This window comes from Hevea brasiliensis, chromosome 11, assembly GCF_030052815.1.
Source record: "Hevea brasiliensis isolate MT/VB/25A 57/8 chromosome 11, ASM3005281v1, whole genome shotgun sequence".
In the NCBI taxonomy this organism is placed as follows: domain Eukaryota; kingdom Viridiplantae; phylum Streptophyta; class Magnoliopsida; order Malpighiales; family Euphorbiaceae; genus Hevea; species Hevea brasiliensis.
Window position 1 is genome coordinate 25602018 of NC_079503.1, and position 72089 is coordinate 25674106.

Sequence of the window (72089 nt, forward strand, 5' to 3'; positions counted from 1 at the left end):
CATGCCAATTGTGAGTCAAAACAATTCCAAACATTTTATTCAAATGATCCGTAAGAATCCAATAAATTTCCAAAGTTATAATTTCATTCACAAATTGGCAACACAATTCGTAATTCACTTCAATTTCCACAAAAACCATTTACAGTGCTTTTCAATCAATAAGTATCCATCAATATCATTCAAACAATTTTTTCACAGTTTCAAACCATTCACAATGTTTTTCAATCAATAAGTGTCCATCAAACACATTTCCACAATTTAAAACAATAATATACAAATAGTCAATATTTATTTCAATTGAAAATAATTCAAAAGAAACAGTTGTTGTGCACAAACCTCGTATATTTGTCTCTGGTCTGATTCAGTATTTCTTTCCCTTTTTTTGAGTCATTTTTAAATGAGAAACACAATTCGAAGTGTTTCAGTACCAAATTAAATTGTCTCTATCGATGGTGTTTGGTAAATAATGCACTGAACTCAATTATTCACTTAATCACCTAATATACCGACCCTCGTTGCGTTTTAGGTAAATTAGGTTTTAGTGTCGTTAATATGTCACATTCGATAGGGTTTTAGGTTTGGTACGTTTTGCCAAACTCGTTTCCTTGTTTAGTGCATTTTAATGCAACTTGCTGGATTCCGGGATACTGGTTTGACCTAGCCGGACGGCCTAGTTCCCTCGGTTTTCGGGCTTCGGTCAAAACTAAAAACTTGTAGACCTATGTCTTATTGCACTCGGGGCAAAATTTTAGGTCAATCCGAGTTAAGTAGACCAAGTTATGGTCATTACACTATTGCTGGTCAAATGGTATCAATTTAGGTCAATTTTTGGTCAATTTGGTCAACTCTGGTTCGGCCAGTTTTTGGACCCGAACTTGTGCAAGCTTTTTGACTTGCTTATGGTCATTTCTGGGCTTTGGTGTCTTCATAAGACTTGTAGGTATGGGTCTTAACTATTCATGGTTAAAATTTCAGGTCAATTGGACCTGTTTTGAGTGAGTTGTGTCCTAAACACTCACTGCTGCCCAAATGGTCAGTTTTTAGGTCTCAAGTGCACCTAATCCGAATTGGTCATTTTTCACATCACCTTGCAAGCAGAATTTTGGTATGTTCTCTCAATGAAAGTTGGCACATTTTGTGCCTAGTTTCACCTCCAATTGGTCTCATACCAATTGAGGTTACACATTTAAAGTTATAGGTCTATTTGCACACTGTCCTCTATGTGTCTTTCAAACCCCAATTCAAACACACATTTAACTTGCTCTACTTAAATCCCCATACCCAATTCTGATGTTATACCATTCCATATTCATTTATCACTTCTTACTATGGTCAATTTGGACAGAATACAAACATTCTCAATACATCAATTACAACCCTAAACCACCAAGTCCAAATTTAGCAATATATGTACATAAATACACCTAATCATTACATATAATCTCCACTACTAATTTACATATACATTCATCAATTCTTCTATGTCAACATTCTGCCAACACTTCCATCAATACATACAATTATTCAAGGGTTCCCAAGCTGCCGAAAATTGTTCTTCAACATCAAAGTGCCCTACAATTTACCAATTCCCATCCAAGTGCATAAATCACCATATATATGTGAAATAATCCTCTAGGATATTAAATCACCATGATCAACATTATTTCTCATCAATTATATGCATAAATATCTCATCAAAAACATGACTCCATGGCTGTCCAAAATGAAAACAACAATAACTCTTCAAACTCAAAATTTTCCTTCACAAAACCAACACCCATAACATGCACACAAAACTTAACAAAGCTATCTTCAAAATTATGAACTTACCTTATGCTTGGAGCTTGTTAAACCTTGCTTAAACTTCTCAAATTTAGTATCAAACTCTTCCTTGTGATGAGTAGACAAAGTTTCATGAAGGAACCTAAGAGATTAGAGTTGAAAATGGAGAGTTAAGAGAGCTTGCATGAAAAATGGCCATGGTGTTTCCTCTCACCTTCATTCACGGCAATGTTGAGATAACTTTGAGGAAGATGAAGTTCAGCTGATTTAGTGGAGTTACAGCTGCCCTATTATATGTTTATTTTATGCATTAGTGGTCCACTCACAATTTTAATCATATTTTAAGCTAAACTTTCATTTAATCCCACATTAAACCCTTGATTTTAGCTATTTACTTTAGGTACCACCAAATTAATTTTTCATTTTATTTTCTAAGTGTAATATTATTTATTTTTAATGGACATTTAGGTCAAAAGACACTTCGGGATGTCAAATGACCATAATGCCCCTGTTCGATACGTTCGATTTTTCGGTATTACCGGGTTTTATCTGTTTTTCGATTTCTCACTTTTCTTTGTACTAATTATTTAATTTTTCTTTGATCTTTCTAATGATATTTATTCTTCAACAAGGGTCTATTTAAGTCCTAAAAATATTTTCCAGGGTTCCTCAAGTCGAGCGATCAACGGTCCACGCCGTGACTTCCCAGTGCGGTCACCCATCGTTAGGTTTCCCGGCTCGTTTAACTTGATCACATTTCTTTGCTATCATTTTTCCTTTGTTTTTCTTGTACTTTCTTTTCTTGTATTTCATTATTTATGTCTCCTCATTCATATTGAAGTGTAGTTCTAGGCTTCCTAGCCGTCCGGACAGCACTGGTCACCGGAGCAGTAGAACGCACTACCGAACTTAGGGGTGTTACATGATCGATGTTGATCTAGACAATTAAGAGGATTAGAATCATGTTTAAGACACCTAAAAAAGCCCTGAATAGAAATAAATAGTAAGCACCAGATAGTGAATTATAAATAAGAAAAAAAAACATAAAAAGTTAACTGAGCCGGGGGTCATGGCGATGGATGACCTTACCGGGAAGTGACTGCAAGATCAATTGTAATCCTAATTTTGAATGAAAAATTGTGACACCAGTCCTAATGACTATTGCAAACCTAATGGAAAAGAGAAAATCACAGAAAAGGGTTGATAAGTAGGTCAAATAATTAAGTCAGGATTTCAGAAGAAATACCGAATTATATGCAAATCGAATCAAACTGGCGAGGACCAAATTGGTCAATTCACCCCTAGAGGTAACCCATGACCAAACTGTCCAATAAAATTGGAGAAATGAAAATTTTGAAATAAGGAATTAAATTAAAGAACCATGGAAAAACAAATGGAAAAGAGAAAGAAAAAGAAATTGAATTATTACCTCATCCTTGGTGACATCATACATGATGTCAAAAATACAATTAAATTAATTTAATTTTGACTAAGTCAAAATGCAAGTTAAATACATAAAATTAAAAGAAAAAAAAATGTCATCTTCCTTCCCTCATTTGCCGTCCCCACTCCCTTTCCTCCCTCTCTCTCTAAAACCTCCATTAAAACTCCATTTTTAGCTTGAGTGAACCCTAAATTTCCCACAAATTCCCCACTTAATTGTGATTAAACTTGCTATTTCAACTTGAAAAAAAGCTTGATCAAGAAAAAAAAGGAGAAAAGAGAAGGATTTAAGCAATTGCATCCAAAGTAAAGGTTAGTATTATAACTCTTCAATTTTTCTTTAAATTTAGGTTTATGTAGTTGAAATAAACTTAGAATTGATGAAAGAAATGAAATTAATCATACCCTTCCACCCTTGTGTGAAATTCGGCCAACCTATAGGGATTAGGGTTTGAGTGGAATTGATGCAATTGAAGGATTAATTGAGTTGAATTAAGTGTGTAGATGTTGAATATGCACTTTAAATTCACTAATGGAATGAAATACAAAAATTAGGGTTCTTGAGCTTTAGAAATGAGGAGAAAAATTGGAGGAAATAGTCAATTGATACAATTGACCTTAATTGAGGTTAGAAATGGTCAATTAGGACCAATTGAGATGCATTGGAGTGTTTGGAATTGCAATGCAATTCGGATTGGAGAAGGGTCACTTTTGGGCAGTATGACTTAGGTCCCTTTCAGGGACCAAAACTATAATTCTGCCACCCCAATTGGTATAAGGCTAATTGGATATGAAAGTAGACACATAATGACACAAGTTTCTGAAGGAACGGAAGCGTGAAAAACACAAGTTTATACCATTGAATTCAAAATTTTTCACCTAGGGTCACATGCATCATGCAAGATTTATTTTTTATCTATTTGATTTCAATGATAAACAACATATTAAAACTCTTTTAATATGTTTTTGGATTTGTATTTGCCATTTAAGATTTTAAAATTAATCAGATTAATTTTAGAACCCTAGATTAAATCAAGAACGATTACACTAACTCTTGATGCACTGCAGTGTGTCTGCGCCTTTGAGATTCGTCTTCAGGACACCAGATGTTGTCCCTCTAGCTTGTCCACACCAAGAACACCTATGGCAGCCCTTGAAGAGTTTCTAAAGCTTTTTCTATTAATTAGAAAATCAAGTTCTGCCTTTTAAGAGATTAAAGATGTAAACAGGACACTAGAAACAATTTCTAGTGTTCTTAATTCAAGAGATTGATGGCTAATCTCTTTGAATTGATGAGAGATGAAGAAGAATAGAGGGAGGGCTGCAAAAATGGCATGACAAAGGAGTGTGGCTGCTGGTTGTATTTTATTTTCTCATAACAACACTTAAATAGCTAGGTTAACACATTAAACCCTTGCCACATGTCACCCATTGATTAGCTCTAGGTTTAAGTGACCCAATCACATTGTGCCAAGTGTCAAACCTATATTTAATCTTGATTTTAATCATCTTACATGATTAAAAAACATTTGGCAAGCTTATGTGTTATGCCATGTGTCACCATCTCATGGTGCCACGTGTCACACTGCAAAATGACCAAAATGCCCCTGTGTCTTAATTTTGAGTTCTTAACCCAAAATAATTATTTTCTTCTTCTAATTAATTTATATCAAATATAAATTAATTAATTAATCTCTATTAATTAATTTCTCATTAATTAAATTCATATTTAAACACTTTAAATATAAATTTAACTTATATTATACATCCAATAATCTAGATTTGGTTTCAAGTCATGCTAGGGACTTTGCAATCTAATTGCAAACTAAACCTATTTAATTAATCAATTTAAACTCTTTAATTAATTAATTAAATCATATTTAATTAGATAATAACTTGTGTATGTGTGTGACTTACTAGGCTCATCACTAATTGGCAATGAGACATGATATCAACTCTTAATATCATCAGAACTCTTTCTTACCATAAAGATTTCTCTAAATCATTTTATGAATCTCATAGACCATGGTTAACACCTAGCATAGCATGCCATAGCCACCCAATTAGTAATAAGGTTTACCTTAAATGAACCTATAATCATATGTTACCATGCACTAGAATCTCTCTCTTACAAAATCCCAACTCAAGCTGGAGTCATGGTTTATGTCAAACTTCATTTGCTATGAATATTATGTTCTCTTTTAATTCCAGTTCTTGATTAAAAAGATTTTCTCATCAGAAACTCTTTTCTGAATAAATCTATCTGTCCTGGCCAGGAACTTGAAACATCAAGAACAATTAAATGAACATAGGATTTTATCTCTATTTACTTAGAGGAACAGATTCCATCTTGATCAACACCTACCTCCATATATAACTAGTAGGAGCCAACACATGCCCATATACCCATACACAGTACAAGTATGAAAGCAGTATCAAACTCAAACTACCTATATACAAGATAACTGTGCTATCTCAGGTCTAAAGATTATATGCACTGATATGATTTATGACAAAACATTGACAAGAATAAACTCCATGTGCTTGTCATAAGTGTCACTGGTTCGGCCTACTTATCATTTATAAGTGCCTATCATGTTTGTTATATGACATGAGACTCACCATTCCATCTTATTTATATCTCATATAAATAACTTGGGAACAAACATGAATACAATCTTTCTGGATAAGTCATGTCCTTATTATGAAGTATCCTCGATTGTGAACCTATTTATGATACTTCGTGCTAGAAATATTGTCACTCATATTCTTAACAACTTAAGAATAATATTTCTAACAAAATATCAATGGACCTTTTCTATTACACATAAATATATTATGTAAATGGAAAAGTGGAAATGCCTTTTATTAATAAAAAGATGTACAAGATACATACTAAATGATATGCTCTAGGGCATACTACTAACAATCTCCCACTAGCACTAGAGCCATTCATTACAATATCTTAGACCTATCTTCTCAAGATGTCGGTCTAACTGAGTCTGTGACATAGGCTTAGTGAATGGATCAGCTGGATTTTCAGCTGATGCTATTTTCTGCATGACTACATCGCATCGCCCAACTATTTCTCTGATAATGTGGTAGCGCCTTTCTATGTGTTTGGCTTTCTGGTGAGACCTTGGTTCCTTAGCCTGTATGACTGCTCCATTATTGTCACGCAGTAGTGGAACGCTGACTCAATGGAAGGAACTCTGTAAGTTCTCATCACGAACTTCTTTATCCAAACGACTTCCTTTGCGATCTCGATGCGAGAATATACTCGGCTCGTAGTGGAATCTGCAATGCGTGCTCTGTTGGAACTCTTCCAACCGATCGCACCTCCATTACAAATGAACACATATCCAGAGGTAGACTTTCTATCATCGATATCTGATTGGAAATCAGAATCAGTATAACCATCCAATTACAAGTCTCCACCTCCATAAATCAAGAATAAATCCTTAGTTCTTCTCAAGTACTTAAGGATATTCTTGTGACTATCCAGTGTTCCAAACCTGGATTGGATTGATACCTGCTAGTCAAACTAACAGCATATGCGATATCCGGCCTAGTACACAACATTGCATACATTAAACTTCCAATAGCCGAAGCATATGGAATCCTGGACATCTTATCTCTTTCTTCGGGTGTCTTTGGAGACATCTCTTTAGAAAGATGGATACCATGTCTCACTGGTAACAATCCTCTCTTGGAATCAAGCATGTTAAACCTCTTTAACACCTTTTCCAAGTATAGACTTTGGGATAAACCAATTATTCTTTTCGCTCCATCTCTATAGATGCGAATCCCAAGAATATAGGTTGCCTCCCCTAAGTCTTTCATGGAGAATGTATTTGACAACCATACCTTTATAGTCGTCAACATACCTGTGTCATTACCCATCAACAGTAAGTCATCCACATATAAGACAAGGAAAGTGATAGCACTATCACTAACCTTCTTATATACACATGGCTCATCCTCATTTTTGATAAAACCAAAGGATTTAATGGCTTCATCAAAACGAATGTTCCAACTCCTCGAAGCTTGTTTCAACCCATAAATGGATCGCTTTAGCTTGCATACCTTGGAACCATCTTGGGATTCAAATCCCTTAGGTTGTTCCATGAAAATGTTTTCTTCAATGTATCCATTGAGAAAAGCTGTTTTGACATCCATCTGCCAAATCTCATAATCATAGTACGCAGCTATTGCTAATAAAATCCTAATTGATTTAAGCATGGCAACAGGCGAGAAAGTCTCCTCATAGTCGATTCCTTGCCTTTGGCGAAACCCTTTCGCTACTAGCCTTGCCTTATAGGTCTCTACCTTTCCATCAGAACCAATTTTCTTCTTGAAAACCCATTTGTTCCCTATAGGTATAATACCTTCAGGTGGGTCAACAAGATCCCAAACTTGATTCTTATACATGGAATCAATCTCGGATTTCATAGCATCAATCCATTTTGAAGAGTCTATATCTGATATAGCTTCTTCATAGGTAGGTGGATCATCTCCATGATCTACTTCTTCATTAGTAGACAACTCTTGTTCTTCTTCATGAAGAAAACTATATCTCACTGGTGGGTGAGATACCCTGGTTGTTCTACGAGGAACAGCTGTAGATGTTTCATCAACGGGTATTGGTTGACTAGATGGATCTATATCATCTGATCTGTTGGTTGGTCAGAATTCTCCAATTCTAACTCTATTTGCCTTCCTTTGCCTCCTTCTTGAACAAACTGTTGTTCAAGAAATGTGGCATCTCTACTTATCATAACCTTTTGTGAAGTAGGTAAATAAAAATAATATCCAAAACTATCTTTTGGATATCAAACAAATCGACCTTTTTCTGATCTGGTCTCCAATTTTTCAGTGTTCAGCTTTTTGATATAAGCTGGACAACCACAAATCTTAACATGCTTAAGACTTGGTTTTCTTCCATGCCATATCTCATAAGGTGTGGAAGAAACTGATTTTGATGGAATCCTATTCAGAATATACAAAGCTGATTCTAATGCAAATCCCCAAAAGGAGATTGGCATATCAGTATAGCTCATCATACTACGTACCATATCCAATAGGGTACGATTTCTCCTTTCAGATACACCATTCAGCTGTGGCGTTCCTGGAGGAGTCAGCTGAGAAACAATGCCATGCTCTCTCAAGTATTCATCAAATTCAGTACTCAAATATTCACCTCCACAATCTGATCGAAGAGCTTTAATATTCTTTCCTGTTTGATTTTCTACTTCAGATTTAAATTCTTTGAACTTTTCAAAAGATTCATGTTTGTATTTCATCAAATACAAATACCCAAACCTTGATTTATCATCAGTAAAGGTAATAAAATAATGAAACCTCTAGCCATTTCTTTAAATGGACCACATACATCACTATATCTTAGCTCCAAAATATTTTTCACTCTTAGCCTCGTCCAACAAAGGGTGATCTAGTCATTTTGCCCAAGGCAAGATTCACAAGTTGGAGTAGGCTCAGAGCCCAATGAGGATAGAATCCCCATTTTCTCCAGTTTTGCAATCCTATCTTCTGCAACATGACATAACCTTAAGTGCCAAATATATTTTGAACTTGAGTTGGTTTTCACCATGGCATTGCATTCTTTTAGATCACTTGCATTCAATTTGTGTTTGTCATTATTATCCAAATAATAAAGACCATCATTCATATAACCCGAACCAATATATTTATTTCCAAAATAAATATTGCAAACATCATCAGTGAACTGAAATTCATAGCCATTTCTAGTCAAACTAGATATAGAAATGATGTTCTTAAAAGCATCAGGTACATATAAAATATTATCCAAACACAAAACATGTCCAAACATGTAAAAGATTTAGATCCTATGGCTAAAGCTTCAGCTTGAGCCATTGCCAATCCAGGACTCTAACATCTTGAGAACGCAAGTCGCTACTATTTGCTAGTTCCGCATATCATTAGAAATGTGAGAAGCGGCACCATATCTAAAACCCAAGCTGTAGATGAACTATGAGTATCATCATAATCTAAATAACAAGATATGGACATACCTTCCGAAGGTGTATCCTTCTTGTCCTTCAGAGAAGCAAGATACTCTGGGCAGTTCCTTTTCCAGTGCCCATCCTTTTGGCAGTGGAAACACTTTCCTTTGCCACCATCAGCTTTAGTCTTCCTTTTCTGTTTAGCTATTTTCTTGGAAGGACCAGGAATCTGAGGTTTCTTTTTCTTATTGCCCTTCTTCTTGTTGGACTTTCCAGTAGAAGAAGATGCAACCAAAGCTACCTTTTTTCCTTTATTGCCTGGCATATTCTTTTGGGCAATAACCAGCATGTTGAGTAAACCAGCTAAGGTGCATTCCTATTTAGTCATATGGAAATTTGTCACAAAATTCCCAAAAGACTCAGGAAGGGACTGAAGGATCAAATCCGTCTGTAGTTGGAAATCCATGTTAAAGTCAAGATGTTCCAACTGCTCAATCATCCAAATCATCTTATGGACATGATCCCCAACATTCTGTCCCTCAGACATCCTCATACGGAATAGCTGTCTAGATATCTCATACCTAGCATTCCTGCTGTGCTCACCATACAACTCTTGTAGGTGAAGGAGGATCTCACTCGCACTCTGCATGTTCTCATGTTGATTCTGTTACTCGTTACTCATTGAAGCAAGCATGTAACACTTAGCTCTCATATCATGCTCCTTCCACTTGTCCAAAGTTTCATGTTCCTCTTGTGTGGCCTCTGGAGTTAAGGGACCAGGAACATTTGAATCTAGAACATATCCTATATGTTCAAGGTTCAGGACAAGTTTTAAATTTCTTAGCCAATCAGACAGATTAGGTCCTGTCAACCTATTGTGATCAAGTATGCTTGCAAGGATATTGGATGGTGGTGGTTGTTTTGTGCTCATTTTTATCAGAAAATTAACTGCAGAAAATAACCAGATTAATTAGTAAATGTATCATGTAATTAACCAAAATGATTATGGTCTTTTAATCAAATTGGTCCTCCCACTAACTTAGCGAATCCTACACTTCCAAAGTAGAAAATGTAAATCCTAGTTGGATGGATTTCTAGTGGGTGATTGAATTCTTATAATTCTATTGATCATCCTCAGGTACATCCATTATTGGAATTACAATAAACTATAAGTGAGCAACTCTTTGCCCATCACATCTTATGTGAGGTTCAATCCTTTACCTAGCCCCTAATGCTCAAAATCTCATGTACATCCATTATTGACTTATCTTGCATTAGTTAAGTTGATCCCATTGAGCCAGTAATTATGCAAATAATTTTAATGTACTCAGGTACATCCAATATTGGCCACTAAACCATTTACATATTTACAACATCTCATGCTTAACAATTATTCTTAAGAAAATCTCTTAAATAAATTGCATCTTATGCAACTATTTAAAATTTCTTAAAATAATTGCCCCAATGGAGGGCCTATGTTATAATTACTTTAATTATAGCATTTCCAACTTAATCATTTGTTTGGAAGATTTTATGGTCATTCTATTTACTATTAAGGTCTCACTTTGCATATTATCCATTTAGCATGCATATATCATATAATTGCATACATTCCCATCTCATGCATTCATGGATAAGCAGTAAATATGGTATGATCATGGACTTTCTAAGGGATTCAATTCTGAGCCACCAAGAATTGAATCAGGGCATTCCTAGGTGCATTTCATTCATTCATTTTATAAGAGTTACTGAAGGAGTACATAATCAACACTTGATCTTGAATTCCTCCCACTGGTCCCACCAATGCTCTTGACCTCCTTGAACTTCTTGCAATCCAATATTACATAGTAATCCTTGGCATACCAAGGCGAATTTACAAGAACTTAAATAAATGAAATTACAACCCAAAAATTATTACAAACTTAATAATACATGCCCAAAATAAATTAAAATAAATTAATTAATTTACAATCCCAAAGAAACATAAAAGAAATAAATCCAATCACATTGGTCTTTTATAGTCCATGATCATCCATCATGCATATCACTATTTAACAATTAAATAAAACATACATACTTAAATTAAATTGAATATCTCATATTCAACTTAAAAATTAAGATTTGAATATGATTCAAATAAATTTAAAAATTCAGATTTGAATCTCATTCAAACAAATTTAAAAATTCAGATTTGAATCACATTCAAACAACTTTAAAAATTCAGATTTGAATCACATTCAAACATTTTTTAAAAATCAGATTTGAATCACATTCAAACATTTTTTAAAAAATCAGATCTGAATTTTATTCAATCAATTTTAAAAAATCAGATTTAAATATGATTCAAACAACTTTAAAAATTCAGATTTGAATCACATTCAAACAACTTTTAAAATTCAGATTTGAATCACATTCAAACAATTTTTAAAATTCTGATTTGAATCATAATTTAATTGTGTGATAAAAACTACTAATTAAATACTTTAATTAGTCAAAGAATAGGCCTTAGATCATACAACAATTGCAGAATTAAAAGCCAAACCTTAAACCACCCATGGAAGCCAAACCATGCGCACCATTGATGGTGTTTTTTCAAGTATGCCGCCAACTTGCTTTGCAACCAGCAATGAACTTTTGATCTCATGATCAAACACACAATTAAATCACATAATCAACAATCTAAATGGCAAATATAGTGGCTCTGATACCAATTGAAGGAACGGAAGCGTGAAAAACACAAGTTTATACCATTGAATTCAAAATTTTTCACCTAGGGTCACATGCATCATGCAAGATTTATTTTTTATCTATTTGATTTCAATGATAAACAACATATTAAAACTCTTTTAATATGTTTTTGGATTTGTATTTGCCATTTAAGATTTTAAAATTAATCAAATTAATTTTAGAACCCTAGATTAAATCAAGAACAATTACACTAACCTCTTGATGCACTGCAGCGTGTCTGCGCCTTTGAGATTCGTCTTCAGGACACCAGATGTTGTCCCTCTAGCTTGTCCACACCAAGAACACCTATGGCAGCCCTTGAAGAGTTTCTAAAGCTTTTTCTATTAATTAGAAAATCAAGTTCTGCCTTTTAAGAGATTAAAGATGTAAACAGGACACTAGAAACAATTTCTAGTGTTCTTAATTCAAGAGATTGATGGCTAATCTCTTTGAATTGATGAGAGATGAAGAAGAATAGAGGGAGGGCTGCAAAAATGGCGTGACAAAGGAGTGTGGCTGCTGGTTGTATTTTATTTTCTCATAACAACACTTAAATAGCTAGGTTAACACATTAAACCCTTGCCACATGTCACCCTTTGATTAGCTCTAGGTTTAAGTGACCCAATCACATTGTGCCAAGTGTCAAACCTATATTTAATCTTGATTTTAATCATCTTACATGATTAAAAAACATTTGGCAAGCTTATGTGTTATGCCATGTGTCACCATCTCATGGTGCCACGTGTCACACTGCAGAATGACCAAAATGCCCCTGTGTCTTAATTTTGAGTTCTTAACCCAAAATAATTATTTTCTTCTTCTAATTAATTTATATCAAATATAAATTAATTAATTAATCTCTATTAATTAATTTCTCATTAATTAAATTCATATTTAAACACTTTAAATATAAATTTAACTTATATTATACATCCAATAATCTAGATTTGGTTTCAAGTCATGCTAGGGACTTTGCAATCTAATTGCAAACCAAACCTATTTAATTAATCAATTTAAACTCTTTAATTAATTAATTAAATCATATTTAATTGATGATAACTTGTGTATGTGTGTGACTTACTAGGCTCATCACTAATTGGCAATGAGACATGATATCAACTCTTAATATCATCAGAACTCTTTCTTACCATAAATGATTTCTCTAAATCATTTTATGAACCTCATAGACCATGGTTAACACCTAGCATAGCATGCCATAGCCACCCAATTAGTAATAAGGTTTACCTTAAATGAACCTATAATCATATGTTACCATGCACTAGAATCTCTCTCATAAAATCCCAACTCAAGTTTGAGTCATGGTTTATGTCAAACTCCATTTGCTATGAATATTATGTTCTCTTTTAATTCCAGTTCTTGATTAAAAGATTTTCTCATTAGAAACTCTTTTTCTGAATAAATCTATCTGTCCTGGCCAGGAACTTGAAACATCAAGAACAATTAAATGAACATAGGATTTTATCTCTATTTACTTAGAGGAACAGATTCCATCTTGATCAACACCTACCTCCATATATAACTAGTAGGAGCTAACACATGCCCATATACCCATACACAGTACAAGTATGAAAGCAGTATCAAACTCAAACTACCTATATACAAGATAATCATGCTATCTCGTGTCTAAAGATTATATGCACTGATATGATTTATAACAAAACATTGACAAGAATAAACTCCATGTGCTTGTCATAAGTGTCACTGGTTCGGCCTACTTATCATTTATAAGTGCCTATCATGTTTGTTATATGACATGAGACTCACCATTCCATCTTATTTATATCTCATATAAATAACTTGGGAACAAACATGAATACAATCTTTCTGGATAAGTCATGTCCTTATTATGAAGTATCCTCGATTGTGAACCTATTTATGATACTTCGTGCTAGAAATATTGTCACTCATATTCTTAAAAACTTAAGAATATGTAGGGGAGGGGGGCGTGAGGCGAAATATCATCCATTAGAATTATATAAAATGCACCAGGTAATGCCCAGGAAAGATGGTGGAGTCACAATGGTCTCACTTAAGTACCACCTCCTTAGACAGCATTTCCTAGACATGCACTTCATACAATCCTAATAGAATCAAACCACTGGTAAGTACCGTCTTCCCATAACACTACCACGGTACTAAGGATTTATGCCACGAAGGCATAGATAGACAGGAGTCGCCACCCGGGTAATAACCGGGACATATTCAGTGTTTCTTCCAAGGGTCATGGATGGCAACTTACTCCTTGCAGAGTTTCCACAACCGTCCTTACCATAGCCCAATGTCTAGGTTCGGGATAGTGGGTACGTAAGGGGAAGGTGTTAGGCACCCCTTACGCCTGGTCTAACCTCGTTAATTCGAATGCCAGTCCTCTACTAATGTTTCTAGAAGTCTTGTTTTTTATTCATTTATTAAACTTTATCCTAAAAAATGCAATTCTAATCCTACACACGCAAGTAATTCACAAAAAGGGTTGTTGTTTACACACAATTTTCATGCACAAATAATTCCTATCTATGGGGTTGCTAATTATTTAAATGATATTTACCAGATGACTAAAATTAATTTATTATTGGGAATTTAATTTACAAACAAATTCAATTTCAAATAACCCTATGTTTCTATTTAACCTAATTAATTAATTTTCACCAAGTTACCCTAAGGATAATTGAACTAAGTTAATTATGTACATGTGTAATTTATTCTAATATCACATACGTCCCAAACAATCACAACCTAATAAAGATTTCTAACATGCAAATTTATTTTACAATTACCAAGTATTAAATTAAATTTATTTTACATGCCAATATTAGTTTAATTTACAAATAAGATTAATTTTAATTTACAAAGTATTTATTTAAATTAATTACATGCAAAAGTCAGTTAAATTAAAAACAAAGTTAATTTTAATTTACCAAATGAAAGTTCTATTATTACTACAATTTCATGCCAATGGTTATTCGAGAAGTTTAGAGCTACTTACTTGTTGATAAATGCAGTTGCCATTGGGGCAAGCTACCCTTAAAAAAGGGTCTTCTCTTCTAGTATGGCAATGATATCCCTGGCTTACTCCCGTTTAGCTCCATATAAGCTCCACGCAAATGCCCTCTTTGGTACTTACCTTAGGGCTACTTACCAATTTTGTTTGTAATAAAAAATAAAGAAACTAAAGAAAATAAAAGAAATAAAGAGATGAAACTAAACATGTGCAGAGTTGTGTATCCCCTCAAATTAAACATGATTACATGATCCATATGAACATATAAAATAAATTGAAGACAAAGAGCATAGAATTAAAATATTGTGTGGCATAGATCTTGAAAAGAAAACAATAAAAAAACTGACCTTATAGAAATCTTGTATGCAAATCTTCTTGAAGAAAAGAAAAAAAAATAAGAAAGAACTCAAAGAGTCTTGAATATCTCTAAATTTCCTATAACTCTGAATTTTCTCTTCCTCTTTCCTCCCATCATCCTCTTCTTCTCTTCTCTAGTAGGGTATTTATAGGGTTTTGGGAGAGAGGTGTGATAGGGTTTGGAGTCTTAGGATGATAAAGTTTAGATGACTTGAACAACTACAATTACAGAATTCGAATAAGACTAGGATATGGGTGAGGTGTTTCAACCAATAGGAAGACAGAAAAAAATGGAAGGCACCAATAGGGAATGAGGAAGAGGTGTGGTAGGATTTGGAGTCTTAGGATGATAAAGTTTAGATGACTTAAACAACTACAATTGCAGAATTCGAATAAGACTGGGATATGGGTGAGGTGTTTCAACCAATAGGAAGACAGGAAAAAATGGAAGGCACCAATAGGGAATGAGGAAGAGGTGTGGTAGGATTTGGAGTCTTCTGGTGATAAAGTTTAGATGACTTAAATAACTGCGATTGCAGAATTCGAATAAGACTGGGATATGGGTGAGGTGTTTCAACCAATAGGAAGACAGGAAAAAATGGAAATAGGGAGTGAGGAAGAGAGTGGGGCCAAGGAGGAGAGAGATATTTTGTTATTTTAATTTTTAGAAAATAATTAAATGGGTCTCATTTAAAATTCCTAACTAGGCTTTCTTAGGCCCATGGAGCCTAATTAAACTTAATTAGATCCATTTAAAAAAAACTACCCATATTAAATTTAAACAAAATAAAATTTTATTTAAATTTAATTAAATTAATTTTCCCAAAACTTTATTATTATTTTTATTTTTTCAGGATCATGCCACGAAATTAATAATTCATCTCAATGCCTCCAATTACATTTTACAGTCATATAATTTTTCATCATCGGGTTTCCCACGGCCTCAATGCACAGACTCATCAAAAAATAAGGGTCTACAGAATAATATTTCTAACAAAATATCAATGGACCTTTTCTATTACACATAAATATATTATGTAAACGGAAAAGTGGAAATGCCTTTTATTAATAAAAATATGTACAAGATACATACTAAATGATATGCTCTAGGGCATACTACTAACAGTTTCATATAGAAACCATGCCCAAAAAATGACATTAAGATAGTGAACAATTAGGTCAAATCTGGGTAATGTGCACTGCCACTATATAGAAATGACCAATTGAACAGTATTTGTTCATTTGGCCATAACTTGGTGTAGGAAGGTCCAAATGACCTGAATTTTATACCGATGGAAAACTGAGACATAGCACTACAACTTTGATGGAGAACACAAACCCAAATTCTGACCATAACTCATCCAAAAAGTGAGCTGCAATCAGCACACCAAAACTGCCAGAACCAAGAAAGTGCCCAAAATTCTGGGTGTGAATTAATCCGGCCAGCCTTAGAAAAATGACCATATCTTGGGCTACAAAACACCAAATGGAGTGATTCAAAAAGGTAATTAAAGATAAGACAATAAGAAACAACTTTTATGAAGAACACTTAGCCAAATTCTCACAGTAACTAGACCAATAGAATAGTGCAAAATAGGGCACCAAAACTGGAAATTTGAATTTTCTCTTAGGAGACCTAGAAAATTTAAATGGCAACCAAGACCAACAAATTAGACACTCAAAATGTGGTATGTGGGTGTAATTGGAATTCACATACCTATTAAACATGAGAAAGTTAATATTTTGATTTAAATAATGCCATAAATAGTAACCCCGAAATGCAAATTTCAAAGAACGTTAATTTAAGCATATTAGGGCTAGAATTTAGTAGACACAAATTTATTTATTGAATTTATTATAAGTTATGATACTGAAACACTGCAAATTGTGTGTTTCAATTGAAAAGGCTACTGAGAAAGGAAAGGAAACATCGAGTCAAGGCCAAGAGACAACTCGTATGAGGTTTGTGCACAACATATGATCTCTTTTTAAATTTTCTTTTGCAAATTGTGTTGAATAAATTATGAAAAATTAAATTGTGACTTTATTTGTACTAAAAAATGTTATTGATAAGAAAAATGTGTTATTGACCCAAAATATTGAGAAAATAAATAATATGCTAATAGTTAGCATTTGAATGTTAAGAAAATTATTAAAATAGTTTGAACCCACAGTATCATGACCAAATGTCTGAATGCCTTGACTAGTGAGAGGAATTAGTTTTGTATTCCCTCTTTGGCTGAAGTGTTGAGGTGTGTGCCAGTAGAAGAAGAAATTTGAATGGGTACCCATAGATTTGAACTAGCTAGCCTTGGTATTCCTCATAAGCCTCTGGCTATTGAGATGAAAAATATATTGATGGCATGATAAGACTGTGTGTTTTTAATAAAAATTATTTTATGACTTTTGAATTGAAAAATTCTTTGACTAAAATTGCAAATTGTGTTTTGTATCTGTTAATTGATTTCAGTATTGTATTTAAAATAATTGTGATTTAATATATGCATAAATTAGTATTTTTTTTTATATTGTGCACCACTGAGTAATTATACTCAGCGATAGCTTTTCGTTGCTGTCGCAGGTAGAGAGATTAGTAAAGCAGACGAGTAAGCTGCTAAGGACCACAGTTCAACATTTTGGATTTTTTGTCGGGTATTGAATTATACCCTTTTGTACATATTTATTTTAATGTATATGGCTGTATGTATGTTTTGTAATTGATCTTGAGCAGTTGCACAATAAATTGTAATAGTATTATTTTTTTTGGATTTTATGTTGTAAATTAAACTTGTGGATGTAAAGTAAATCTTTTAAATGGAAATGTGATGAGTTGATTTAATTGTTTTGAAATATTGTGAATTGTGAAAATTTGAGTTGTGTTGATATATTGGAGGTTGGAGATTGTGATTGAAATACATTTTGGAAGTGCTTTTTACAGGTTAAAATTTTTCGTTTTTCTCAGTTACAGACGGCACTCTGTTGAAATTTCTACAAAATTTACGGAAAAATAAAAATGGTCAAAATTTTTACCTAACATTTAAACTCCAATTAAAAGTTTTAATACCTGTTAAAAATGCTCGCCATATTCAAAAAGAAGATAAAATTGTTTTAAATTCCTTGTAGTGTATTTAATGGGTTATCGGTAGGCGAAGTTCAGTAATTCATTAAGTATACTACGGAATCATGTTATGCCTTACAAAGGGGTGAGATGTGACACAGTGTAGCCGAGCAAAGACTGCCACACTCTATGCCGAAGTACCTTATCTTATCTTACTTTATTCCTTTAATAATTTTAATCTCGTGATATTTTAAAATTAATTATTTTCTAAGGAGAAACTGATGGAGTTTTCCCTATTTTATTACCGTTCGGCTTCACCATTCACCTGTTTAAAAATTTTTCAACAATATTTTTCAATAATAATCTCATCCATATTCATCATAACCATCTCATCATTTCAAATATCACTTATGTTATTTAATTCCATATTCATTTCCATACATATTTATTCATGCTCAATTCATATATAAAAATTCTCAAATTTCATTAATTTACATGATATACAAATTAATTACATAAATTCATAATTTACATTACAAGCTTCTGTGATCAATTACAACTTAACAATTTTTATTACAGACTTTATAATTAATTATAAAAACAAAAAATAGCGTAATATGGCTTGATGAACCCTACCAGGATGCACTACTGAGTGAGGTGACAAAATGTGACACTGCATATCCAATCTCCAAAATCCCAATCTAATGTCTATTAGGCCTTATCTTCAGTACCTACGTGATGAAAAAACCAATGCACTAAGCATTTCTGCTTAGTGGTGCAATAATACAATAAAAATATAATATACAAATGAAAATAATAATTTCATGGTTGTAATACTTATAAAGAAAATGCATATTTAATGAATTATGAATTAAATTAAGGCTAATTAAGATTTATGATATTAATTCTTTTCTAGTATCTATTTGGTCGAGCCTGTAATGATCTTGAACATCATTTTTCATTTTATTGATCTTTGGGAACATTTATTTTATTGGAATCTTTCTTATTCTTTATTTTGATATTCAATTTCCGTATTTGATTTCAACTTGCATTTAATCTCATTAATACTTTTCACTGCCCAAGTAACCTATAACAGATTGATTGGACTGGAGAAGCAGGTAACTAGTACTTGACACACTTGTGTCTCAGGCTGTCATACTGTGGGACACATAATGCCAACTAGGTATGCAATAGAATGGCTAAAAAGCCATAGTAGCAATCGACCACAAAACCATATACATCATGTAACAGAATGGCTAGAAGCCATAATAATAAAATGGCATGGAAGCCATAATAATAAAATGGCATGGAAGCCATGATAACATAAAGGCATAAAGCCATAAGCAGTACTGCAAATCAGAACCCTACTGACATGCTAATTTATCCAACCCATACACACATGTTTAGGCATACATGGGCAATTATTATTAATAAGTGTTCACAATTCTCATCATTACTCTATATGTACTATTCATTGTATTATCCATGCTCAAAACAATTTGCTTTCACTCATAATGGGAATCTAAGTTCCATTCACATGTCCATATAAATTATGTATTCACAAAATCATGTATGTGAAATATAGATCACAATTTAAGTCATTTGGTGAACATCTCAAAATTTCCAAAATTTTGCATTTGGGTTTTCCTCTTATATTGGACCAAGCTACAGTGACAGTTTGGTCATACATTCTCATGAAAATTATTCCTTTATATCTTAAATTTAATTTCCTTTTTGAATCATTCAATTTTAAGATTTGTAGCTCAAGTTATAGTCAATTTTCTAAGTACTGGTCCAATGGCTAATTCTATTTCTAGAACCTACCAAATTCTGAAACTCAAATTTGTCAAGCAATTTGATCAAGTTATAGCCATAATTTTGCATGGTGTTCTTCATGTGAGTTGTTCCCCTGTGTTTCATGGTTACATTGGTTCAAGAATTTCTAAATTTGATGCTGTATAGGACGAGTTATGGCAATTTAACCAACCTGGACTCATAAACTCTGTACATTCAAGATTTCAAGTTGAGGTCAGCTTTTGCATTTAATATTTAAGGATTTTACATCCAAAATTTGGGTAGGTTTCCTGAACAAAAGTTGTAGCCCTTAATTTTAGGTTTCTAGATCATCTTAATTCACTCCAATTGAAGTTTTCTAATGGAAGTTATGGTCTATTTACCATTCGAGTGTCAAATGGCACATGTGTCCAGATGCAGGAATTCCATATTGGGAATTTTTAATTTCTCCTAGCAATTTTCCTAAGTTGCATTGAGATTCAAGTTCTGGTCAAAACATCAAAGTTGTAGTTTTAGGTCTTATGAAGATTTTTGTTTTTGAATCACTGCATTTACAGTTTTGTAGACTGAATTGTGGCATTTTTGCCACAACTGATCGGGTACCTAAGTTTAGGATTTTTCAGGTTTAGGTTTTGACCAGACAGATTTGATAGACTAATTTTGCCTCGCAATTTGAATTAGTTAGGGCCAAAATTTGGTCTTCTGATTTGCATGAAAAATGTTCTATTATGTCTCAGGATTCTATGAGTTCAAGAATCAGGTCATTTGGATCATCCTAGAGTGAGTTATGCTTAAAACACTAAACACTGTTCATATGGTCATTCTGTCCAGGTCTAGAATGCCACATCCGGATTCAAGTAAATTTTAGGGTAAGCTATGGTCAGTTTTTGGGCAAGCTTTCTTCATGAAATTTCTAGCATTATACCTAAGGTTTAATCTCCAATTGGCTTCACACCAATTGGAGTTATATAACTCTACTTATAGCCATTCAAACCTACTGGACTCAAGAGTCCAGAATCTATCTCAACACACAACATCACACCCATTCAATAGTTTGGTCGTCTCATCAATTCATATCAACAATTGGCTGCCAAATTAACTTAATTTAGGCATAATTACATCAGTTAGAACACAATAATTAAATTTCCCAATTTTAGCAAACCGTAAATCAATTTTGTACAACTTCAAAATCCAAGGGATTTGATAGCACTAACCTTGTTCCTTAGCTTCCAACAACCTTTAATCACTCTTCAATTGACTCAAACTTCACTTCCCCTTGTTGAACCACTTCTTGGCAGAATTCTTGCTTGAGATTTTAGTGTGTTTTCTTCACTTCAAGGATGGATATGAAGGTTTCTCTAAGTTTCCAACAAAGTTAATGAAGGTAGGTAAATGTTTGGGAGCTTGGATGATGGTGTATCAATGGTGAAAGAAAGGAATTTTGAGAGAAAGTGGAGGGAGAGCATATGGATGGAAAACTAAGGAAGATGATGGCAGAAATTTTGATCAATTATTGATATATAATAATTTAATATTCAATGGCATATTTGTAAATACGTGAAAATGTCAATTTTGTAATTATTTTAAAGTTTAAATTCATTAGAATTTGACTTTTTAATGATTATATTTAATTTTCATAATTTCAATTAATTAAATTAATCTAGCTTCATTAAATTAATAACTCTTATTTTTTTATCAATATTGGGCCTTTAAATTTAATTGACCAAGTTTAACTTTTACCAGGTTTATGTCTGTCTTTTCTATAATGCCCGATAACTCATTATCTTCCTTTGCTTTGTGTTTATTTCTTTTCATTTTCTTGGCTTATTAATTCATGGAAACACCCTTAATTAAGTCTTCATTAAGGGTCTCATAGGGTTCTACTTGAATTTAGGGTAGTTCTGGATTCACTGTCATTTCCAGTGAAGTCACCCAATACCGAGACTTGTACTCATTTAACCCATTTGCACTCCATTCCTTTTACTTCTCTTTAATTTTACTTGATCTTTATTAATCTAATTTATGACTCCTCATTCTAGTTTAAGTGTGATTCCAGACATTCTGACTGTCCGATTCAACGTTAGTCACCAGAATAGTAGAATATACGGAACTTCCTAAAATGAGGATATCACAGTTACAATATATATATATATATATATATATATATATATATATATATATATATATATTAAAATTAAAATTTATAGGTTAAATACTTAAATCTTGACAACTCCCATAGAAATAAAGGGGAAAAAATCCAGAATATTATAGAAGAAGTGAAGAAGCAAAGGCTGACCTGAAATTGGAGTGTGTCAACAAATAAGACTGTTATAAGTGAGGTGACATGCTTGACTGCGATATTTATATAACCATGCCAATTTTGTCATAGCATTTGATATTTTATATAACCTCCTCCATGCAACTATACCCAATTATTATTATTATTACTATTATTATTATTTTCCTTTTCAAGGGAAGCCTAGAATATTTCATATATTCCAATGCTAAGCATACCTTTCAAAATGTACATAATTCAAACACTTGACAATTTAAGAATTTTAATCTAACACTACAAGAAATTTATTAAGAAAATAAATTAAAATGATATATTTAATTTATTATTTCCTTAATAATTAAAAAAATCATAATAATAAATATATTTTAATAATTAAAAAAATCATAATAATAAATATATTTTTTCATTTATAATATTATTTAAAAATTAATTTCTAGAAACTAAATAAATAACTATCGATATAAATAAATAAAAATAATACAAACTTTTTATTTATAAGCGGGGATTCTGCACTCTCCTCTATAAAAGGATTTGCAACCCTTATATCTTCTCCTTCAATAAAATTATGTTATCAAAATATTAAAGTATTAAATTTTTAATATTATAAATAATAAATAATTAAAGTAATAGCATAAAATTTAAATGTTAATATTATATTTAATTTAAAATATAAATTATTAGATTGTCAAATATTATCCAAATTATTTATAAACTTATAAATAATTATAAAATCAAACATTGATCCAAATTCAGTCGATAATAATAATAATAAAGCTATCAACAACAGTAGGTATGGGTAAAGGTCCATTGTTTATCTATTATTAGGCTCCTTCCTAGAACTTTCCAGCAAATGATGAAACACATTGGAAGGAAGAGGTAATGAGAGTAATATATACATATTATATTGAAAAGGGGATTTGTCATTTACAATGTGAGGGTGGTGGAGCGTCAATTTCTTGATGTACACTTGCAAATCGTAAATTGCTTTGTTAGGCGTTTGATAAAATGCGGAAATGGAGAGGTACTGCCAGGGAAGAGTTTAACCCCAGAGATGGGTTGGTTAGCTACAGCCTTTCTGTCAAATAGGATCAGTCACTCTTCTCAATTGTGGAAGCTCTTGTCTTCTGATGCCTAGTTGACTGTGTAATGCAATATAAGCAATTAAAAAAAAAAAATCTTGTGCATGTATATTAATTGATATATTTTTCAAGGTGATACATGCGCTTAGTAACAGTTAACTTCAATTTCTTTTAAAGAATGATGTAACATGTTGAACATTTGAAAAAGCCAAACTTATATGGGTGCTGGAGGTAGAGCCGAGTAAAATACGATTATAATAAATAAAAAAATTGATTAAAATCAAGTTAATCATTTTTTTAGTTTTTTATTTAATTGGTTCAATTCGGTTAATAATATCAAAACAATCAAATTAACCAAATTAACTGAAGTTTGATTTCAAAGATAGGTTTGGGTTTGCTCTCTGGATTTTTAGAGAGAGATTTTTCTCTCAAAGTTCTTTTTTAGGGAACAAAGACCTTTTTCTCTCTACTATTCAAAGCCGTCCCTTGCCCTCTAAGGTAGAGGAAGGTTTCTTCTCCTCCTCAAGGTATGGGTTTCCCTCCTCATCTTTGGGTGAGGCTGTGAATAGTGTATATGTTTGATTTTGAGTTTCAAGACAGATAAAATGGAGAGGATCCTTGAGTTTTCTTGCGATGAGGATCTGTCCATAGGAGGAATCATGTTTTCAACATTACTCTGCTCTTCTAAGTGACTGTTTGAGTTAAGGCTTGGTGAGAAAGTGATGGACACGTATGGGTCCACTAGATTGATATGCCTTTGGCTGACCCAAAGCTCTAAGAGACCGTGATGCCTTGGTCCTCTTCGTTTATCACTCTCCTTTTGGTCTTCTCTGTTGCTGTGATGGTTGAGATCTTGAGGTCTGAATGGTTGGATTGGCTTCTGTTGGTGTAAAGATTTTGACTGTTTAGTTGGATTTTGATCTTCTAGTCTTCTTAGCCTTCCCTTTTTGGTTGTCTCTGCAGGTCCAATAAAGGATGAATGGCGATGGCTCATATGCATGCTGCTCTCATTGTGGAATTCTACTAGGGTTTTGGTCATATAGAGATGTATTTTTTTCCCCCTTAAGGTTGGGGCTTATATTGTTTGGTTTGTGTTGTGTTGACTTGAGATGGCTATTTGGACCTCTTGATTGTTTCTTGTTTTGGAGACAAGGCCTATTATATGCACTCCTTTGACATTCAAGGCTTTTAATCAATTAGCATTAAAAAAAAAATGAAATTTGGTTTTTCTTTTAAGTCATTGTCATTTTATTCATCTCTTAAAGGACAAATTTTTAGCTGCCCTCAGCCCTTCTCTTTCCTGCTTCAGTCTCATTATGTGTCGCCCTCTTTGCCTCACCTTGTTTTTGCCCTCACCTCATCTTGCCTTTGCCCTTAAGTGTTGCCTCACCTCCTTTTAGCTCTCGTTGTCTTTCCCTTTCAATTTCTCACTCTCTGTTCATTATGCTTCCTATACCCATGGTTCCTTAGTTCCTCTTTTTGACTCTTTACTTTGTTTGCGATATCCCTAGTTTCTAGCAATTTCCCTCTAACCTATCTTTCTCACCCACACTATCAGGTTTCTTTTGCATAGACACTGAGCACTATTGTAACTAGTACTGCAATAGTAGCAGTATTTGCAAGCCTCAAAGTTTTTACGTAAAATTTCCTCATTTTAATGGATAGCTCAAATTTCCTCAAACATCTCTCAACTCATTTTTGGTTCCATGTATTGGTGTCTGACTCCAATGGGTGCTAGGTTTACTCTAATAGTGATAGATTGGTGTTGGGTTAGGTTTTGATTTAGCTCCTCCTTATAATTTCTTAGTTTTGATTATTATTTTTTGTATTTTTTAATTATTGTTCATGGAATAATTTCATTTGATTTCCTGAAAATCTAAGACCAAGATGCTAATTTGTTCTTAATTTTGTTGTGGGATTAATTGAAATATTGAGTTTAGATGATTGAACGGAACTAGGAATGTAATTTATTTGGTCTTGGTTGGGATTGGTTAGCCACTGGGTATTGGGTAAGGGAGTAGGGAAAAAGACAGTGTTTGAATGAAAAGACAATGCTTAGCATTTTGTATAAAATAAAAAATTAAAAAAAAAACTGAATGGAATCAAATTGTTTTAATCCTATTTGATTTAGTTTCTTTATTCTTTTGATTCAGTTTGGTTCGATTTATATTTTATATTACTTTGGTACTTTAATTTTTAAGATTTGATTAAAATTGAATCAACCAATTGTATATCTATAATTAGAGGCAATTAACTGTGATTCAACAAATAGAATTTAGCTAGCCAATCGCGGTAGTTTGATTCATCTTTTGCTACTTTTAAAATTATAGAGGATAAAAAGGTCTTGAATTCAATCCTTTTATTTATTTATTTTGAGATTTATCATTTTTATATAGTGAGAGTCATATTTCTCAATAACTTATAAATTATTACTCAATTCATTATTTAATTTAATAAAAAAAATAAAATTAATCAATGAGACTTATTCTATTGGTAAAACTAACTTACGTCGAGGACTTAGAAATCAAGACTCCACCCATATTGGGTCGGTTATATTTACATATTATTTGATTCTTATTTCATTTTGCAAATATAGTTTTGTCTGTAGTAATTCTATTGATAATGATAATTATGATGTATTTTTTATTTTTTATAAAAAAAATAAATATAATTAATTTAAATGAAATTTATTATTATTATTATTATTATTATTATTATTAAAATACAAACTTTCAAACAATTACCCTCTTTTATATAAAATATGAACGGTGAGCTTTTTTTTTCAAATGTGGATGGATATAATGAATACTCTTTCAATTTGGTCATAATTGTAATTTAATTTAAGTCCTTAATTTTGAAACTGTTAATCAATTCATTTTTTTAATCCAAAATTATTGTTAATCAAATAAGAAAGTATAGTCAAACTCTAAAGTAAAATTTAAAGATGAGCTCATTATTTAACGATTTCAAAATTAATAAATTAAATTATTTTGAATTAAAAATAAGAGAGTTAGTCTATACTTATCACCCATTAATCTTAAAGGACATTTTACAAATTATCAAATTTTAATTTAGGATTTATTATTTTTACCAACGATAATTTTAAAAAATTTAAATGAAATAATTATTTAATTAATGAAATTAAAATTACAGAATTAAATTAAACTATAATTATGAACAAATTTTAAGATTATATGTATGTTTAGTCTAATTTAGTCTATTAGTTAAAAACATATTAATTATTTGACAGGGTCTATTTTGAATCTCACTCTTTCTATCTCTTATTTAAAAAAATAAAAAAATAAAAAAAAATAAAATAAAAAAAAAACTCCTACAATAATTAAGACCCTTTATTAGACGGACCCATATCTTTAGGCCCATATAATAGCCATTTTAGAGTTAACACCACTTTTTAAAACGATGCTAGAGAATTAAGCACAAAAGCTAATTTTGTAACAATTTTAAGCACAAATCCATCCAACGGGAGGCCTCTTTTTATTGATTCTCTTATAGGATAATTATGGTAAACTTTATCAGTATTTTCAAAAAAATTATTAAATTTTAATTTATTTTATAAAATTCATTAAATTTTAATTTAATTTTATAAAATTATTGTAACAAAAAATTAAAAATTTTTAAGTTAACCTATTGACATGTCAATTATTTTATAAATAAAATTAACTAACTAATGATTATTGGTGAAAAAAAATGGAGAAAGGAGAGAAATTTGATGGTGAAGAGGTAATTTGATGTATTTTATGTATTTTATTTTTTTAAAAAAAAATTATAAAATAAAATAATTTTATTTGTAAATTAATAGTTGACAGACAAAAAGTTTACTTGAAAATTTTTAATTTTCGATTACAATGATTTTTATAAAAATTAAATTAAAATTCAATAGATTTTATGAAAAAAATTTAAATTTAATAACTTTTATAAAAATACTAATAAAAATGAGTAACTGCGTGTAATATTTACTCTTATCTAGCATGCTGTAGGTATATAATAAGTGTTCTTTATTAAGAAATTGAATAATGAGGAGTCCCCATATATAAATATATAGTTAAAACTTAAAAGAAATTATTACTCTATACAGTGAAACAAAGAAAAATAATTAAAATTTATATAAATAAAAAAAATTACAGATGTATAAAAATAAAACTTAGAATAAATCACTAATTATCTAGTAGAGATAATAAAAAAAATTTGAATGTAGAAAAATTTACAAAAACACAAACTCTATATATTGTCAACTACTAAGCAATTAAGTGAGTAATGAGAAATAATTAAATAAAAGTTAATTTATAAAAGCACAAATTTTTACGTAGAATTTTTTAAAAATAAATGGAGGAGTTGTCTCTGTAATCAGTGTGGGCTCTTAGACATTTCAAAATAACTAGTTTTTGATGATATAAACGTGCGTTCAACATGCATTTTTATTATTTTTAATTAAAATTTTTAAAATCATATTTTTATTTCAAAATAATTTTTTATTTTAAATATTTTGTTTTTCATATGCAACACAAGTAATTTTATATAATTTATAACTAAATATACGACTATTAGGGGTGGCAATTTTGGACACAATCCATGAACACGACATGAATACGACACGAAAATATAGGGTTTAGGTTATGCTTATTCGTGTTCGTGTCGAATTCGTGTCAACCCATTTATGACACGGTTATAATCGTGTTGTGTCACGGGTTAACCCGCTAACCCGACTTAACACGTTTATGACACGATTTAATATTCGTGTCAAGTGTTGACCGGTGACTCACTAATCTATTTGACCCACTATGACCCATGAACCCACTTATGTAGCGCATTAAATGGGTTAAGTCATGTCAAACTGTGTTAAACAGGTTATTTCATGTTAAATAGGTCGTGTTGTGTTGAATACACCTAATACAATTTAATATTATGTGTCGTGTCGTGCAACCCGTATAATAGAAGTGTCGTGTTCGTGTTTAAATTTTTTATACGATTTGTTAATTGTATCGTGTTCGTATTAACCTTAATCGTATTCGTGTCGCGTGTTGACACGACACGAACACGACCCATCAACCTGAATTGCCACCCCTAACAAATATAAATATCATATTAATACTTTTGAAAAAATTCAATTAGTAAAAAATTAAAAACTTTAATCATTATAAAAAACATAATTTTTAACTATTGCAATTCTTCAAATATATACGCAAAAAATAGGGAGGAGAATGGCTTCTGGTCTTGGGTTTGTCCCACATTGGTGAGATTGCTTTGCGTTTGTGTGTATAAGTTTTGCAAGGGCATCGTTCAGTCAACAATTGCGTGAATTAATGTGCTTGTACAGTAAGTCTTATACTATATGTATATTCAAAAGAAAAAATTGATCTGTGTTTGTGTGGTATAATAGGCTCTCATACTCATTATATGAGCTCTCATACTCATTATATGAGGTTTCTGATCTTGGACCTGTTCCACATCAATAACATTGTTTTGGGCATGCATGTATGTATAAGCTTTGTAAGGGCACCGTTGAATACTATAAACACTTAATTGAGAATGCCATAATCACTTTCTTGAAAATCTTATGAATATTTTCTTGCTACATGTGAAATTATTAATTTTAAATTTATTTCAATTTGTATATGTGAATGACTTATAAGAGTACAAAATTACAATCATTAAAAAATTACTAACATTGATGTTTAAAATATAATTATCTAAAAAATATAAATACTTTAGTAATTGATATATTTCATTTTTAACATTAAAAAAATAATAAATAAATAAATATATATTATCGAAATATAATTTTCTTTTTTAAGTAAAATATTTAATTTTTCTTTTAAAATATAATATATTTTTATATTTTTCATGTATATTATACGTATTAAAAAATTAAAAAATAAAGAAAAAAATTGTTCAATCCTGATAAATTTATATTCATAGTCACTCGATCAAGTTTTAGAGTTAAAGTATATTAGCCTTTTAACACTTAAAATTTTAATTTAATAGTAATTTTTAATGTCGTGAGATGTAAATTTTAAAATTCAGTTGCAGCAAAAGAAGATTAAATCCCAAGCTTGCAACTCATGAATAAGGATAGTTTGTTGTCTTGTTTGAAAAATAGTGTATATGCACGTAATCATTTGAAATTTATTTTTTATATTTTTTTTATGAAATAATGAGTACTACTTTTTTATGCCCAGAAAGTATTTGATGATTTTCTTTCTTGGTAATTTGAATGAGATGAAGTTTCAGAAGGAGCCGAGGCCCAATGAGCTCAATTGAAACAAAAAAATTAAGAAAAGGATTATGGCTTTTGAAGGAACAAAATATAAAAGTAATCTTATGGTAACCGAAGCACATCATAGTGCAAAAATCAACCAATGATTGATGTGGAAAATTTCATACAGGCATTGGTCATAGAAATTGGAAAACAGCCTGACCAATATCAAGCGAGTCATCCTAAAATTAGACAAGAAAATCATCTTCTTCAACTTTTGTTCTTGTCTTGGCTTGAACATTTAGGCAGGATATTCAAGTGTTGTATGCTTGTGTGCACAGTAGCAAGAAACGAAGTACATGATACCAGCAATAATAAAAAAAAGTGAGAACGAGTCATGCATTTTGGGGTTTATTAAAACTGAGTGCCGAAAAAAGATCCAACTAGTTTGGGATTAAGCCTAAGCTGTTGTTGTTGATGTTGATGTTGAGTCATGCGCTCTGGGCTTCCAAGAAGGCATTGAAGTCCTCCCTTGCCTTGCGCAGGCGAGGCGTAATGCAAGCAGCCGGCGAGGCAGGGTAAGATGTGGGAGATGAAAACCGAACATGGCGTGGAGATTCATGGGACTTTCTGTTTGTTGCTTTTGTTGAACTGTTCTTGAGAACCCCTTTATGATCCTTGTCAAAGACAAATGCAGCAGCAACTGGAGAAGTTGCATCATTCACACTAGTTCGGATCAGCTCCAGTGGTAAATCAAAGTAACGATTCATGGAGTCTCCATCTTCATGGTCATTTATGATAGCTGATGAAGCCCATGAACCACATTCAAATTTTTCCAGAGAAACTGTCCTGGATATTATGTTTCCGACCTCTGCTCCCACTTGTTCTTTCTTTGATCTCACTGGTTTTCCCTTGCCAAAGCCTGGAAGGTACATGCAAAGGGCACCACATTTAAATCCATCATCATTAGGATCCACTTTCTTACCATCCTTGTGATCATCTTTGTTGGCCTCAGGTTCGGAGAAGTTTGCCTGATGCCTGGTTTCATATTTTTCGACATTCGATTTGCTGAACCAAAGATCAAGTTCATCAGCTGGTCCAGAAATTCTTCCTTCTGCACAAGACTTGCTTCTCCTCAAATTAACTTCCTGCTGAGAGAGATGAGGGTATGCTGCAGAATGTTGATAGGCCAGACGGTCAATTTGACGAGGTGATGCTTGGCTTTCATTCTTCCATTTCTTCTTCAACAAAGCGAAGCTGAATCGAGGAGACGAGCAGGCCGAGTTGGGAAGACTGCAACTTATAAGTGGTGGTTTCAAGAGTGGTAGAGGCGGTGGTCCATCTGGAGGAGTGACAATAGGCGACAATATTAAATTGAAACTAGCCTCTCTCCTTGATGATTCTCTCAAAGATATGGGATCCACCGAAATCTGCTTCTCCTTCTGCGGATTCTCCTTTTTGGCTGGCAGCTCAGATTCTTCAATCGACATGAGTTTGATCTCATGGAAGTGTTCAGCAGTAGAAAAGATGTGTAGCTCATCACAAATTTCAACCGTTCCCTGGGTGGTGCCTGCAGTTGGAAGCACAATATGTGAAGCTGGGAGAACCATGGTGTTTGAGGGCAGATATTCCGAGGCTGAATCCAGGGATTGAGCTACTTATTATAGGAAGCATGACAAAGAACGTGGGCAGCATGTACTAAGAGCATCAGTAGTGATTTGCATGTTTGCTACTTCCACAAATAAAATAACAAGGTGTATTATATATGCTATATAGACAATCACAAGGCGTTTACAGCATATCAGAGTATCATTTGTGTATAAGAGTTGTTTATTGAGAAAACTTATTTAATTATGATCTATCATGAATTTAACATTCAAATATATGGATGTTACTTATCAAATATATGAATTTTATTATATATATATTAGGTCTTAAATTTATAATAAATTAAATTTAATTAAAAATTTTCCATTAATTTTTATATTTTATTTAAATGAAAATTAAATTTTAAATAATAATGATGATTTGATGATATTTAATTAATTAAAAATTTTTTATCCAGACTCAATTTACCAGTGTCTATATTCTTTCAATTGTGACTCGAAATAAGTGCCATTGCAAGCACACTGGGAAAATGGTGCTGTGATTGATGTGCTTCCATTAAGACAAAAATCTACATGCGAAAACACGAGAAAATTTAAACTGATAAACAATGTTAACGCGTCTCATATATGCAAAATAAAATTACTACAGAAAGGCAAATGATAATACTCAAAAAGAAGAAACAAGTAAAAGGGAATTATAGAAACTCTGTAAAAACTTAATGGTATAATAATAATAATTTTTTTATTTTTTTGAGTTTTTGCAATTATGTTTTTTTTTTTTTTAATAATTTTGTTTCAAATTCAAAGATTAATCGTAAATTTGCCGTCAACATTGATGTTGGGAGTGTCTACGTAGCAACTAATTAGGAGAAAAACACAACCTTTTAAATTGTGAAACTCACATTTATGTGGCCATAATTTTCGAGAAATAATTTTTTAATTACAAATTCGTTGGTTTCTTAATTAAAAATTAGTATTTTCATCCTGGTCAATTGCCACGCAAAATAATTCAAACTTTTTTCATAGAAAAAAATAATCCAAACTTCAAATTTGATCATTGGACACATTTATAAATAACCTTTGAAATTGTAATATTTCCAAAATTAAAAGAATGAGGAATGATTCCAAAACTAGAAAATTTATCAACCAATCAACTTTATTGGAGAATTTCCAAGATTATGAGGTCTCGAGTATAAATACAAATCAAATTTGATAGGAAAAAAAAAAAGCTGCTTTTTGTTTTGCATATATATTTTTAATCATCAGGCCTTCCATAAAAATGTAATACATTATGCTCATGCATAATTTAGCTCAGCATACAAGGGGATGGGGTAAGAAACGCTTTGCAGCAGGGAAAGACATTCATGAGCACAACAAATTATCTAAATGGGCCTACTATATTTTTTTTAATTATTTTACTTAATCAAAATAATATTCACATTAAACTCAACTCAACTCAACCTTTATCAATTTGGAGTCGGCTATATGAATTCGCTTTCTTCACTCTAAACAATTTTGGGTTAAATCAAAATAATGTTCACATTGTTTGGAAGTAAATAATAGTATAATTAAAATGGTACAACAGAATTTTCTACTGAAGAGAATTATAAAATAAGATTAATATTACTGAAATACCAATGATAACTGGGAAAGCGGTGATCAAGTACAGTGCTCCATAACCCTGCAAGAGAATTAGGTTCTTTGGTTACAACCTCAAAACATTATCTAATGCAAAGAATAAGTGCACTTATAAATTGGCATCATTTTATGCTACCCTTACAAAAATGTAACCTCAAATTCCATCATGTGCAACTGAATTAGGAAAACGAGGGGGTGGCTCAGGTGCAATGGTAAAGTTACTCCATTTGTGACTCGGAAATCACGGGTTTGAGCCATAGAAACAACCTCTCAGCAAAGCAAGAGTAAGGTTACGTTCATGAACCCTCCCATGAATCCGTAAGTGTGGATTTTTCGTGCACTAGGTCACCCTTTTACTGAATTAGGAAAACCCATAAACACTAATGTGAAATCAATACATTCCGAGCAGTGAAATTCAACTGTGTGCCAGGCAGCATTATTCATCACAGAAATGGTTTGTAAATTAATTTTAAAGCTAGTTCCAACTGTCGAGCAGCAAAATATCCACATAAGTTTAGATCAAGGGTCAATTGATGAAAGACTCATACTAAATTAATCAGAGAGGAGAACAAACCACAGCTGGAGGAACGTCTGTATCATCGCTGTTTTCAACATCTTCAATATCAGCGGCTGAATCCCAATCAATTTTAAGTCTCTTTGCAGCCTCTTTAGGATCTACACCAGTGTCAGTGGCATTTGCATATAGGGATTTGTTTGGCGTTTGCTTTGGTGCTTCAACCTACTCAGTAACAGATCATGTATATGTAAGAATATTTTCGTGATAGGAGGCACATAACAGGAATAGGAATCCCTGTCAAAACCATGATGAGAAGTACATGTATGACCCAAAAAACAGAATTTGATTAGATATTTAAAAATAAAAGGAAATGAGATGAACAGTTCATTTGTTAGAGGTTTTGCCCTATATTTTTAAGTTATCCGCATGACCAGACCTCATTGAAAAATCCATTCATACTGATTTTGCGAAGTTATTAGACTTGGTCATCAAGCATATGAAGCTTATGCTATGTTTCGATACCAAAATTTGATTTAAGGGATTTATATTTATTTTAGTATAAATTGTTGGTAAGCTGTGGATTTCAAATAACATCATTTTACTTATTAAGAACTCTTTTAAAGTGGATTTCTAATAACACCATTTTTTTAAAAGCATTCAAATCTACACTCAAATAAGATGATCGCTATATTTACGAGCCTAATATAAAATCATAACTTTAATCGATTAAAGAAAATTTCTAATTTTATTAAATTTAAATCTCACATTTTACTCTTTTTTTTTTTAATCCAAACACAAGATCATAGAATTCGAGGCACACATACTTTGGAACTTCCACATGACCAGGAGTTGAAAATTGAAAATTTCCATCAAAAGAGGTAATCTCTCCATTAGTTTCTTTATATTACTAACCTCAACAAGAACAAGAACCATTCCTCCAAATTAGTTGTTAAGAATTTGTTGAACATTTAGTCATATTTCTCTTTGATGTCTAAAACCTCTGGTTTCTAAAGATCATTGATAAGCATTGAGAACTCTGCACTACCATAATTACCCCAGCCACTACAACTTTTGAAAAAGTGCATGAAATTGCTTTCACAATGTCTAGCCATTCAAGTGCTGTCAGAATTAAGACAGTTCACTTTTTGTTCCACACTGAACTATATTTTCAACACAACGGTGATCTTGATAACCTGTGTTGCAGGCGTAATGTATTCAATGAAGTGTGTGCATTACAGGTTGGTGCTGACCGTTTATAGAAAACATCAACTTCGATGGATGAATTCTTCACTTTGTATTGGAGTAGCTAGAACACAAAGCGGCTTGCAAGACCTTTGGAAGCCTTACAAGGGTCTTTGCCAACCTTAGGAGAAGCCGATGAATGCTACATAACCGTAGGAAGCTCTGCAAGTGTCTTCACTAACCTTAGAGTAGGCTAGGAATGCTTGCAACACCTTAAGAAGCATGGCAAGGATCTTCACCAATGAGGATGATAAATCTAGTAAAACCTTTGGAAGCTTGACAAGGTTTACCATTGACCTTTGTAAGCCAAAGCATCTTACAACACATTAGGAAGCAATGTAAGGTCTTTACTAACCTTTAGAAGTTAGGAATGGGTTTATCTATAGGACCAAAATAAAAAGGAAAAACATAAAAGACCGAGGAGTCTTGTGCTGTTTGTCCGGAATGATTTTATTAAAATACATGCAAGCCCTTTTATAGGCTTCAACTTTACAAACATAGTGTATATGAGTTCAATACAAAGTCTATATCACAATAACAGATAGTATTGATCGATGCAATAATTATCTTATTCTATTATTGAGAATCAAGGGCCCAAGAGTATGGATCAATAAATAGGCAAGCCTCCATGCTAAACTAGAGTTGAAACTAGTCTCCCCATAATTAAAATGGCCTAAACCATTTTGGTTTGGTTTTGCCCCATTATAAACCCTTCTTTTTCTCCTTTCTCTGCCAATGTGGGACTTTATCCCTTAAGCCATTTCCAACACTCCCACTTAAGTGCAACTAAGTTTAACTCTGGCTTCATAGGCCCAGTTGTCATTTGATATTACATGAGGTGTCCTATCTAGCTTGGGTCTAGTTTTCTTAGCTCTGCCCTTAGGGTCTAACTCCCCTTTAACTAGCCCAGTGAGTCCATCCAAGTCGAAGTTATTTTTGGCTCATTGGACCTTACTTCTCTAATACCATGTTGAGAATCATAAGCCCAAGAGTGTGAATCAACAAACAAGCAAGCCTCCATGCTGAACTAGGCTTGAAACTGGGCTCCCATCACTAGGCCATTTTTGTTTGGTTTTGCCCCATTAGAAACCCTCTTTTTCTTCTTTCTTTACCGATGTGGCACGTTGTCTCTTAAGCCATTTTCAACACTTGTCTACGTACGAGGTAGAATACAAGTATGAATGGGAAGGTGTTCAATTCATGTTCAACTCTATCCTATTTTATCTATGATAGGTTCTCATCTTCGACTTCGAATTTATATGGTCACACTTTGTGAAGAAGGGAGCTTACAATCCTTCGAAGAGTCCTAGTACTTGGCGACTCCTAACCTTTGGCCAATTGTGTCATCGTGAATCACCTTATAACTATTAGCTTAGATAAACTTCCATTCCATTAACGACTTAGTTGTTTATGCTCAATGAAGTAATTGTCTTTTAGTGGAACTCTTAGAACTTTAGGGTTCTTTTGTGATGCAAGTAATGTAGTGTGGACAGAGAATCCTATTTAGGAATTTTAATTATTATAGATTTAGGAAATTTAAAGAGATTTAATTTTTTAGGAATTATATTAATATTTTATTTAGGAAGATTAATTAGTTTAGTATTCCTAATTAGAATTGAATTATGGTTTGTATTTCTAAATTGATTAGGGTTGTAAGCTATATAAATAGAGCTAATTTTCTATTATTCAGTAACTTTGAATTATGATTATTATTGAAATTAAATAAAATTATTGAGAATTGGTTTTATTTCCCCAAGGATTAGCTCCTTGTTCCTCTTCATTACATCAATTTGGAATCAAAGCCTAAATTCAATTCAAATTCCATAGCTTCCGCAAAATCACCAAACATTCCACTTGTGTTCTAATTTTCCCTTCGAGATTTCCCATCACAACTCTTTGAAACTTTTCTTGCTTTTTTACTGTGTATTATTGGGAAAAAAAAAAAAAAAAGCCCCATCAAAAACCATAACCCAGAAGCAATGCCGACAGCCCCCAACAAACCCATCACCGTTCGGTCACCGATCGACCCCGCCGCCACCACCACCAGAAGACTCACCGGCCTGTGTCAAGTGCAGAAATACCCTTCCGATTGTTAGTAGTATGCCCTAGAGCATATCATTTTGTATATATCTTGTACATATTTTATTAATAAAAAGGCAATTTCACTTTTTCGTTTACATAATATATTTATGTGTAATAGAAAAGGTCCATTGATATTTTCTTAGAAATTCTATTCTTAAATTGTTAAGAATATGAGTGACAGTATTTCTAGAACAAAGTATCATAAATTGGTTTACAATCGATGATACTTTACAATAGACATGACTTATTTAGAAAGATTGTAATCATGTTTATTCCCAAGGTATTTATATGAGATATAAATAAGATAGAGTGGTGAGTCTTATGCCACATAACAAACATAATAGGCACTTATACATAATAAGTAGGCCGAACCAGTGACGCTTATGACAAGCACATGGAGTTTACTCTTGTCAATGCATTGTCATATATCATATCAGTGCATATAATCTTTAGACCTGAGATAACACAGTTATCTTGTATATAGATGGTTTGAGTTTGATACTACTTTCATACTTGTACTATGTATGGGTATATGGGCATTCGTTGGCTTTTACTAGTTATATATGGAGATAGGTGTTGATCAAGATGGAATTCGTTATCCTAAGTAAATAGGGATAAAATCCTATGTTCATTTAATTGTTCTTAATGTTTCAAGTTCCTGACTAGGACAGACAGATTTAGTCAAAAAAGAGTTTTTGACAAGAAAATCTAATTAATCAAGAACTGAAATTAAAAGAGAACAAAATATTCATAGCAAACGGAGTTTGACATTAACCATGACTCCAACTCGAATTGGGATTTTGTAACTGAGAGTGCATGGTAACATATGATTAAATGTTCATTTAAGGTATTCTTTATTACTGATTAGGTGGCCATAGCATACTATGCTAGGTGTCAACCATAGTCTATGAGATGCCTGAAATGATTTAGAAAAATCATCTATGGTAAGTGTTATGGAAAGTCAATCACTATGTTATGGAAAGTCAATCACTATATTATTTCTCTGTATATTTTGTATTCTGTATTCCTATTTAGGATTTCTTATTTAGGATTTCTTATTTAGGATTTCTTCCTAATTAGTAGAACACAATTATAGGAATCAATTGTATATATATACCCATGTACAGATTAATTGAAATAAATGAGAATCATCTCTTTCTACATGGTATCAGAGCAGGTCATCAATCTAGGGTGACTATTTGTTCTCACTACCCAGCTCATGAGAGACCTTGGCCGCCAACCGGCCGTTTCAACCCCGATCAACATCGCCGGCGTCGTCTCAACCCCCTCATTCCACCACTGTGTGCTGTTGCCTGATCCAGTATAACCATTAAAGGACTTCTGAGGTTTGGCTCTCATATTCTATTTTGGTATTTGTTTGATTTATGATTTTGGGTTATTTTGCTGCTATAAGCACTTTGGATTAGCGTTTCGATTAGTTTTCTTTGTCTCAACAAATGGCAGACAATAAGAATGTTATTTCTGATGTGATTCCGGTGATGACTAAGATCACGGAACACAAACTTAATGGTTCAAATTACCTGGAGTGGAGTAAGACTGTTAGGGTCTATTTGCGTAGCATTGATAAGGATGATCACTTTACTAAAGATCCACCCACTGATGATACACGATAAACTTGGCTAAGGGAGGATGCTCGGTTGTTTTTGCAGCTTCGGAACTCGATTCATAGTGAGGTAATTAGTTTAATTAATCACTGTGAATTTGTTAAGGAATTGATGGATTACTTAGATTTTCTCAGATTCGATAAAGGGAATATCTCCGTATTTATGATGTTTGTAAGGCATTCTACCGTCTTGAGAAAGAGGATAAGTCTCTCACGGCTTATTTTATGGATTTTAAACGTATATGAGGAACTTAATGTATTGTTGCCTTTTAGTCCCGATGTGAAAGTTCGTGAGGCCCAACGGAGCAATCGTCGTTATGAGTTTTCTTGCAGGCCTTCCTTCAGAGTATGAGACTGCTAAATCTCAGATCCTCTCCAATTCTGAGATTTTCTCTTTGCATGAAACGTTCACACGGATCCTTCGTACAGAGAGTACTCAATCTTCACAGCCTGCCAGTAGTGCTCTTATTAGCCGTAATCCAAATGGACAATAGGGTAATAGAAGAGGAAGTAGGGGAGGAATTACAGGCAACATAAGTAATCAGCGTAATGGAGAGGCTAGTTCTAATCAGGACTGAAGAAGAGTCATTTGTTATTATTGCCATGAGCCTGGCCATACAAAAAATAATTGTCCGCAACTTCAGAGAAAAAATCAGCGATCACAGATGGCAAATATGGCAGCAGAGAATTCTACAGTAACTTCCTCTGAGAAAACTATTTTGGTATCTACAGAGGATTTTGCACAATTTTCCCAGTATCAGGCATCTCTAAAGCCTACCAGTTCCCCTGTCACTGCGATCGCTGAATCAGGTAAATCCACTACATGCCTTGTGTCTTCTTCATCCAAATGGGTTATTGATTCTGGTGCGATGATCACATGAGTAATTCTAGTCTTCTATCCGCTTTCACCTAATCTCACTTCCTCATCATTACTTTAGTGATGGTTCTACTTCTTGTGTCATGGGTTCTGAATCGCGAACCCGACTTCACAATTTCTTAGTCTTCTGTTTTGTCTCTAACAAAATTCTCTTTTAAACTACTTTCTGTTAGTAAACTTACTCGTACCTTAAATTGTTCTGCTTCCTTTTTCCCGACGGTGTTTGTTTCGTGATCTTACGACGGCGCATTATTGGTAGAGGACGCGAGTCAGGTGGTCTCTACATTCTGGAAAATCATGTACCGCGGTCGCTTGTTTGCTCCAGTACCTTAACACCTCTTGAAGCTCATTGTAGATTGGGTCATCCTTCTTTGTCTACCATGAAGAAGCTGTGTCCTCAATTTCAGTCTTTATCAGTACTAGAATGTGAGTCGTGTCAATTTGCAAAACATCATCATTTGCCTTCTGTGTCTAGAGTCAATAAACGGGCTTCATCTCCTTTTCAGTTAGTTCATTCTGATGTTTGGGGTCCTTGTTCTGTTACATCTAAAACTGGATTTCGTTATTTTGTTACTTTTGTTGATGATTACTCTCGTGTTACCTGGTTATATTTAATGAAGAATCGTTCTGATTTGTTTTCTATCTTTTGTGCTTTTTGTAATGAAATCAAAACTCAATTTAATATTTCTGTGCGCATATTAAGAAGTGACAATGCCAAAGAATACTTTTCAGCACAATTTCAGCCTTATATGACACAAAATGGCATTCTTCATCAGTCTTCCTGTGTGGATACCCCATCCCAAAATGGCGTGGCCGAAAGAAAAAATCGTCATCTTCTTGAGGTAACTCGTGCTCTTCTTTTTCAGATGAAAGTACCTAAACACTTTTGGGCGGATGCAGTTTCTACGGCATGTTTTTTGATCAATCGTATGTCGTCTTCTGTCCTTAATGGGGATATTCCTTATACTACTTTGTTTGCTACAAAATCTTTGTTCCCTATTGAACCCCGTATTTATTGTTGTACCTGTTTTGTGCGTGATGTTCGTTCACAGGTTACTAAATTGGATCCAAAATCTCTCAAATGTGTCTTCCTTGGGTACTCTCGACTCCAAAAAGGGTACCGTTGTTTCTCTCCTACCCTTAATCGTTATCTTGTTTCTGCAGATGTCACATTTTTTTAGTCCACTCCATTTTTTCCTCCATCATCTGTGTATGAGAGTCAGGGGGAGGAGGATGATCTCTTAATATATACTGTCCAACCAATGTCTAGTCCTCTCCCACTGCCTTCCTCTGTCTCTAGACCTACTCGACCTCCCGTTGTTCATGTTTATTCCAGGAGATTAGAGATTCCTGACTCAGATCCTCCACCAGCTACTTCGTTGGGAGATCCTGTACCTCATACTGATCATGATTCTGATCTAGACTTACACATTGCTCTTCGTAAAGGTAAACGTTCATGTACTTACCCTATCTCTTCTTTTGTTTCTTATAATCAATTGTCTTCTTATTCTCGGTGTTTTGTTACTTCTTTAGACTCTGTTCCTATCCCTAATACTGTTGATGAGGCACTGTCTCATCCTGGCTAGTGTGATGCTATGAAAGAGAAAATTGAGGCTTTAGATACTAATGGTACATGGGAACTATTGCCTTTGCCCACTGGTAAGAAAGCTATTGGTTGCAAATGGGTATATACAGTAAAGGTAAATCCTGATGGTTCTGAGGCTAGGTTAAAAGCACGCCTTGTAGCAAAAGGATATGCTCAGACATATGGGGTTGATTACTCTGATACTTTTTCTCCTGTAGCTAAACTTACTTCTATTCGCTTGTTTATCTCTTTAGCAGCTACATATGATTTGTCCCTGCATCAATTGGATATCAAGAATGCTTTCCTTCGTGGTGATCTTCAGGAGGAGGTGTATATGGAGCAACCACCTGGGTTTGTTGCTCAGGGGGAGTTGGGTAAAGTTTGTAGGCTTCGGAAGTCTCTTTATGACTTGAAACAAAGTCCTAGGGCATGGTTTGGGAGATTCAGTGAAGCAGTAGAGGAATTTGGTATGCAAAAGAGTAAGTGTGATAACTCAGTATTTTATAGGCAATCTGAGGCTGGTCTAATTCTCTTAGTAGTCTATGTGGATGACATTGTCATCACTGGGAGTGACTCTGCAGGTATTTCATCTCTTAAAACCTTCCTCCAAACTCGCCTGCACCAAAGACTTGGGATTGTTAAAGTATTTCTTGGGTATCGAAGTTATGAGAAGTAAGAAGGGTATTTTCTTGTCTCAAAGAAAATATGTCCTCGATCTATTGACAGAGACAGGAAAATTAGGTGCTAAGCCTTGTAGCGCACCAATGACTCCAACTTTACAATTGTTAGCAGGGGATAGTGAGTTGTTTGAAGATCCAGAGAGATACAGGAGATTGGTAGGAAAATTGAACTACCTTACAGTCACTCGTCCTGACATTGCTTATGCCGTTAGTGTGGTAAGTCAGCAACAGTTGGAAGCCTTGGAACAAATCTTGTGTTATCTGAAGGGCGCTCCAGGAAGAGGTTTGCTATATGGTAATCATGGGCATTTGAATGTTGAATGTTTTTCAGATGCCGACTGGGCTGGATCTAAGGTTGACAGGAGGTCAACTACTGGATATTGTGTTTTTATTGGAGGAAATTTGGTGTCTTGGAGAAGCAAGAAGCAGAGTGTAGTTTCTCGATCTAGTGCTGAATCCGAATACAGAACTATGGCACAATCAGTATGTGAAGTAATGTGGATATTTCAATTACTAGATGAGACAGGTTTTAAGACCTCCCTGCCTGCGAAAATTTTGTTGTGATAATCAAGCTGCTCTTCATATTGCTTCTAATCCGATGTTTCATGAGCGGACCAAACATATTGCAATTGATTGTCACTTTATTCGTGAAAAGATTCAACAACAGATCATCTCAACAGGACACATCAAAACTGGAGAGCAGTTAGGAGATATTTTCACAAAAGTTCTGAATGGAGCTAGAATTTACTACATTTGTAACAAGTTGGGCATGATTAACATCTATGCTCCAACTTGAGGGGGAGTGTTATGGAAAGTCAATCACTATGTTATGGAAAGTCAATCACTATATTATTTCTCTGTATATTTTGTATTCTGTATTCCTATTTAGGATTTCTTATTTAGGATTTCTTCCTAATTAGTAGAACACAATTATAGGAATCAATTGTATACACATACCCATGTACAGATTAATTGAAATAAATGAGAATCATCTCTTTCTACAGTAAGAAAGAGTTCTAATGATATTAAGAGTTAATATCATTTCTCATTGCCAACAAGTAATGAGCCTAGTAAGTCACACATCTACACAAGCTAATCACCATTTAAAATGTGATTTAATTGATTAATTAAAGAGTTTAATTAATTAATTAAAGAGGTTTGGTTTGCAATAAGATTGCAAAGTCCCTAGCATGACTTGAAATCAAATTTAGGCTATTGGATGTATAGTATAAATTAAATTTATATTTAATTTGATTAAATATTAATTTAATTATGAGAAATTAATTAATGGAGATTAATTAATTTATATTTAATATAAATTAATTTAAAGAGTAGAAATTATAATTTTGGGTTGAGAACTCAAATTAAAGAGTAAGGGCAAATTGGTCATTTCACATAATGACATGTGGCACCATAAGATGGTGACACATGGCACCATGAGAATCTACCTTTGACACTTGGCTTGATGAGATTAAGTCAACAAAAGTAAGATTAAATCTAGTAGTGAAATGTGGCAAGAGTTAATGAGATTTTAACCTAAGCATAAAAGGAAAAGAAAGAAGAAACAAAATCAATTCTTCTTCCTCTCTTCAAAGTGGACGGCGCCTTGGTGAGTCCATCTCTTCTCTTCTTTTCTCATTTGATTCAAAGAAAAATCCCTTATTTTCTTTGAATTAAAATTGCTAGAAAAGGTTTCTAGTGTCCTAAATACCCATTAACCTTCACTAAAGCACTAAACTCCATCTTCAAGTGGTTGGCAAATCTTGAGAGGCAAAATTTGGGGCTACCATAGTTGCTTCTTGGTGTGCTTGTAGTGGCCAAGCTAGAGGGACAATATTTGGGGTCCTAAGAGCATCCTAAAATTGCATCAATTGTGCATCAAGAGGTTGCTACCTAAAAATCCCTCTTTTAGTTAGGGTTTAATTGAATTAAATGTTAATTCATAATCTTTAATGGCAAATGAAATTTTAATGCATGCTAAAATATGTTTTGATATGCTATTGGGCATTGGAAATTGATTAGGTTCGTAAGAAACTTGGTATGATGCATGTAACCTTAGAAATAATTTTTGAAATTCAAGGTTCTAATGCCCAATAATCACGCTTCCACTCATTCAATTGGTATCAGAGCCACTATATTGCCATTAAGATTGTTTATGAGGTTTAATTGTATGATTGGATCAAATTTGGATTGATCTAAAGCTGGTTGGATACTCACTAGGAGCCGGTATGAATGTGATTCACACCCTAAGGGTGTGTTTGATGTATGTGCTTGGTTTATAGACCCTTTATGCAATTGTATATCTTAAGGCCCATAATTAGGCCCATACCTAATTAAATTGTTTAATTAGAAATTTTAATCACACAATTAATTTTTGAAAAATGTTTTCAAGGTATTAAATTTGGAAAGGGTTTTTAAATTTAAATTTATTTGAATAAGATTCAAATCTGAATTTTTGGTTGAATATGTGATATTCAATTTAATTTTCAGTATTTATATTTTATTTAATTATTAAATTTTAATATGCATGATAGATGATCATGCACAATAAAAGACCAATATAATTGGATTTATTTCTTTTATTTTTCTTTGGGATGTAAAATAATTAATTTTATTTTAGTGGCATGCATTGTAAAGCATATGAACAGTACAAGATAGCAAAGAAAGAGGCAAAAAAGGCAGTTAGTCAAGTAAGAGCACAGACCTTTGAAAAGTTATATTAGAAACTTGGAACTAAAGAAGGAGAGAAAGATATTTATAGATTAGCAAGGAGGAGAGAAAGGAAATGTTAAGATCTCAATCAAGTTAGGTGCATTAAGGATAAAGAAGGAAAAGTGTTGAAGAAAGATTAGGACATTAAAGAAAGATGTAGAAATTATTTTAATGATCTCTTTAATAATAGTCAAAATGATAATAGCGTGAATATAGACTATAGAACAATAGAAAAGAATGTGAATTATACTAGAAGGATTAGATCTTTAGAAGTAAATGAAGCACTTAGAATGAAAGTGGGTAAAGCCTGTGGACTCGATGAAATACCAATTGAAATGTGAAAGTGTTTGGGAGATATGGGAGTGGTATGGTTAATTAAATTATTTAATAAGATTATAAACTCAAAGAAAATGCCTGATGAATGGAAGAGAAGTACTTTAGTACTTATTTTTAAAAATAAGGGAGACATACAGAGTTGCTCAAACTATAGGGGAATTAAACTCATGAGCCATACTATGAAGTTGTGGGAGAGAGTTGTGGAGCATCGACTACGTCATGATACTTCTATCTCTCTTAATCAATTTGGTTTCATGCCCGGTCGTTTAACTATGGAAGCGATTTTTCTCATTAGAAGCTTGATGGAGAAATATAGAGATGTGAAGAAAGATCTACACATGGTTTTTATTGATTTGGAGAAGACTTATGATAGTGTTTCAAGAGATGTCTTATGGAATGTGTTAGAACAAAAGAGGGTATCTATTAGGTACATACAAGTGTTGAAAGATATGTATGAAGGAGCAACTACTATTGTGCGCACAATGGGAGGGGACACAAGAGATTTTCCGATCTCAATTGGATTACACCAAGAATCAGCCATAAGCCCTTACCTTTTTACATTAGTTTTAGATGAATTGACGAAACATATACAAGAGAGTATTCCTTAGTGTATGATGTTTGCGGATGATATTGTTCTGATAGATGAGACACGAGAAGGAGTCAATAGAAAGCTAAAGCTTTGGAGAAGTACTCTAGAGTCAAAGGATTTTAAGTTAAGTAGAACGAAGACAGAATACATGCATTGCAAGTTCAGTGAAAGCCAAACTGGTGATAGGGAAGGAGTTAGTTTGAATGGAGTGGTACTGTCCCAAAGTAATCACTTTAAATATCTAGGCTCAGTCCTTCAAGTAGATGGGGGTTGTGAGGAGGATGTTAGTCATAGGATTAAAGCCGGATGGTTGAAGTGGAGAAGTGCCACGAGAGTTTTATGTGATCGTAAGATTCCCAATAAATTGAAAGGAAAATTTTACCGTACAGCCATACGACCGGCTATGTTATATGGTAGTGAGTGTTGGGCACTGAAAGAGTCATATGTGTCTAAGATAAGAGTTGCAAAGATGAGAATATTAAAGTGAATGAGTAGCCATACTAGACTAGATAAAGTCCGTAATGAGAGTATTAGAGAAAAGGTAGGAGTTGTGCCAATTGAAGATAAGTTGAGAGAAGGGAGATTGATGTGGTTTGGTAATGTGAAGCGTAGACATACGGAGGCTCCAGTTAGACAGGTAGAGCACATTAGGTTAAAGGATAGAAAGAAAAAAAAGGGGTGGACCTAAATTGACTTGGAGAAGAGTAGTACAACATGACCTAAAAGCATTACACATTTTTGAGGATCTAACCGAAAATCGTTTATAGTGGAGAAAGCGAATACATACAGCCGACCCCAAATTTTTGGGATAAAGACTTAGTTGAATTAAGTAGTTGAGTTGGCATGTATTATAAATGTTGTAACAGAGAGATTCTAGTGCATGGTAACATATGATTAAAGGTTCATTTAAGATATTCCTTATTACTGATTGGGTGGCCATGGCATACTATGCTAGGTGTTAACCATGGTCTATGAGATACCTGAAATGATTTAGAAAAATCATTTATGGTAAGAAAGAGTTCTAATGATGTTAAAAGTTAATATCATTTCTCATTGCCAACAAGTAATAAGCTTAGTAAGTCACACATCTACACAAGCTAATCACCATTTAAAATGTGATTTAATTGATTAATTAAAGGGTTTAATTAATTAATTAAAGAGGTTTAGTTTGCAATAAGATTGCAAAGTCCCTAGCATGACTTGAAATCAAATCTAGGTTATTGGATGTGCATTATAAATTAAATTTATATTTAATTTGATTAAATATGAATTTAATTATGAGAAATTAATTAATGGAGATTAATTAATTAATTAATTTATATTTGATATCAATTGATTTAAAGAGGAGAAATTACAATTTTGGGTTGAGAACTCAAATTAAAGAGTAAGGGCAAATTGGTCATTTCACATGGTGACATGTGGCACCATGAGATGGTGATACATGGCACCAAAAACTTGTTATTTGTCTTTCAATCATGCAAGATGATAAAAGTCAAGATTCAATCTACCTTTGACACTTGGCTTGATGAGATTAAGTCAACAAAAGTAAGATTAAATCTAGTAGTGACATGTGGCAAGAGAGTTAATGAGATTTTAACCTAAGTATAAAAGGAAAAGAAAGAAGAAACAAAATCAATTCTTCTTCCTCTCTTCAAAGTGGACAGCGCCTTGGTGAGTCCATCTCCTCTCTTCTTTTCTCACTTGATTCAAAGAAATATCACTTGTTTTCTTTGAATTAAAATTGCTAAAAATGGTTTCTAGTGTCTTAAATACCCATTAACCTTCACTAAAGCACTAAACCCCATATTCAAGTGGTTGGCAAATCTTGAGAGGTAAAATTTGGGGCTGCCATAGTTGCTTAATAGTGTGCTTGTGGTGGACAAGCTAGAGGGACAACATTTGGGGTCCTAAGAGCATCCTAAGATTACATCAATTGTGCATCAAGAGGTTAGTACCTAAAAATCCCTCTTTTAGTTAGGGTTTAATTGAATTAAATGTTACTTCATAATCTTTAATGGCAAATGAAATTTTAATGCATGCTAAAATATATTTTGGTATGCAATTGAGCATTGGAAATTTATTAGGTTCATAAAAAACTTGGTATGGTGCATGTAACCTTAAAATAATTTTTGAAATTCAAGGTTCTAATGCCCAATAATCACGCTTTCACTCCTTCACCGATCACCAAACAATGGCTAGAACTCTAAGATCCAAACGGCTCAAAGGTAACCTGACTCGTTACTCGCTAGATCCATAGCAGCTCCTAACAACTAAGCTTTTTTTGCACATTGCTGACATCCAACGACCTCATTCAAGCCACCAGAGCTCCCATCCAACACTCCAGTAGCCTAAACATTTCAAGTCGGGTCCCATTTGTGCCTAGATTCAAAGGCAAAACCCCAACTCCTTACTGTGAGTCACACAAGACCTGCACTTGCACTACCCCTCCCATATCAACTTGCACATTACCTACCAACACTGCCATGTCACTCCTGATACATCAGCAAAATTTCAACTGTGCCTACCTTCTGATGCAGAATACACTCCTAAAGATTTTAGGAGTACTTATTTTAGGAAAAAATATAGAAAATAAGAATTTTAGTTTAATAAGAATTTTAGTTTTTTATGATTGTGTATCCTAAATAGATTAGGTTCCGAATTAAATTCGGATTTTTCAATTCCTAATTATCATTGAATTAGGATTCTCTAATCCTAATAAGATTGGGATTCCTAATCCTATAAATAAGGCCTAGGTTTTCATTGTTAGCAGTTTTTTATTATGACAATTTCTATAAGCTTAATACTATCTTGAGAATTAGTGCTCTTTGTTCAATGATTGGTCCTTGATTTTTCTTTGCTTTTGATTCTTTCCCTTTGTTCTACATCAGGAAGGTATCATCAACCACTATTTTGGTTGATTTCAGAGGCTTTTATTTAAATGCCTAAAAGAAAACTTTGTTTAAATGCATAATTAGGAATACTAAATAAGATAAATTAGAAAATAATAGGCCTAATAATAATAAAATTCCTAAACAATAAAAACTCTTTAAATTTCTTAATTCTATAATAATTAAAATTCCTAGATAAAATTCTAAACTTCCTATTCTACGTTACTAATCCTCCTCATTATAGGATGAACCCTATGGAACGAGCTGAGTTAAATAGGCAAGTTGAAGAACTTTTGACAAAGGGCTTTGTTAGGCATAGTCTTAGCCCATGTGCTGCTTTTTCACTCTTGACACCTAAGAAAGATGGCTCCTGGAGAATGTGTGTAGACAGTAGAGCCATAAACAAGATCACTATTAAATATAGGTTCCCAATTCCTAGACTTGAGGATATGTTGGACTTATTTGCAGGATCTTGTGTGTTCTCTAAAATTGATTTACGTAGTGGATGTCATTAAATCAGGATTAGACTAGGAGATGAGTGAAAAACTGCTTTTACAACCTAAGAAGGATTGTATGAATAGTTAGTGATGCCTTTTGGACTATCTAATGCACCTAGTACTTTTATGCATGTCATGAATCATGTTTTACAATCTTTCATTGGTAAATTTTTGGATGTTTATTTTGATGATATTTTGATCTACAGTAAATCTAAAGAAGAGCATTTGGATCATCTTCGATAGGGTTTTGAGACTCTTAAGGAAGCAAAATTGTATGCTAACCTTAAGAAGTATTCTTTTATGCAATCTAAAGTGCTTTTCTTAGGTTTTATTGTGTCTGCGCAAGGTATAGCAGCTGATCCTAAAAAGGTAAGAGTTATTAAAGAGTAGCCTGCACATAAAACAATTTCTGAGGTACGTAGTTTTCAGGGATTGGCTACTTTTTATAGAAGATTCATTAGGGGATTTAATTCAATCATGGATCCTATTATTAATTGTCTTAAGAAAGGCGTGTTTAATTGGACTAAAGCTGCTGCTAAAGCCTTTGATGACATTAAGTTAAAAATAACTAAAGCAACTATTTTAGGGCATCCTAACTTTGATAGAGTTTTTGAAGTTGCTTGTGATGCTTCAGGCGTTGGTATTGGAGAGGTCTTGAGTCAAGGTCATTCTATAGCATTTTTTAGTGAAAAACTCAATGAAGCTAAACAAAGGTATTCCACTTATGATAGGTACTTTTATGCTATTTTCCAGTCTCTTCGTCATTGGCGATATTTTTTATCACCACAAGAGTTTGTTTAGTTTTTTGACCATCAAGCATTGAGGCAATTGAACTCACAAAAGAAATTGAATTCCAAACATGGTAGGTGGGTTGAGTTTCTTAATGAGTATTCATTTGTTCTTAAATATCGTTCTGGTGTTGAGAATAAAGCAGCTGATGCACTTAGTCATATAGCAATTGTTCTTCATGAAATGAGTGCAAATGTTATTGGATTTGAAAAGATGAAAGATGATTATGATACTTGTCCTGATTTTGGTCTTATTTTTCAAGAGGTGAATATAGGTAATCATAGTGATTTTGTTGATTTTGTTATTCATTATGGTTATTTATTTTTGGCCACTAAATTGTGCATTCCTCGTACTTCACTTAGAGAATTTTTAGTATGGAAATTACATGCAGGTGGGCTAGCAGGACATCTTGGAAAAGATAAGACCATTTCACTTGTTGAGGATAGGTTCCATTGGCCTTCATTAAAGAGAGATGTTGCTAGATTGTCTCATAGTGTCGCACTTGTCAGTTAGCTAAAGCTAAGAAACATAACATTAGTTTGTACACTCCTCTTCCTATTCCACATACCCCTTGGAAAGATGTGAGTATGGATTTTGTTATTGGGTTACCTAAAACAGCGAGGGCATGATTCTATCTTAGTAGTAGTGGATTGGATTTCAAAAATGGCGCATTTCATTCCATGTAACAAGATATATGATGCTTCACATGTAACTGCATTGTTCTTTAGGAAAGTTGTCAAATTGCATGATTTACTTTCTTCTATAGTGTCTGATAGAGATGTTACTTTTGGAAGACACTTTGGAAGTTTGGCATAACATTGAAATTTTCTTCAGCTTTTCACCCTCAAACAGATGGTCATACAGAAGTTATGAATCATAGCTTGGGTGATTTGCTTAGGTGTCTTGTAGGAGAGAAGCAAGGTAATTGGGATTTGGTTATTTCTATTGCAGATTTTGCCTGTAATAATTCAGTAAATCGTTCCACAGGTAAGAGCCCTTTTGAGATTGTTCATGGCTATTCTTCCCGTACCCCAGTTGACCTTGTTCCTCTTCCACTTGGTATTTGTGTTTCTCAACCTACTGAATCTTTTGCTCAACATATTCATGAATTGCATGATGAGATTAGGCGAAAGATTGCTTTAAGTAATGAAAATTACAAACATGCCGCTAATGTGCATCGTAGGAATAAAGAATTCAATGTTTGTGATAATGCCATGGTTTGTATTTGCCCTAAAAGATTTCCTAAAAATTCTTTAAAGAAACTTCATGCTCGAGCCATTGGCCCTTTCTTCATTTTGCAAAAAATTGGATATAATGCATATTTACTTGACTTACCTAAAAATATGAATATTAGTCCTGTTTTCAATGTGGAGGACTTGTCACCTTATCGAGGCACTTTTGTGCCTCCTATTTTGCCTTCTAGCGTTTCTACAAGTCAGCTTGTGACAAAGTCGCCATCACTTCCTTAGCCTAAAGATATCATTGATGCAATGCTTGATAATGAGTTTGCTACTTCCTCAGAAGGTGGATTTAGTAGATTTCTTGTCAAATGGTAAGGCCGTCCTGATTCTGATGCTACTTGGATCACACAAGAGGAATTCCAGAGCCAAGATCCTTCTCACTTTTTGCTTATTTGCAAGTCAACTCTACGAAGTCGAGTTCTTTTCAACAAAGGGAGAATGATGCAGAATACACTCCTAAAGATTTTAGGAGTACTTATTTTAGGAAAAAATATAGAAAATAAGAATTTTAGTTTAATAAAAATTTTAGTTTTTTATGATTATCTATCTTAAATAGATTCGGATTCCTAATTAAATTAGGATTCTTTAATTCCTAATTATGATTGAATTAGGGTTCTCTAATCCTAACGAGATTAGAATTCCTAATCCTATAAATAAGACCTAGATTTTCGTTGTTTAGGAGTTATATTAATATTTTATTTAGGAAAGTATTCTGATTTATGAAGTTTAATTAGTTCAGTATTCCTAATTAGAGTTGAATTAGGGTTTCTATTCCTAATTTAATTAGGGTTGTAAGCTATATAAATAAAGCTAATTTTCTATTATTCAGTAGCTTTGAATTATTATTATTATTATTATTATTATTATTATTATTATTATTATTATTATTATTATTATTATTATTGTTGAGATTAAATAAAATTATTGAGAATTAGTTCTCTTGCCCTAAGGTTAATTCCTTGTTCCTCCTTGTTCTACATCAGCAAGTTACTTGGTTCACGTGTCTTAAGTGTCCTTGCATCACTAAAGGAAGCATAGACGTATGGAGCATCCCATAGAGCCTATTATGAGGAAATTTCTATTGTATTTCACATTGATTTGATATAAAAATATATACACCTTTCTTCCCATCATAACAGGAATGCAATCCCTGTAATTATGCTAACCTAACTAATTAAGAATATAAATCCAGCACTAAATAAGAATACTACACAAAAAATAGGAATACTACACATGATAGGCGTTTTTCTTTCTTGCAAATATTCTATTCTTAGTGAATGGTTTGCCTTTGATCAAATTAGGGAGTTGGACTTGGTACAGACCACAAAAACTAGACCAAGGTGTTTTTTTTTTTTTTTAAATGAAGATACATGAAGGAAAATTTATGAAAATGCATACAGCAATGAGCATAAAGCTGATCAGAATAAATCAAATCACATCATTTCTAACACTAACAACCCTCGTATGTACCAAAAAAATAATTACCTCTAAATTAGGCCAACTCATCATTTCCTCTGCTAGTATTTGGAGTGCAACACGATTTTTTGGGACTTTACCTTCATTCACCTATTAAACAAAGAATTATAGGATAACAAAATAAATGAGATAAAGTTTTAGATTTTACATTATATGAAAGAAAAAGCTTCTTCTTCTCCTTCTATGGTAAGACAAAAGGTCTCAAATCTCAAAATTTTGGCGCACCAACATTTTAATGCTTTAGTATTCTAAAGTCAAGTGTATCCATCAACTAAACTTTAGCCCGCACATTGTGTGGTAAATTTTCTTATTATAAATTTATATTTGAATTCACGTTCATAGTATCAAAATGACCAATTTTCTAAATTAAAAAATAAAAAATGTAATATTAGTATAAATCAAATGAAAAGGTTTATGAAACAACTCTAACATGAATGATAAATAATCAAGAAGACTTTTTCACATATCAAAATGGCAATTCTTTTGAGAGTATCCTTTGACGGTGTTTATGAGATGAGGTTGTAATTTTTTTTTTTTTTTTTAATACCATTTGGAAAGAAACTTTACATAAAATTTTATAAATGCTTTGCTCTTCATTTTTTTTTTTTTTTTTTTTGTTTTTCTGAAGATGGAAAAGAAAATGTTAGCACATAGAGTAAATGAGAGCAAAGAATGGTGCTTTTTAGAGTAGTGAAAATTGTTATATAGTATTTACTTTTTAGGAGGAAAATCATGAGATATAATACATTTTTATAATTTTTAAAACTAAGCAAATATAAAAGTCAAGAGTTTTAAATTAATAATTATATAATTGCATAGAAGAAACTAACATAACATAGTTAACAAAGGAATGACGAATTTGCAGAACTGTCCATGAATTTCCACTCTGATACCAGATTGTTACAGACCTGTGTTTGGGATCAAGTCACAGGTATTCTTTATTGTTCTTCTTTCTTCATGGCTTATGATGAAAGTAGTCTAACCCTATGATATTTTACAATGAAAAAAACTCTGAAATTGCTCTCATTTACTGATGTGCATATAGATACATAAATGAGGGTTGAGTGAGTCCTCAACCTAATCTTTATGTTACACCATATTAGAGTTGTCATTACTATTTTTATCCTTTTCCTTATTTCCTAGGATAATAAATAAATAAACTGAAAATAACAATTAAGCTAAACTGAAATAGCAACTAATAACAGAAAAATAAATCATTCCTACATTAGACTTAAACTGAAAATTAAATGGCCTGACTTCCTTTATGTTTCCTATGCCTAAATCGCCAATATGTCTTGCTTGTAAATGGGTCCCTTGATTTGCTATTTGTAACACAAAGCCTCTTTGATCAAAAGTCCTAGAATTGAATCTTGAAGAAGGCTTTGCATGAGTGCACATTTCAGGGATATACAGTATCTTTTCAAGCCTCATAAGATAATTCTAATAAGGATAATGCTTGATCAAGGGTACTAAATCTGCTGAGTGCCTCATGAAGTAATTGCCAAAACCATTAGGAAGGATTGACAGACATCAAGGTTCATTTTGAGGAGACAGATAATTAACAGTCATGAGATAATCCTTACTGCATTAGAATATTCGGGTTCTTTGCCATTCAGTTGCTTATAAAATTCTGGTTCCTTATTGCAAGTCAAAGAGTCTACTTCATAACTTTCTGTGTTAGTGAATCGTGATAGTGAGCAAACATTTACTATCAAAATAGCCGATATCATTGTTTATGAGTAAGGAAGATGCAGATCAATTCCCAACCAAAAATGTAAACACACCAGTAATGAAGCTGAAATTTAATTTGCCACCCTATTCAAACACTGAAAAATATCTCTCAAAATGGTTATACATCACAAAAGCCAGCACATATTTACCTCCGATCCTATGTTGCTCTTACCATAAGTATGAATTAATAGTAACCTCCACGTTGCAACGCATAGCACACCTCAATTGAGATATAGGCTTATCCACACTTTCAAGTTCTATAGTGAACTGAATGAAAATTGATATAAGTCATGGAAGAATTATAGAAAGAGGGAAATACCTGTTCTAAAGCTTCAGCCAACTCATCTCTGGTTGGGGCATCAGGGTCTTCAATGCCAAGTAGCCTCCTTCGCTCAACTTCTCTTGGATCCTCAATCATTATCGTTAATTTAACCTGAAAATAGATTGAAAAAACAGACAATAATTTACCAGCCGGAGCAGCTAACACACACTAAAATACATTGCTAATTAGCTAAGGAATTGAAATCGAAGTAGCCAACTGCAAAAAGAAATTGAAAAAGGGAAAAGTCAAAGTAGCCACCATTTTAACTAACTTGAACAATTGAGTAATGTAAATGACTTAATTGACTTGTCTTTATTATAACAATTATGATATGAATTCAAGAACCTATCGAATAATTTAGACTTAATTGAAACAGAAAATCAAGAAATAAATAGCAAAAGAAACATTACCTCATTAAATAACATGTCTCTATTTTTCTTGAGAAGCTCCAAGACCTAATAAAATCAAGAAAAGCAGAAGATATTGTGCAATTAATGATTATACAAAATGAAAAAGGAAAAAAAAAAAAGCATAAATAGAGAAAGCAAACAGAAACAGACCCTTTTGATTTCTTGAATGTATTGGAGGTCTTGAGGGCTGGGTGGTGATCCCTCTTCTTCTATCTCCTCATCTTCTTCTTCTTCTTCATCTGGGACACGCAGTTCAATGTCTTCTCTACCAACCAACAAGCCAATAGTCTTCCTTCTTCCCAAGCTACTGTTGCTTGTACTGTGGTTTAGGCAAAGGCTACCCAATCTTCTTCTTGAAGGTGCATATCGGTGGCGGTACAAGATGAGAGAATGGGCGTCTACAGAAGATGAAGAAGAAGATAACGAGGAAGCCAATGTCAGTTGGAAAAGTTGCAGAGCCATTGTGACCACTACCCCACAGTTTTGTTTTGATTTCGCGTTCTCTAACACACCATAGCATGGACCTGAACCCCGGTCCGATTTGGGCCGGAATCAATGATTCAGGGCTGAAGGAAGGATGAAACTGGAATTAGACCGGCCTACTTAGGCTGTTTTAACCGGTTCTGTTTCCAGGTAATTTGGTTTTGAACTCGGTTTGATTCAATGGCAGTTTTAATTTCAATTTTTAATGGTTCCAGTCTCCGCTTAAATCGGTCCCATTTTGATTCAATTAGCAGAATACATGCACAGCATGGAATAATTTATAATTTTTTAATTTTATCTTAATTATATTTTTAATAAAAATAAATTATTGCTATTATTAAATTAATTTTCATCAAAATTTCTATCTCATTTAATTTAATTTAATAAATTTTCACAAATTATAATAGTAATTTTTTAATTAATTTATGGTATAATTAATTAAAATATTTTATTTTATTCTTTTATTTATATATATATATATATATATATATATATATATATATATATATAATATCAAAGCCAAAAGAAAGGGATTGATTCCCTTCTTCTTCTTTTCAATCGATCAAGGAAAAAGGGGATTGACTTCTTTGTTCATCATCTTCCAGAGGGAGGTGGAGTATACCACCAGCCTTCGGAGCTTCCCCAGCCGCTAGCGAGTTAGTCCCCAGAAAGTCGACACCAGATTTCTCGTTGTCAGTTCCCATGCATCACCATAATAATTCCACTATTAATACATGCGCCGATGCATGAGCAGTTTTTCGGTGACATCTCTTCCCAGATCAAATGTCGGACATCTAGTCTCTTTCCTGCAAGCCTTCTTAGCCATAAACCTGACATTGGGCTTTTTCCTTTCTTCATCTCAAAGCACTGCAGTAGTTCTGGATTTGATTCTTTTACATTATACTTGGGTTCTTTTCTTTAGAATTCTGATTTTTTTAATTGCTAAGTGTTCTCTGGGTCTCACTTTTCCAAAATGACAGAAAAGGGTGATTCTTAAAATATTGGTCCACTCAAACCACTCTTCTCTTGTATTTCAAGTCCTCCAACCATTACTATAATGAATGTAATACCTTACTTCTCCGTAAGTCATAACATGATCTCGTGGTATACTTAATAAATTATCAAACTTCACCTACCGATAACCCATTAAATACACTATAAGGGATTTTAAAACAATTTTATTTTCTTTTGAAGGTGGTGAGCACTTTTAACAGGTATTAAAAATTTTGAAGTTCATTTTAAAAACTAGATAAAAATTTTGATCATTTTTATTTTTTCGCAAATTTTGTAAAAATTTCGGTAGAGTGCCGTCTATAATTGAGAAAAACTAAAACTTTAAAACCTATAAAAAGCACTTCTAATAAATCACTTCACAAATCCCAACCTCCAAATAATCTCAAACCAACAGCATCAACCATAATTAAACTCAAAATTTCCAGATCAAACCATTTCAAAATAATTCCATCAACATTGCATTCAATAAAAGCTCATTTACATTCACAAGTTTAATTTACAGATATAAAAATCTAAAAATAATATTATTACAATTTACTGTACAACTGCTCAATTTTACATTAATATATATAACACTACGATATTTACATCAAAATACATATGTGAGCTTGTTTGAGATGAAGAAACATATATGTATGCATGGAATTAATCAAATGCAACAATTTAGTGTGGTTAGGGTTTGGAGGCCTAGGGTTCTGAGGCAAATTTTGGAGAAATGCATAAATGATGGCTTTGACCTAATGGTAGATGAAAAATGATAAAAAATGACCAAAAGAGATGTGTGGAAATTGTGAGAATGGAAGTTAAATTCGTAGGGCAAATGGTCATGCTGCTGGCAGCATGACCAAGCCAACTTTGAAGGACCAAAACAGAAATTTTACAAGTCCAATTGATATGCCACCAGATGGGGATGAAAATAGACATAAAATAGCACAATTTTCATTAAGGAACCATGGCCAAAAACTGACCAAAACTTAGTGAACCAATTGACCAAAGTGAAATGAGAGCAAAGCTACCATCGATAAATCGACCAAATGAACAGTAATTGTTCATTTGGTCATAACTCGAGCTGGAAAGGTCAAAATGACCTGAAATTTTACCAGTAATTAGATAAGACATAGATCTAAAACTTTCATGAAGAACATCACCCCAAATTATGCCATTAACCTAATCAAATGATTGAGCAAATTTGAGTTACTGAACCTGTAAAACTGCAGATTTCCATTTGAATAGTAAAGTTCCAATGGCTATAACTCTCTCTAGAAAACTCCGATTTAGGTGATTCTTGAACCGATGGAAACCTTAGACATAGTAGAACATTTCGTATGAAGGAAATTAGACCAAATTATGAACTTAACTTGATCAAATTATTGAATGAAATTAGATTAAAAATCTGCCAGAACCTAAATTGCAGCATGAACAGTGCACGTGAACAGTAATTGTATTTTGGCTATAACTTGAGCTATAAAACTCCAATTGGGGTGATCCAAAAATGAGAATACACTTAAGACAATAAGGAACATTTTCTATGAAGGAAGTTTTGCCAAATTCCAATAGTAAAAGGGCCAATGAAACAGTGCAACTTAGGACTCCAAAACCGAAAAATTGGCAATTTTGCCTAAAAGACCTAAGCTGTGAGAAAATGACCAAAACCAACAAATTTAATGACCAAAATGTGGTATGTGGGTGAAGTTGGAGTTCTCATACCTATTAAGCCTTAGAAAGTCAACTTCTTGACTTGAATAGTGTAGTGAATAGTAACTCGAAACACAAAAATTTCGAGAACGTCGAATTTAACACGTTAGAACTAGGTAAATGTGAAGCTAAATTTATTTTGGATTTGTGTTAAGTTCTAGTACTGAAACATTGTAAAATTGTGTGTTTCAGTTGAAAAGAATATCGGGAAGGAACCCGAGGAACCGAGTCGAGGCTAAGGGAGGACTCGCTTGAGGTTTGTGCACAACATCTCCATGCTTTAAAATTCATTGATAAAGTGAACGAAATATGTATTTTACTTGTGCTTTGGAATTGTTGAAAGTTTATTTGTGACATTATTTATGATGTTTTGATTTAAACTGTGAAAGTTATTGTGTATATTTGAAATGACAATGTTTAGCAAATTGTTAAGATAAGTTTTGAAACCACAGTGTCATGACCATATATTTGAACACCTCACTAGCCCGACTAGTGGGGGTAATTAGTTTCGAATTTTGATTCCTTCTCTGGAGAAGTGTTGAGGTGTGCCAATAGAAGAGGATGTGAATGGATATCCATATATTTGAGCTAGCTAGCCTTGTGATGTGATTTCTCTTTAGCCTCTGGCTATTGAGATTCTATTTGTTTCGAATGGCATGATTTAACTGTGGGTTTTATGAAATGTGTTTTGATACTTCGAAATGAACGTGGTTTGCATTAAAATCTCATAATTCATGTTTTGTGTTTAATGCTCATGTTTAGTCAAATTTTTGAATAAATATGATTTTATTTTTGCATAAAGATTATTTTAGTATGTTGTGCACCACTGAGTCCTAGTACTCAGCGATAGCTTTTATTGCTGTCGCAGATACAGAGACTAGAGGAGCAGCAGACTGAGCTGCTAAAGATTGAGGATCATTCAGCCTAAAGTCTTCTAGTATAATTTATACCCTAATTGTAAATATTTCTTTTGATGTATATATTGCACATAAATGTATGGACATGTAAAAATGGGTCTTGAGCAGTTGTATAAAATTTGTATAAAGTTGTAATATATATTGTAGTTTGAAATTCTCTTAATGTAAATTTTGTAATGATCTATTCAAATTGTTTTGTTTCTAATGAAATATGAATGGAACTATTTTATTTAATTTGAATGAAATGGATTGTTAGTATTTTGATGATCATTGGATACTGGATTTGAAATTGAAAGTTGATAAATGTATTGAGAAATTGTTTGAGATTGAGTTTGAAATTGAAGCAGTTGTTGAGAAAATTTTTAGAAGTGCTTTTTACAGGTATTTGAAGAACTGTTTTCTCAAAATACAGAGGGAACTCTGTCAAAATTTTTATAAAATTTGCGGAAAAATAAAATGGGCCAAAATTTTCAACTAGCTTTCAACTTAATTATATGTTTAAAATACTTATTAGAAATGCTCACCACTTATCAAAAATAAGAAAATTGTTTTAAAATCCCTTGTAGGGTACTTAATGAGTTATTGGTAGGTGAAGTTCGGTAGTTCATTAGGTATTCTACGGGATCATGTTATGCTTTATTGAGGGGTAAGGTGTGACATGTTTTAGTGGTATCAGAGCAAATTTTTGAAGTATGTTTTAACATATAAATTTGTGTCTTTCTTTGTTAAGTACAACTGCTTAATATCCATAATTGTTACATACAGTGCATTACATCATGAATATGAACTAACGGAGGGAAATCTCCATGTGTTATTTGTTCAGGAGATACCCTACTTCAGATTGAAATGGAAGAAGGGGATCGCTCAGTTGAGCAGTTTGTTGAAGCTGAGGCACAAGGGGAAGCCCCAACTTTATCGAATGTCAATGGATTCGTAGCACCAACCCCGCAAATGCCGCAATTTCCTGCACAGTTCGCACAGCAGATGGCAGCAATGTTTCAACAAATGGCTGGGGGTATGCCTGTTCAAGCTCCACCCCAACCACCTGTGGCACAACCACTGCCTCCAGCCAGACAATATGATAAATTACTGAAGTATGGGGCTGTAGAATTTAAGGGTACAGTGGACCCTTTAGAGGCAGAGCAATGGCTTGAAAGAATGGACAGAGTGTTTAAGAAACTGCACCGCCGGATGAGTGAAGTTTGAATATTCCGTCGCTACCGCAAGGGGATGCGTATGATTGGTGGAAGACCATCCCCACACTTGGTTGAACCACGGTCTTGACACAGGATGACTTCATCGAGAGTTCGACGTAAATACATCCCAGATGCATATGTTGATCAGAAGTTACAAGAGTTTCTGAGTCTAAAACAAGGAAATCGATCAGTGGCAGAGTATGAGAGGGAGTTCTCCCGCCTGAGTCACTATGCGGGGAGTCTCCTTACTACCAGCAAGGCAAGGTGCAAGAGATTTGAGACGGGTTTGAAGCCCAGCATAAGGATGCAAGTTGTGGGATTTCGACACAGCAACTTCTCAGAGCTTATGTCTCAAGCACTTGAACTAGAGAGAATTGAATTAGAAGCAACCCCAGTCAAAGAAAAATCAGAGAAAGCTGAGAAATCAGACAAAGACAAGGGGGAAAAGTCTGTAGAGCCGAGTTCTGGTGGGACTTCTGGGAAAAAGAAGAAGTTTAGTGGACCCAGTAGGGGTCGAAGTGGAAGATTTGGTAGGGGCCGATTCTCCGAACAGAGACCCCCTAGGTCTGGTCAGCAGTCGAGCAGGGGTTCACATTCTGCCCGCCCCTGTGAGACTTGCGGCAAGATTCATGGGGAGGAGTGCTACTGGGCCACTGGAGCCTGCTTTAACTGTGGTGGCAAGGGCCGTATAGCTAAAGACTGTACTAGTGCTCCGAGATATAGTCCAGCTCCTACTACTGCCGAGGGATCTATTCAGAGTCCTACTCTCAAAGGTTCACAGTCAGTTAGCAGAGGAAGAGGTAGAGGTAGAGGCACTACTTCAGGTAGTCAGGGCACAGTTGGTCAGTCAGGACAAGGAAGTGCTTTAACCAGAATTTATACAATGAGACAGTGAGAAGAGGCTGAGACTTCTGACGTGGTAGCTGGTATATTCTCTATCTCTGATTAAGAAGTATTTGTATTGTTTGATCCGGGTTCAACTCATTCATATGTTAGTGCTAGCATAGTTAGTTCACTTGTTGTTCCATGTGTGCAAATGGGTTTTGAAGTGCTAGTAACTAGTCTGTTAGGACAAGAGGTCCGGGTCAACAGAATTTATAGAGACTGTCCTTTGGTGATCCAAGGAGATGTTTTCCCGTCAGACTTGATTGAAATGCCCTTCAGAGAGTATGATATCATCTTGGGCATGGATTGGTTAGCCAGGCATCATGCCATGATTGACTGTAGACTAAAGACAGTCACTTTTGGTCTCCCTCTGTACGGTGATGTGGTAATACATGGGGAGAGGCATTTACTGCCATCAAACATCATTTCGGCTGCACTAGCCAAAAGAATGATCAGAAAGGGGTGTGAAGCATACTTGGCACATGTGATAGACACCCAAGTGGGGAGTCCAGCACTAAGGGATATCCCTACTGTATGTGATTTTCTAGATGTATTTCCTAATGAATTACCAGGATTACCTCCAGAAAGAGAGGTGCAGTTTGAGATTAATGTTATGCCTGGTGTGGACCCAATCTCCATAACGCCATATAGAATGGCACCTGCAGAATTGAAAGAGTTGAAAGTGCAGTTGCAAGAACTGCTTGACAAGGGCTTTATCCGCCCTAGTGTGTCGCCTTGGGGAGCGCCAGTATTGTTTGTAAAGAAGAAGGATGGAACTCTCCGGTTATGCATTGATTATCGACAATTGAATAAGGTGACTATAAAGAACAGATATCCATTGCCCCGTATTGATGACTTGTTTGATCAGTTGAGGGGTGCAGCTGTGTTCTCCAAAATTGACTTGAGATCAGGTTATTATCAGTTGAAAGTACAAGAGCAGAGTATTGCCAAAACTGCCTTCAGAACCCGCTATGGCCATTATGAATTCCTAGTCATGCCATTCGGGTTAACTAATGCTCCGGCTGCTTTTATGGATCTGATGAACACTATCTTTAGACCATACCTCGACCAGTTTGTTATGGTATTCATAGATGATATATTGGTCTATTCGAGGAATGCAGAAGAGCATGATAGACATCTGCGGATTGTACTGCAGACTTTGAGAGAGAAACAGCTATATGCCAAATTGTCGAAGTGTGAATTTTGGCTGAGAGAAATATCTTTCTTGGGGCATGTAGTATCAGAAGAGGGCATCAAGGTAGATCCAAGTAAGATTGAAGCTGTCCTTAATTAGAGGCCACCCAGAAATGTCATAGAAATTCGTAGTTTTTTGGGTTTAGCTGGATACTACCGTAGATTTGTGAAGGGATTCTCCATGTTGGCATCTCCATTGACCAAGCTGCTTAGAAAAGATGTGAAATTTCAGTGGACGGACAAATGCCAGCAGAGTTTTGAAGAATTGAAGAGATGTTTGACTGAAGCTCCAGTCCTGACTTTACCTACTCCGGGTAAAGAATACACAGTATATAGTGATGCTTCTCACAATGGGTTAGGCTGTGTATTGATGCAAGATCGAAATGTCATTGCCTATGCATCACGCCAGCTAAAATCACATGAGAGGAACTATCCAACACATGATTTGGAGCTGGCGGCTATTGTGTTTGCTCTTAAGATCTGGAGACACTATTTGTATGGGGAAAAATGTTACATCTATACAGATCATAAGAGTTTGAAGTATTTGGGCACCCAGAAAGAGCTGAATTTGAGACAGAGGAGATGGTTAGAGTTGATAAAAGACTACGACTGTCTAATAGACTATCAGCCAGGGAAAGCTAATGTTGTGGCTGATGCCTTAAGTCGCAAGACAATGGCAAGTCTATGGGTTACTCCTTTGTCTTTGGTACATGAGTTAAGATCATTGCATGCTAGCTTAGAGATTAATGATGATGGGCAGACAGCAGTTGCATGGCATGTACAGCCAGTGTTGATTGATCAGATTAGAATGGTCGCCGTAATGATCGAAGTATCAGAAGTTGATGGAAAAAGTCCGACAGGGCAAGAAACCAGAGTTCTCAATCAGAGATGATGGTTTACTATTACACCAGGGCAGAATGTGTGTTCCTAATAATGTTGATTTGAGGCAGATTATTTTGAAGGAAGCACATGAATCTCCTTTTTCCATGCACCCTGGTGGCACAAAAATGTATAGGGGGCTAAAGGAGCATTACTGGTGGATGGATATGAAACGAGATGTGGCAGAGTTTGTATCCAAATGCCTAACTTGTCAGCAAGTGAAGGCAGAGCATCAAGTACCATCGGGTTATTACATCCACTACCGATGCACGTAATGGAAATGGGAGAGAATAACGATGGATTTTGTGATGGGACTTTCGAGGACACAGAAGAGTCATGATGCAGTTTGGGTCATTGTTGATAGACTGACTAAATCTGCTCATTTTCTGCCAGTCTGGATGGATTATAGTTTGGAAAGATTGGCCAAGTTATACATCGATGAGATTGTGAGACTGCATGGAGTGCCAGTATCCATCGTGTCAGACAGAGATCCTAGGTTCACTTCTAGATTCTAGGGTAGTCTTCAGAGAGCCCTAGGAACTATATTGAACTTCAGTACTGCATTCCACCCACAGACAGATGGCCAGTCTGAGAGGGTAATTCAGATATTGGAGGACATGCTACGGGCTTGTGTGATTGAGTTTGAGGATAGTTGGGATACACACTTGCCTTTGATTGAGTTTGCTTACAACAACAACTACCAATCAAGCATTGGGATGCCTCCATATGAAGCTTTGTATGGTAGAAAATGTAGAACCCCGTTGTGTTGGGATGACGTGGGTGAAAGAAAGATGATTGGACCCGAAATCGTTTAGCAAACTGAAGAGAAAATCAGGGTGATTAGAGGTCGACTTAAGACTGCATCAGACCGTCAGAAGTCCTACATTGATCTGAAAAGAAGGGATATTGAGTATGCAGTGGGTGAGAAAGTTTTCCTCAAGGTTTCTCCTTGGAAGAGAATTATGAGATTCGGCAGAAAGGGGAAACTGAGTCCTCGTTTCATTGGGCCATATGAGGTTCTGGAAAGAGTGGGTCCTTTGGCACATCGGTTGGCACTACCTCCAGAGTTGGAAAAGATACATAATGTCTTCCATGTGTCTATGTTGAGGAGGTATCGATCAGGCCCATCTCATGTACTACCAGTAGAGGAAATTGAAGTAAATCCAGACCTCACATATGAAGAAGAACCCATAGAGATTCTGGCATATGAGGTGAAGCAGCTACGAAATAAGCAGATACCGTTGGTAAAAGTGCTGTGGAACCATCATTCGGGCCAGGAGGCTACTTGGGAACGAGAAGAGGACATGAGGAGACAACACCCACAGCTGTTCAGAGATTGATACCAAGTAAAATTTCGAGACAAAATTTATTTAAGGGGGGAGAATTGTAACACCCCCGTTTGCATAGCCTGGTAGATTTCACTGTTCCGGTGACCGGTGTCGGTCCGGACAATTAAAGGGATTAGAACCACACTTAAGACAACTAGATAAACCATAAACACAAATAATTAGTAATGTTCAATTAGTTAAGTATAAACAAGAAAAACAGAACAGAAGAAGTTAAACTAGTCGAGAGTCACAGCGATGGGTGACCTTCTCGGAAATGACTGCGAAGTCATTTTAAACTCAAATTTCGAACCGTAAGATATGACGCCGCGGTCCTTAGGACCCTTATGAACACAGTGGAAAAGAGAAAATCACGAAAAAGAACTGTTAAGCCAGTGAAATAATTAGGTCAGGGAGCCGAAAGAAATATGGAATTAATTGCAAACTGGGTTGAACCGGCGAAGGGCAATTTGGTCAATTGACCCCGAGAGTTGACTCCTGACCTAACTGTCAAATAAAATCGGAGAAAAGAAAACTTCAGAATCGAGAATTAAATTAAAGAACTAATAGAAAAAAAAAAGAGAAAATGGAAAAGTTAAAAAAGTGTAGGAAGATGACATCATGCATGATATCATGCATGATGCCATAAGTCATATAATTAATAAATTAATTAAATGGATTTTTAAGTCTTCCATAAGGATAAAAACAAAAGAAAAGAAAAGAAAAAAAAAAGTAAAAAGCCTCATCTTCCTCCCATTTACGTTTCTCTCTCCCTCACCATTGTAAACCTCCATTAAAGCTTGCTTCAAGCTTTGAAACCACCATTAAACCCCAAATCCTCCCATACTTGCTTCATAAAAACTTGATTTAATCACTTGAGAGGAAGATTGGTCATCAAAGAATTGAAGAAAATTGAGAGAAAGTGAAAGTTCAAAGACACCTAACAAGGTAAGTAATGCAAACTTCAAGTTTTTAGTTTAATTAGTGTATGTATAGCATCAAGAGCATTGAAATAAACTTAAAATAAAAAAAATATGTGTGAGCGACTAAAGTGAAATTCGGCCAGCATGTGTATAGGGGTATATTTGCATGGTTTGATAGATTTAAATACATATGTGAGCTTGTTTGAGATGAAGAAACATGTATGTATGCATGGAATTAATCAAATGCAACAATTTAGTATGGTTAGGGTTTGGAGGCCTAGGGTTTTGAGGCAAATTTTGGAGAAATGCATAAATGATGACTTTGACCTAATGTTAGATGAAAAATGATAAAAAAATGACCAAAAGAGATGTGTGGAAATTGTGAGAATGGAAGTTAAATTCGTAGGGCAAATGGTCATGCTGCTGGCAGCATGACCAAGCCAACTTTGAAGGACCAAAATGGAAATTTTACAAGTCCAATTGATATGCCACCAATTAGGGATGAAAATAGACATAAAATAGCACAATTTTCATTAAGGAACGATGGCAAAAAACTGACCAAAACTTAGTGAACCAATTGACCAAAGTGAAATGAGAGCAGGCTGCCACTGCACAAACTGACCATTTGGTCATAACTCGAGCTAGAAAGGTCAAAATGACCTGAAATTTTTACCAGTAATTAGATAAGACATAGATCTAAAAATTTCATGAAGAACACCACCCCAAATTATGCCATTAACCTAATCAAATGATTGAGCAAAGTTGAGTTACTGAACCTGCAAAATTGCAGATTTCCATTTGAACAGTAAAGTTCCAATGGCTATAACTCTCTCTAGAAAACTCCGATTTAGGCGATTTGTGAACCGATGGAAACCTAAGACATAGTAGAACATTTTGTATGACGGAAATTAGACCAAATTATGGACTTAACTTGATCAAATTATTGAATGAAGTTGGATCAAAAATCTGTCAGAACCTAAATTGCAGCATGAATAGTGCACGTGAACAGTAATTGTATTTTGGCTATAACTTGTGCTACAAAACTCCAATTGGGGTGATCCAAAAATGAGAATACACTTAAGACAATAAGGAACATTTTCTATGAAGGAAATTTTGCCAAATTCCAACAGTAAAAGGGCCGATGAAATAGTGCAACTTAGGACTCCAAAATCGAAAATTGGCAATTTTGCCTAAAAGACCTAAGCTTTGAGAAAATGACCAAAACCAACAAATTTAATGACCAAAATGTGGTATGTGGGTAAAGTTGGAGTTCCCATACCTATTAAGCCTTAGAAAGTCAACTATTTGACTTGAATAGTGTAGTGAATAGTAACCCGAAATACAAAAATTTCGAGAACGTCGAATTTAGCACGTTAGAACTAGGTAAATGTGAAACTAAATTTATTTTGGATTTGTGTTAAGTTCTAGTACTGAAATATTGTAAAATTGTGTGTTTCAGCTGAAAAAAATATCGAGAAGGAACCCGAGGAACCGAGTCGAGGCTAAGGGACGACTCGCTTGAGGTTTGTGCACAACATCTCCATGCTTTAAAATTCATTGATAAAGTGAACGAAATATGTATTTTGCTTGTGCTTTGGAATTGTTGAAAGTTTATTTGTGATATTATTTATGATGTTTTGATTTAAACTGTGAAAGTTATTGTGTATATTTGAAATGACAATGTTTAGCAAATTGTTAAGATAAGTTTTGAAACCACAGTGTCATGACCATATATTTAAACACCTCACTAGCACGACTAGTGTGGGTAATTAGTTTCGAATTTTGATTCCTTCTTTGGAGAAGTGTTGAGGTGTGCCAGTAGAAGAGGATGTGAATGGATATCCATATATTTGAGCTAGCTAGCCTTGTGATGTGATTTCTCTTTAGCCTCTAGCTATTGAGATTCTATTTGTTTCGAATGGCATGATTTAACTGTGAGTTTTATGAAATGTGTTTTGATACTTCGAAATGAACGTGGTTTGCATTAAAATCTCATAATTCATGTTTTGTGTTTAATGCTCATGTTTAGTCAAATTTTTGAATAAATATGATTTTATTTTTGCATAAAGATTATTTTAGTATGTTGTGCACCATTGAGTCCTAGTACTCAGCGATAGCTTTATTCTTTGCCGCAGATACAGAGTCTAGAGGAGCAGCAGACTGAGCTGCTAAAGATTGAGGATCATTCAGCCTAAAGTCTTCGGGTATAATTTATACCCTAATTGTAAATATTTCTTTTGATGTATATATTGCACATAAATGTATGGACATGTAAAAATGGGTCTTGAGCAGTTGTATAAAATTTGTATAAAGTTGTAATATATATTGTAGTTTGAAATTCTCTTAATGTAAATTTTGTAATGATCTATTCAAATTATTTTGTTTCTAATGAAATATGAATGGAACTATTTTATTTAATTTGAATGAAATAGATTGTTAGTATTTTGATGATCATTGGATACTGGATTTGAAATTGAAAGTTGATAAATGTGTTGAGAAATTGTTTGAGATTGAGTTTGAAATTGAAGCAGTTGTTGAGAAAATTTTTAGCAGTGCTTTTTACAGGTATTTGAAGAACTGTTTTCTCAAAATACAGAGGGAACTCTGTTAAAATTTTTATAAAATTTACGGAAAAATAGAATGGGCCAAAATTTCCAACTAGCTTTCAACTTAATTATATGTTTAAAATACTTATTAGAAATGCTCACCACTTATCAAAAATAAGAAAATTGTTTTAAAATCTCTTGTAGGGTACTTAATGAGTTATCGGTAGATGAAGTTCGGTAGTTCATTAGGTATTCTACGGGATCATGTTATGCCTTACAGAGGGGTAAGGTGTGACAAAATTACTCAAACCCTATTTCTACCCATGTTGGCTGAATTCCCCACTTGATCCCTCATGTTTGTTTTGTTTGAATTTCTCTTCAATTCTAAGTTTATTTCAACTACATAAACATAAATTTAAAGAGAATTTGAAGGAAATAATCACTAACCTTTCTTTGGATTTCAATTCTTCAATTCTCTCACTTTCTTCCTTTCTTTTCTTCTTCAATCTTCTTTTCTAGTTGCAAGAAAATAGTTTAATCACAAATAAGTGGGGAATTTATGGAGAATTTAGGGTTTATGAAGCTTGGTTTGAAGCTTCAATGGAGTTTTTGAGAGAGAGGGTGAAGAGAGGGAATGGCCGGCCAACTTTGGGGAAGAAGATGGGAATTGATTTTTTCAATTTTCATTTGTTTTTATGTGTAATTATATTAATTTTCACTTACTCAAAATTTTAAATAATTTAATACTTCTTTTATTGCATCATGCATATGTAATTTTGATGATGTAAAAATTTAAATTTTCTTTTCTTTTCCTTCTTCCTTTATTTTTCCATGGTTCTTTAATTTAAATCTACATTTCAAAATTTTCATTTCTCCGATTTTATTGGACAGTTAGGTCATGGGTCACTTTTAGGGGTGAATTGACCAATTTGCCCCCTCCAGTCTGATCCAGTTTGTAATTAATTCAGTGTTTCTTCTGGAACCCTAATCTAATTATTTGACCTACTTATCAACTCTTTTCTGTGATTTTCTCTTTCCCACTATCTTCGCCATAGTCCTTAGGATTGCGGTGTCACAATTTCTCATTCAAAATTAGGATTACAATTGACCTCACAGTCACTTTCGGGTAAGGTCACTCATCGTTGTGACCTCCGGCTCATTTAACCTTTTATGCTTTATTTTTCTTACTTCTACTTGACCTTCTGGTAATTACTATTTATTCTTGTTCAGGGCTTTTCTAAGTAATTTAAATAGGGTTTTAATCCTCTTAATTGTCCGGACTGACACCGATCACCAGAACAGTGAAATATACCAGACTATACATATAGGGGTGTTACAATGAAACTACATGGTAGTAACAATTACATATCATGGGCTACCTCTATAGAATTATGGTTTATGGGTTAAGGTTATGATGATCATTTAGTTAAAAATGTTAGTGATATTGTGGCTATTGATAAACCAGCTGGACTAAGATTGATGCATAATTATGTAGTCTTTTTATGGCATTCTCTTGAATTTAAGTTACTTACATTATTCCAATCATGTAAAACATGTTACAAAGTCTGGACCAAAGCCAAGATACTTTCTAGTAATGATGTTTAACGTATGTATAAAGTTGTCTCAAATATTATCCACTTACAACAAAATCAACAAGATATGCAAGTTATTTAGGACAAGTAGAGTTATTAAAAGATGAGTTTAACTCTCTTATGCCTTTCCTGATAGCATTACAACACAAGAAGAACAAAGGGACAAATTTTTTATGGTCCTAGCTCTAATTGGACTTTAATTGATCTTAGCTCTATTAGAGATGAAATCCTGACAAGCTCTACTATTCCCACATTGGAAGAAATTTTTGCATGACTATTGCGCATCTCTGTTAGTATAAATAATACTATTAAAACTAAAAATTTTGTGTTAGTTGTACAAAACGCAAATCAGTAGCAAAGAGGGCAATGAAATGGAAAAGGAAAAGGTCCTAAGTCACACTGTACTTATTGTGATAAAGGAGGTCACACAAAGGATAATTGCTAGTCATTGCATGGTCGACCACCACCTAATAATCAAACTACTAGTATTGAACGACCTATAGTTCATATGGCTCAGACTAGTGGAGATGGAATTCTTCTTTTACCTGATGCAAAGGATCGACTGTCCAACTTTATTACCTTAACTGGAATAAATTATAATGAGTATCTATAGTACCAAGCAACAAAACAGCAGCCCTCTTTATCTAGTATTTACCACTCTGGTAATTCCTTTGCTTGTCTGACACAGTCTTCACTTATCAGACCGTGGATACTAGATTCTGGTGCATTTGATCATATCTCTAGTAACAAAGACCTTTTATTTACCCTTACTTTTCTTTTTACTCCATCAAAAGTAACTTTACCTAATGGTTTAGAAATTCTGGTTAGAGGAATAAGAAGAGTACTACTTTTTCCTTTTATTTCTTTAAACTCAGTCCTTTTTGCACTAGAATGCCCATATAATTTGATTTCCATTAGCAGATTAACCAAACATTTCAATTGTTCTGTGATTTTTATCTCTAATTCTATTGTTGTGTAAGATCAGGGTACTGGGAAGATGATTGGCATAGGAAATGAGTTACAACGATTGTATCACCTGTCTAGTCCAAATTAGTTAGTTGCCTTCACTTCCGTTGCTTCAACTAATCTTCTCCATAGTCGTTTGGGTCATCCAAGCCTCTTTGAACTTAAGAAAATATTACCTAGTTTATCTACATTATGTTCTTTTGAGCCTGAGTAATGTCAAATTAGGAAACATTCTCATGTCCCTTTTCCTAAGCGAGTCAATAATAGGGCTTCATCTATGTTTGAAATTGTTCATTCAAACATATGGGGTCCAAGTCGTATTAGTTCTACTTTGGGTTTTCATTATTTTATGACTTTTATTAACGATTATTCCAGATGTACTTAGTTATATCTAATGGAAAGCCATTTTGAATTATTTTCTATCTTTCAAAATTTCTATGCTGAAATTCATACTCAGTTTGGTGTTTCAATTAAAGTGTTACGAAATAACAATGTAGAAGAATATTTCTCTCACTCTTTTAATCTATTTTTGTCTTCCTAAGGTATTACTCATCAATCCTCTTATGCACATGCCCCCCAACAAAATGGAGTTTTCGAACAAAAAAAATCGCCACCTCATTGAAACAACCTATTTTTTATTCATACATCATATTATCCCTCTTCATTTTTGGGGGGACATTGTTCTTACTGCTTGTTATTTGATTAATCGCATGTTTTTTCTGTTTTGCAGCATTAGAGTCCTTATTCTCTTCTATATCCAGATCAAAATTCCCACCATCTTCCACTCTGTATGTTTAGCTGTACATTCTTCATCCATAACCTTTCTCCTGGTAAAGATAAACTTCAGCCTAAATTGGTTAAGTGTGCCTTTCTAGGTTATTTCCATCTTTTGAAACATCTCCATATTTCTTAGTCAACACAGCTGACCAACATTTTATCACCGAGGCCCTTCTGACTGAAGGAGTGGAAGCGTGATTATTAGGCATGAGAACCTTGAATTTCAAAAAAGTTATTTCTAAGGTTACATGCACCATACCAAGTTTCTTATGAACCTAATCAATTTTCAATGCCCAATTGCATACCAAAACATATTTTAGTATGCATTAAAATTTCATTTGTCATTAAAGATTATGAATTAACATTTAATTCAATTAAACCCTAACTAAAAGAGGGATTTTTAGGTACTAACCTCTTGATGCACAATTGATGCAAACTTATGATGCTTTTAGGATCCCAAATATTGTCCCTCTAGCTTGTCCACCACAAGCACACCAAGAAGCAACTATGGCAGCCCCAAATTTTGCCTCTCAAGATTTGCCAACCACTTGAAGATGGGGTTTAGAGCTTTAGTGAAGGTTAAAGGGTATTTAGGACACTAGAAACCTTTTCTAGCAATTTTAATTCAAAGAAAACAAGGGATTTTTGTGACACCCCTTACCCGTGTACAGTATACCCGAGTAAGTAATGCCACACGGTGTACCGGCACACTCTAATATTCCTTAATTAATTTATATCATGCTTTTGAATATAACTTGTAAAATATAACTCATTTAAGTCATTTATTAAAATCATAATTTATTTGAGGTTCCGTAAATTTTAAAGAAAATCCGGCAGAGTACCGGCTAAAAATGGAGAAAACAGTTCTTCGGAACCTGTTAAAAACACTTCCAATGAACAAATTCATTCATTCTCAACTCCAATATCATCACAAAGCTCAATATCAAGATCTCAACATTTTTTTCAATTTCAGGTCTCAACAACCTTTTCATTTCTCAAACATCCATTTCTCAGGGTTCTCATATATATACAACAATTAAATACTCAAATTATTTCCATACATAACCATAAATCTTTATTATTTACATGAACCTCAAAATA

At 33.7% G+C, this 72089-nt stretch overlaps 2 protein-coding genes and 1 long non-coding RNA gene across 3 annotated transcripts; 1 reads left to right on the top strand and 2 right to left on the bottom strand.

Annotated features, from left to right (window-relative positions):
- Positions 1-23886: 23886 nt before the first annotated feature.
- LOC110658475 (uncharacterized) lies at positions 23887-24775 on the top strand. Its single transcript, XR_002495577.2, has 2 exons — positions 23887-24397; positions 24503-24775. It is a non-coding gene; the product is annotated as an uncharacterized LOC110658475 (long non-coding RNA).
- Positions 24776-29882: 5107 nt separating this feature from the next.
- On the bottom strand, positions 29883-31632 carry LOC110658476 (uncharacterized). Its single transcript, XM_021816102.2, has one exon. The coding sequence runs from the start codon at positions 31361-31363 to the stop codon at positions 30245-30247; it is 1119 nt and encodes a 372-aa protein (XP_021671794.1). The 5' UTR covers positions 31364-31632; the 3' UTR covers positions 29883-30244.
- A 1106-nt stretch (positions 31633-32738) lies between these two features.
- Positions 32739-55097, bottom strand: LOC110658484 (ycf3-interacting protein 1, chloroplastic). Its single transcript, XM_021816108.2, has 6 exons — positions 54747-55097; positions 54597-54641; positions 54184-54297; positions 52143-52223; positions 33573-33737; positions 32739-33041 (listed from the first exon to the last, which is right to left on the bottom strand). The coding sequence occupies exons 1-6, from the start codon at positions 55056-55058 to the stop codon at positions 32952-32954; spliced, it is 807 nt and encodes a 268-aa protein (XP_021671800.1). The 5' UTR covers positions 55059-55097; the 3' UTR covers positions 32739-32951.
- Positions 55098-72089: the final 16992 nt, after the last annotated feature.

Coding starts and splice junctions, on each gene's coding strand:
- LOC110658476 (XM_021816102.2), bottom strand. CDS start 31,363: ATGGTTCTCCCAGCTTCACATATTGTGCTTCCAACTGCAGGCACCACC.
- LOC110658484 (XM_021816108.2), bottom strand. CDS start 55,058: ATGGCTCTGCAACTTTTCCAACTGACATTGGCTTCCTCGTTATCTTCT. Junction 54,298..54,596: donor GAGACATGTTATTTAATGAG/GTAATGTTTCTT, acceptor ATCTATTTTCAG/GTTAAATTAACGATAATGAT. Junction 33,738..52,142: donor TGAGTTGGCCTAATTTAGAG/GTAATTATTTTT, acceptor GTTACTGAGTAG/GTTGAAGCACCAAAGCAAAC.